This window comes from Gadus chalcogrammus, chromosome 4 (assembly GCF_026213295.1).
Source record: "Gadus chalcogrammus isolate NIFS_2021 chromosome 4, NIFS_Gcha_1.0, whole genome shotgun sequence".
In the NCBI taxonomy this organism is placed as follows: domain Eukaryota; kingdom Metazoa; phylum Chordata; class Actinopteri; order Gadiformes; family Gadidae; genus Gadus; species Gadus chalcogrammus.
The window spans coordinates 8,006,828-8,067,775 of NC_079415.1; the positions used below are offsets into that span (position 1 = coordinate 8,006,828).

Below are 60,948 nucleotides of genomic sequence, written 5' to 3' on the forward strand. Positions count from 1 at the left end.
CACCAGTGATAATGAGCAGTGCTACAACATAAAAAGACAGAAAATAAACAAAGACAAACTAAATCATATATTCACCTCTTGCTTTAAATAATGCTCTATAATAAGACTATAACTAATAATTGATATTGCCAACACTAGTGGTATCACATTGTCTAATTGAATTAGTTCAAAACCTATCATCTTCTACAATGTCATTCTTGTCTTCAGCAACACAATGTTCACGCCTCCACCGTGTGACGAGAACATGTCAATGCCTCCCCCTATTGGAAGTAGTTGAGTAATGCATGTTTTTTTTTCTACATTCAAAGACGTCACAGACTCGTAAAACAATGTATTCTTTCAAAATGTTTTCATTTTAAGTATATCACATATTGAAAGATAGAATAAACAGTACATATCCAATTTCATGGTCTTTATTTCTTATTTTGTTTCGTAAAGTGCACAGAGGTCTATTTATATCAATGGGCTCTACAGTTGCATTGCACTACAATGTGTTGGCTTTACAAGGATTAAGTAAGTTATAAGCATTGGTTTATTCGATTTTTTTATGCTTTACGTTTAGATATTTTTCTGTAAATATGAAGAGCAATGGACAGTAAATTGTATTCAATTTTACATGCTCAAAATGTGAAACATTATAAGCATAAAACAAAGACATACATGCTTATGATTTCGTTCTCAGTAGAGGCAACGTTTCCACGGTGTAGTGCAGCTGTTGTTTCATTAAAATAGACCTCCTTGCATTTGAATTTACTGGCGTGAAATTCAAACATCTAAAGGGGATTCCAAAAGGTCAGGTGGGAGGTTGACCTGATTGATTGATTGATTGCTGTGTCCGGCAGAAATGGCCACAGCTGCTTGTCATTCCCGGAGCCTTGTCCGAGCCAATCACAGCCTGTGACCCGTGACTCTCTGACACACTATTAGTAGTGCATGATCAGAATACCACATGCTCACGGAGCCTCTTAGTGGACTGGGTTGGAGGTAAAACGTGAGGCAACACAACACATACAAGGTCATGCACTTTATCGTCAGGCTCCTCTCAACAGATTTGGATGAGGAAGAGATACAGAATGGGGTAATTTGTGCATTTGTGTCATCACGCGATGCACCATTTTCACCATCTCCAGCTTTTTTGTATTTAGAGGCCAGTGTACAATTCAACACTAGTATCGAAATACGAGATAAAAACATTTGAGGGACCTCAAATGACCCAACGAGATGTCAGCTACTGTCTCATCATTTACAGCTGTGCATTCTTTCCCCTCTGCCCACTAATACGCTGCAGATGGGTGTGGAGTTCTAGGACCCTACCATTCCAGCGCCAAAATAAAAGCCTGGGGTAATCATATATTATAGCCACAATAACAGAAGGTCTGGATGCCATAATACCCCACCAGACTCACAGGGCAACAGGTCTAGCCTGAATCAAGCATGCACTCATCTCGGATAAGTTCTCAACCGCATGATTCTATACGTACAAAAATGACAGAGGTCAGGACCTCGCTGAACTCATAGCTGGCTACAGGCATGTCACTCCACCTCTACTTTGTTTCCTTTTGTTGTTACTGCCGATCATGTGAGAGTTATCCTATAAGAGTCATGTATATCCATTGTCTTATTGAATACATGCTTGGAGAATTGCTTCATGTATCGTCCCATGATCATGCTCTAAAATGTAATCAAATACTCTGCTGCCAAGAAGGGTCCCGATATAAGTAATTCTTCATTGGCTATATCCCCTATAGCATTAAATCAGATGTGTGATGATAGACCCTGGGCTATCATCCATCCAGAACACAGAGGAACACAACACTCGGCGGTGGAGCTGGCTTTCAAGTAGTGCACCCAGGGACTCCTTTCCCCGTGAAAACATTGTTAGAACACCCTCAGCCCTCAGCACAGCCTTGTATTGTGTTCTCGTATAACAAGGCTTCGTTGTTTGAGTCCTCTTGAATATGACCCTGCAGTTTGCGAGGGAACCCAGCCCCATATATTAAAGTCGCAGCACCAGAGACCGTGTTCATGGGAATAACCTGCAGGAAACATGCCGGTACGAGAGCTCCTAACTGGACGATGGATTGGTGAGAACCAACTGAGCGGTCTTGTAAAACAATGGAGACAATTGGGAAAACAGTGAAAAGGCCGAAATCCAGCTACAAAATCCGTCTAGCTCAGATGCATTTGGGGAGCACATTCATAATTTTTGGCGTGTTTGTTTTAGTCGTTTTATTAGGGCGTGTTTTTTTTATTACATACAATGCACAACTGCTGTTTATTTAAGGCGCTGTGTTGATTATTTATTCAAAACAGCAGTATGCAAAAGATAGGCCCTGTAGGTCGGCAGCTGTAGAGTCCAGGCCATGTAAATACAGAGGGTAAAAATGGAAAAACAACAATGGGGTCAATATTTTTTTCGAGTTTAAGTCTTTGAGTCTTCAACCTTTCCCTAAAACAGCTCAAAACACTGTTGAGCTATTTTCAACAGTACAGTTTAAAATAATAGATTAATAACCACACTCACATTTTGATCAGCCTCCCTAAAGAGAGCTGTTGAAATAAATAAATTCCAATAATCAACTAATCTAATAATTTTCCATTCAAATGTAGTAAGTGTACTACATTTCGTTTTTTTGACGGGGCGGCTGAGGACACTTCCTCCTCGTGAACACACTGTTGATATCGGCCTAATCTCATCTTTTCATGGGTTTTGTCGACAAGCGTAGAAGTCCCCTGTGGTCCTTAGGAAGTGGACGCACCTAGAAATGCAAACATTTATTTTTCCATTACTCCTGGCCAGATGTTTTATGCATACTCAGCTTAATGCCTCATTCTTCTCCAGTAATAACTCATAACAAAGGAAAGACATTAATTCATTCCCAATGCTGGGGAATCTCAGAATAAGCATTCTTAATATACATCATAATAATAATAATAATAATAATAATAATAATAATAATAATAATAATAATAATAATAATAATAATAATAGTTAATTGCATTTTTATAACACTTTTATTCACAAATAGTAAATTTGAGTATGTGTGTTCATATCACACATCATCCGGTACCAGTGTGTAGCACCCACCTGGATGACACACGGCCGTCATCATGCACTCAAACCATACGATAAGTAAAATAAGCAAACATAAATACAAGGATATGATTCAATCAGATCCATGAAAAATGAATTTGTATACGTAGACTGGTGAAAAACAATGTTTCTACCTGCAGGCGCCTCCTTATCACTCTTCCCCTCACACCGCCTCTATAGGGAGATACAACAAAGGGAAGGAAACACTAACCACATCGTTTTCCAGGGACAACATTGACATTCCTTGGACCAGTTGTCATCATGTTATAATGGGGTTGCACTCACAAAATGTGGTCAAGAGACTATATCCTACTGCCACACCTCATATGGTGCATAGACTACAATATAATGGAATGGAATAGAGAAACAATGCAATGCAGAGCTGATTTATTTTACCCGAAACAACATACAGAAGAAACAACCAAATAAGGAATAAAGAATAAAATATCTCTGTCACCACTGTTACGCAAGAACATTTTTAGATCACTTTGAAAAATCCACCGCTGAAAAGGGGTCAGTTTACAAAGTACCTCAAACGGTGCATTGCCAGCGTGCTCCGATCAAACACAAGCCCCCGTACCAGAGTCTTGACACTGAGACAGGTAAAGGCTGATGGAGAAGCAGCTTGAAAGTGAGACCTTACAGAGGCAGCAGCAGAACAGTACAAAGCAGGATAAATGCACGAGACGTGGAGAAGATGGGTAACAGCTGTGCCTAAACCCGAGGAGAAGACCCCGACGACATCGCCTGGCCACAAAAAGAAAACGACTGGGATGAAAGAGAGAGAGAGAGAGAGAGAGAGAGAGAGAGAGAGAGAGAGAGAGAGAGAGAGAGAGAGAGAGAGAGAGAGAGAGAGAGAGAGAGAGAGAGAGAGAGAGAGAGAGAGAGAGAGAGAGAGAGAGAGAAAAACATGCTGCACAGAAGGAGGATGAAAGAAGCCTGGGTTCCCCCGCACCGCAACACAAATAGCCCCAGGAGCTCCACTGGTTTTGGGCCTTGGAAGGATTCTCCCGGCCACGACATAGTGTATCTCCTCTAGAACCATGAGCCCTTTCAGTCGACCGGAACCCTGCCACCCTGTGCTCAGGCGCTGGACATCCATTAATTAACCCTTGCAAGTGGGATGGGCCAAAGGAGCAGGACGGCTGAAGAAATATCAGTGACCAGCTGCAAACGCATTGGAAGTCGGAAGTGAGGAGGACCCTCATTTTTTTGGTGGGGTTTGGCAAACCCACTGCTAGCCAGCCAGTGTTGGAAAGGAACTCTTATCCAGTGTAAGAACTGTATGGACTCACTCCAAATGGGAAGATATAATGTTTAGTTTACAGCCTTCTCTCATGTTGGAGTCCAGTTGTGGTGTGACTGATACTGGAAATGGGATGAACAACATTTAATAGTAAGGGTGGCTGAGTTCTATGTTAGAGACCGCTATCCCCTCTACTTCTTGGTCTTCAAAGAGAAGAGGCTGAAGACCCTGGAGGCATTGTAATTGCGAGAGAACAGAAGCAGATTTGGGCAATTAATCATTGTTGCTCCACCCAGGGCTTAATGATCAGCAAACTGGTTTAATTGGTTTGGGAGAACTGAGACAACATGTCCAAGTCCTGATTGGTCGTCCGAAACTGTCGGCCTGCGGGTGAACTTCAGAGTTGAGACTGATGGAGGTCCTGAGCTGAGGAAGATGATGTCCATCATCATAGTGAGTATTAATGATTGTTTAGGGAGACTTTGAACTCAAAGGCCTTTGGGAAAGGAGGAGGACGATTGTAAACATGGTGGCGGTCACCTCAGGGGCATGGATTCCAGTAACAAAGTCCAGAGACAGTGGAGCCCAGGGCCGGAATTCTTCACTATCAAATCAGGAAAGGCTGATAGCTGATGGCCGTCCCCAGACAGGGACTCCAAATTCCAGTTCAAAGTCATCACCCCCCACACTCCCCCCACCGCCTACCATATCCTAGAAATAAACTGTACAATGTCCCAAATTAGATTTCTAAATCTTTATAGTTGAGCAAAGGCTGTTTAAATATGTGAGACAAACAGTAGCAGTTGCACAACTTGCATCCGTCGAGTTAAGCAATAGGAGGAGTTGTCACTGTGAGTGAGGCCCTTCACTACCCACCCCACTTGGTGAAGTTAGAGGCAGCAGAAGTTAAGTTTAGTTACGTTTATTTGAAAGAAGGCCCAGTGCAAATTATTATAAACATACAATTATATACGTGGTATAAAAATGCCTGAAATAGCCAAAAGGCTATTTTTAATCAGAAGTCCCTGGCTAAATTTAATCAATGCAAAAGAAAAATAGAACAGTTTAAAGATTGGAACAGGACACCTTGTTGTGGAAAACAGTAAAAACTGTATGGATAAATAGAGCAACATTGCAAATAAATGTACAATTCGGAAAAAAAAACAAGACAAATATACACACAGAACAACATGCAAATAAATATACATTTGGACAAACATGCACACATCTACTTACAGAACGATATTGCAGACAAGCAGGACGTGTACGCATTTAGCCCAAAAAGGCTTTAGTGCCAACATGTGTACGTTTTATTCAATTGTTTTTCATTGGATATTGAAAGATCATGAACGTTTTCGTCATCTGCTGTCTTATAAACCCCCTATTCACACGATTCGTAATGGTTTCTGTTGACGAAGTGGCGGTGGAGCTTTTAATCGTGATTACATTTCCTCTTTTATCAGCTTAGTTGCACATGATCTGCTAGTTTACATGGTCAGCTAATAATTGTTGATATGAAACAGGCTATCAGCTTACCCCAAAGTACCATTACATAATCTTTCGATGCAACACGTGTTTTCCAAGTAAAAGCTCCATGTTGATCAAGTTCAACGTAACATTTTTTGGGTTTGTGCACTCAAAATCAAAGTGGAGTTCAATCGCCTGGCTGTAAAATGCATAGGCTTCTAAAACAAACCGTAAAGCTAAAACAATTCTAAACCCTGGACTACAGGGCCGTGCTGCACTACTACTGTACCGTCTCCCCTGTGGGTCGTGTCCTTAACTGGTGATGACGGGGTGACCAATCAACTTTTGCGTGACACTCTCCCGCGTGGGGGGCGTGTGCTGAGGGCGAGCCGCTCCATATAGCTTCAGACTATAGTCCAAGACCCTCAAGTCTCTCTCGGCAACCGCGTGGCTCTTTGCTAGTAGTTCTTCAGTTTATTATTAACTACAAGGTGGGTAATAAAAACCGACCAAAGGGTGGCTGTATTTGCACATGGAAGGCGTTGGATGATACAAAAAAAACAAAAACCAACCACTTTTGGAGCGCATAATCAACGGGGATATAGAGGCTATTTTTACAACTTTTGTTGCGGTATTGCTTAACTTGCGTATAACGGCAAACGGGGGATCCCACTATCTTGGAAAAATAACGTATTTCGCCCCCATTGCTGGTTAATGGATGAACAAAAAACGCATTAACATACATTTTCCTCTTAATGTTGGTAAAAAATAAGAAATACAAGACGACTACAAGACTTGAAGCTCTTTTCTCTGTCTCCAGATCCATCAGCATGACGCGGAGGTCCTGTGCTCTCTACGTGGTGGGGATCGCCTGCGCCAGCATGCTGGTCATCGGGATTGGGTTAACGCTCTCTCACGTCTTCAGGAACATCATCCACAACCGTTTGAAAGGGGTAAGTTCTTTATGGCCTACTAAAATAAATCATCGATCTACAATGTTCAGGTCAAATCTGGAAGCGTGATAGATAAATACATACTAGCCAAAACGTAATTCTTTAGATCAACAAGTGGGGCATACCGCAATCTTGAAATAAGTATTGCTATTTGTGGGACCTTACGTTAGTCCGCTAATTGAAACTACTTTCGATGCATGGTGTTGTAGTGTTGTTGTACTTGGAAGGCTTATTTTGTTAACCCAGGCCACCCATTGACAGGTCAAATCGGGTATCATGATTACAAAAAGGTGCTTATTGAAGAAGAGACGAAAGTCGTTCCGGATTCACTCAACAAGAAACGCATAATGAATGGGCTCGTAATGGTTTAGTATTTTGTAGAATATGCAATTTATTGCATTATCATTGAAGTGGTGTTGAACAGTGTTTGAATGCATGCATTGCTTTTAATTATATCTAGCCTACTGTCCTTCTTAACTAGAGCGGGCATCTGACAGCAGGTTTAAACTAAATTACGAGTTTGCAATCTAAAGGGGTAAGGTCCTGCAGCTCTGTTCATTGTGTGTTAGTGGTGAGAGTGTGTTTGGAGTTCGACACTTTCAACAACGCTGCGGGTGTGTGTGATTAGAGTACACGCCTTTGCATGGCATTCCATTACAGTATATTTCTTTACATTGAATTAAGACTTATTTACCTTTTTCCAAAGCGACTAAATGCATTGAACCATGACAATAAAACCCATGAATTGCAAAAAGCATGCGATTTAGTACATCAAATTAATCAAATAAGCAAACTGCCTTAAGTGCTGCACTATAGAAACAAGAGGTAGTCTGCCGTCTGAACAGATGAGTTTTCATTCTACAACGAAATATGTGTAGTTTCTGCTGTGTCCAATACTCGTTTCAATGTTGTGGAGCCAGGACATCAACAATGAGGAATTAGTCGGGATGTAAGGTTTGACTAGTCCTGGATGTAGAATGGGCAGGAGCCGTTCACAGCACGGTAGTCAAATACCAGTGGATTTAATCCGATGCGAGCAGCCACGGGTAGCCAGTGCATAGTGCGGAGGAGTGGTGTAGTGTGGGAGAACTTGGGTAGGTTGAAGAGCCCAGCTGGGCTGCTGCATTCTGGAGGAGCTACAGGGGACGCGTGGCGCATGCAGACGGGCCAACCAGAAGGGAGCTGCAGTAGTCTACTCTAGAGGGAGGGTGACCAGAGCCTGGACCAAAACTTGGGTGGCCTTTTGGGTGAGGAAAGGACGTATCCTCCTGATATTGTGGGGCATGATTCTGCAGGAGCCAGCTGTCGCAGCAATGTTATCAGCAAATGGCAGCTGGTCATTCAGTGTCAACCAGGTTCCTTTCCATTTAAGTCTCGGAAACCACAGATTTCTTAACGTTGATGGTGAAACTTTTGCCGTCCTGTGGCAAAGGAAGGCAAAAGGAAGAGTGGCCATACTTTAATTTGCAGCTCAAGATGTCATGAAAAGGGGTAAAATGACAGTGAATGACACAATCAGCCCATTCTCATCGTGATTAAAAGGGTGTGAATAGGACTGACATGACATGTCATAGCCATGCCACGATACCTCTGATGAAGGTGAAGAAGTCGTTATGAACGTTTATTACCATTGTCATTAAATCTTATTCAGTCAACTGTTGAGTTTTGAAAAGTTGACATTGCTTGCGATGTATTTGTTACTACTTTAAATGACCGAAGGCAAAACAATGGCTTTGTTATGACAACTTGACATCAACCAAGACAACACAGCCTGTCAATGGCTTTGTTATGACAACTTCACATGGTGTGGTTGCAGTGTGGTCATCTTCCTTTTCAAGGTTTTGCTGTTGTAGGCCTATGTAGTACAGTCGACTATCATGCTGTAATACCACAGTAGGTTAGGTCATATCCTGTTCGGGACATAATGTTGAATCAATGCATTTGCATCTTCACACATTTAACTGATGTTTTTTTTTGTTTTGGTTCATTATGGACGAATATCAACTTTTAAGGCAAAGTGTTGTTAAGCTTCACATATTCATTCAGTAATTGGATGTTCGACATATATATCGATATATTAAAGCGGAAGCTATTCCAGTACGGACATGGCCAGTGTTCTGTCTGCCATAAAATGAACTTTATTGACCAGGACGGTCAACAAAGGTGCGACGACTACATCGCCCTCTTCAGTCGTGGAAGCTTCGACAACGAAATGGTAGAGGTGCACTAGTTAGTTTGGCACATGATCATTTTAAGCAGACTTTTAGATCAAAGTAAATATCAAAGTGTAGGTGTTTAGTTCATTTAAGTTTTGAGTGTTGTTTAGCAGCCATTATGACCCATAGTGCGTCATTTTAGTATGGCAGCGATGTAGGGTTTGGGTTCAGCGTTGCAAAAACCTGAAGCCAGCATGTTTGGTGAAATGTCGATATTGAAGTAGTATCGCTGAAAAAGTTGGTGGAGTTGGCAGTGACCCAGAACCGTTGGACTTGCGGAGAGTTTGTGTGTATAGGATGCTGGCTGCCCCAGGGTGCTGGAATCCACTGTTGGGCCTTCTTTAGGTGTGGTCGAACCCAACTCTTACAACTTGATAACCCAAACGACATGTTGTCTCTATACCTCTCAGCCCCCCCCCACCCCCCCTCCTGTAAGGTTTTCATTTAATTTTGGGTTAATTTGTCTCCAGAATCGATGGAATACAAAGGTCAACGTTACTTATTTTGTTTATTTAAAGACTGATATCAAAAGTATCCTCCTCTAACAACTATTCATCTTTCAAACAAAATTAGTCTAAAATTATTAAATGTGTCTATTATCTCACCTTCTGGAGTCTCTTTGCGGACACATGTATGTTAGTTTATCAAACATTCGTTCTGCAAATTCAATTGAGGAAAAACTGTGATTTTAAGGTATTTAAAAGCATTAAAGAGTGTGATAACACTTAAAGACATCTTAAATCTTGATATTTCCACTTTAATAGCGGGGTGAAACTTGAGCATGGTTGTAATGCCTTTAACAGCGTGCCTCTCAGTATTTGTTTTGTGCAATGGCTTTTGTACTATATCCTCAGATTCAATTGACTGTTTTAGTGGCCAAGATTTTTTTTTTACTTTAAGTGAGGAGGTAGAAAAGGTGTTTCTTTAGGAAAGAGAAAATGACAGGAACAGTTACATGAAACACATCGTATTTTTAATGTAATGCTTCATCATTTTTTGGTTATTATGTTTTTCCCTACTCCATTCACACGGGCGGGACTACACATTCAAAGGCCTCACAGGTCAAGTGAAACATTTGACTCTGAACTGGCCCACGGGCAAATAAAGTCCCACCCATCCAGAGAGAAAAACGCAGAGTTCAAACAATTGACAGTGCATGTTATGACAGCGTAGCCGCGGTCAAGATGCTTAGCGTGTGGAAAAAGACTATAAAGTATGCACCATGGGAACATTGTCTTTGGCGGTTGTTTTCTCGATACATCACATCGGCTAAAAGGGGATTCATTCTGTCCTGTTTCACTGGGGGGTCATGTGATTACAGCAGTTGGTGTAGACAGTTTGAAGATTTGGCAGGTGTGGTGCGGTTGGAGAAACTTCCCTTTTTAAGCAATCAGCTTTTGTTGTTTCTTGCATCTCTAGGCGTTAGGGTTAGGGTTAGTCTAAATACTTTTTGTTGACTATGATGACATGTGATTGTTTGCAGGCTGTTTCAGACCACTGTGCTGGTCAGAGTACTGCATTGGCCAGAGTACTGCGTTGGTCAGAGAACTGTGTTGGTCAGTTTCGTACAAGAACTGTACAAAGGAGTGCAATTGAGGCACCTTCATAAACAGTACCCATTGGTTAACAATTGGAATAAACAAACATGGCTGTCACCTCAACCACCTTCCAACACTTTAAAGGTCCCATGACATGAAAATCTCACTTTATGAGGTTTTCTAACATACATATGAGTTCCCCTAGCCTGCCTATGGTCCCCCAGTGGCTAAAACTTGCGTTTGGTCTAAAACTAGCACTAGCTGTTCTGCTCGCCTTTGAAAAACGGAGGCTCAAGCGCGCTGATTTGGAATGTCTTTAGGTATGTCGTCACAGGGCATCTAAGCTCCTCCCATTACTCTGCCTGGCCCGCCCAGAGACGTTGGCCCGCCAATGAGACACGACTGTGCGAGTGCCACATGTGTGTGTGTGAATACACACACTGTAACGCAAGTGTTTCTTGTCGGTTCTTTGACATCTCTTGTATTTCCACAACGAGACTGTAGTAGGGGTTATCTGAACCATGGTTGAGAAGGAATTGGGGTAAAGGAACTTTGGCTTTGACTCGCTGAAGTACATGAACTGCGTCATGCCGCCGGTTGCCGCGAGGCACCATCGCCGCGAAGCACCACTGCCCGGCAGCGGGCAGCCGGCAGCAGGCAGCGCGCGGTCCAGTCTACTTCAGATTGATGTGAAACTGGAAGAACCAGAGACGTCACAGAACCCGACAAAGTCGTTTGTGATTCGTAATATCGTCTGGAGGCGCACACAGCTTTTGGCCCTGATAATATGTATTATATGATATAGATATCTATGTATTATATGATATTATTTAGATATAGTGCTCCAGGACTGTAACAGAAGTGTTGTACACTTCCTTGTTATTTGGATAACCGTTCTGCTTTTGGTGTTATGGCGCATAACAGGTCGGACTCTCGTCTCTGGTATTTCTACAACGAGACTCGTAGTGGGGGTTATCTCAGCCAAGGTCGAGAATGAATTGGGGGGAAGGAACTTTGGCTTTGACTCCCTCAAGAACATGAACCACGACATGGAGGAGAAAGGGATTGTTGGCGGCGAATATCTCCCGCTGCCGAGGGACCACCGCCTCGGCGCTGCAGGAGGCGGAGGTGCCTAAGCGCTGCCCGGCAACAATGCCATTCTCCTCCTTGTCGCGGTTCAGTCTACTTCACATTGATGTGGACGCGGAAGAACCAGGAACGTCGGAGAACCCAACGCGGTCGTTTGAGATTTATAATATCGGCTCACACAGCTTTTGGCTGTGATAATATATATTATATGATATCGATATCTATGTAGGCTATATGATAATATTTAGATATAGAGCTCCAGGACTCCCGTGTGTTCTAGAATATTTACAGAACACGGCTAAAGGCTGTGTGCGCCTCGCCATTGCGATACATCCACTGTAAGCAGAGCGCATGGTACCGTGGCTGCAAGCTGCTCAGGGCCACACCCCCACCCTCCTCCTTGACCCGCCTCGCTCCTCCTCCTTTGCATTATAGCTACAGACACCGAAACGGCGCATTTGGGGGAAGCTCAATGTGCGACTGGCTCGGAGTGGCTGTAACTCTGCACCACGGCTGAATTTCGGGAACGTCTTTGAATACTACTGTGTTAGTTGCCCACTAATACCTATATTAAAGAATACATAAAATAGCATGTCATGGGACCTTTAATATACGTTCAATGCAGGAGGGCATTAGGTTATCTGAAAACACATGAAGTACCACGCTGGGGGGTACTATTAAAGTAGAGGCATCCCTCCCCGCCTTGCTAGGGCCCTCATTTCAAACAACACAGAAACCTCAGCCAAAATAAAAGCGTGCACAGAACTTATCCCCTCAGAATAGCAGCATTGTGTGTTCAGGTTCCCCCTTGCTTGAAGGAGCTAACTTGATGTAAACCTTCGCTAACAGTTCCTCCACCTCTAAGCCTCTTTCCCCCGGCTGACCTCATTGAAAAATAAATGAACAGAAATGGAGGTGGGGGGTTGTAAGTTGGTTCTTTCACGTGGTAGTGTGGTGCGTGTGTGTGTGTGTGTGTGTGTCTGTGTGTGTGAGTATTGTGGTGACCCTTCCCGCCCCCCATACAAAATATGTTTCTTGATAGTTATTAATAGGCAAAAAAAGGACATTGTCATTTTGATTGAACGATTGAGTTTAGACTCCTTTGGAAATGTCTTTGATAAAGCCATATCCATAGGTCTCTCTCAATTGTCAATTACTTTTAACCACAAACCCAAAGGCTGTTTCAACATCAAAGGGCTCCGTCGTATGTGTATCCACCTGTTCTATGTGTTTTCCTACTGGGAGTTGTCTCGTGGTTTCTATAGGAGGCAGCGAGCGTTAGAAGACAGACCGTTGTTGTTGTGGTTTCCCATTGAGTTTTTTTTTTTTTTTTAGCATATTGTTTGTTTTCACCATGAAAGTAGAGGACCCATAGAGACCCATCTCTCTCTCTCTCTCTCTCTCTCTCTCTCTCTCTCTCTCTCTCTCTCTCTCTCTCTCTCTCTCTCTCTCCCTCTCTCCCCCCCTCGTTCCACAATCCAAGGTGACAGCTTTATTGTCCTTGGCAACTCAGCTGAATTTTAGTCGTTGAGCGAACAGAGGGGACCCCCGACTGGGCGAGAGGGGCGGCCCGCCCCTTAAAAATAAGCAGGACTGCAGAATGAACTGCGGGCTAGTCCATAACCAGCCCAGCACAACATTCCACCATGTTGTATCGCAACCAAACTTAATTGTTTTTGTTGTTTCCGTAACGCATCACAGTCTGGTCTTCTTTCTCTGGGGGGGGGGGGCTGTTCTTCCCCCCCCCCAACAGACGTTAGGGCAGTGTGGTATGGATAGATTAGTGCTCTCTGCCGGGGTTGGCAGGGGGCTCTTTGGGCGCATTACAGTCGCACTGCTTCCCCAACCAGTCGGCACCGGCTGGCCGTAACCACATGACCTGTCAGCTGGGTCGCCGTTGGCAACCGTCGACAAAGGAACCGTGGAAGCGTTTCTCTCCCCCCCACCATCCCACTACCTAATTGTGTATGTGTGTATGTGTGCTCTCAAGGGTGTGTGTGTGTGTGTGTGTGTGTGTGTGTGTGTGTGTGTGTGTGTGTGTGTGTGTGTGTGTGTGTGTGTTTCTGTGTGTGTGCTCTCATGGTCATGGGTGTGTGTGTGCTCTCATGTGTGTGTGCCCCCAGACACACACACAAACACACACTAACACACACACACACACACACACACACTCACACACACACACACACACACACACACACACACACACACACACACACACACACACACACACACACACACACACACACACACACACACACACACACACACACACACACACAGACAAGGGCTCCCATGGTGTTTCTTTTTATCCGTCGGAGCGGTTATATTTGCATATACCGTAATAAGCCGCGCCTTTTTTTCCCCATTTATCAATTCTGCGGCTTATATAACGGTGCGGCTAATCTATGGATTTGTATAGCTAACGGCCACTCGGAAAATTAGTATTCAAATCTTAAATCAGTGTTCGGAGCTTCGTTGTTTTTTTTCACGTACGTGACGTTACCAGAGTGAGCGAGGCAAACTATAAGCGACACCAAGCAGAGAAGCAAGAGAGGTGGAGGAAGAATAGATATCTTGATGGTGGTTTGATGGTGTTTTTTTCTGGAAGAGTTTTCGAATATTCGCTTGGAAAAACCAACTAGTATTCGAAGCCTGAAAAATGGCATTCGGGCCAGCCCGAATGGTAATTAAACATTAAAAAACCTGCGGCTAATAGTCCAGTGCGGCTTATATATGTACACATCATTCAATTGATCTGCTGCGGCTTATACTCCGGTGCGCCTTATAGTGCGGAAAATACGGTAGATATATCCATGTGCAAGAAAACTGTTGATTATCGTCCTCTCAAAAAAACTGTGGATTATCTTCCTTTCAAAACACCTGTTGCACATAATTCATTCACGAACAGAGCACCCCCACTACCTCTGAGGAGCACTCCCAGCTGTCATTACTATATTTCTTGTGTTTCGCACTGCACACAGTGGTAGCTTCCAATCCGCCGCACACCATACGTGTTCCCATGTGCTCCATCATCACGGCCTCCGTCGCAGCCCTGCCGTTCCAACCGCAACGCAGCTGTTTCTGACACAGAGCTCTGTGTGTGTGCCCTCTTCTCGTCGTCTCCCAGGAGATCACTTTGACGGAGGGCAGCCGGGTGTTCGAGTCATGGAAGAGCCCCCCCCCTCCCGTGTACATGCAGTATTTCTTCTTCAACATTACCAATCTGGCGGAGGTGGAGGGAGGGTCCATGGCCATACTGTCTCAGGTCGGACCCTACACGTACAGGTAGGACTAGGAGGACCCTCAAGCGGAAATGGGAATGCACACACGCGCACGCACTCGACCAGTATTTGCACGTGCGTGCCGTGCACACACACAAACAGGCTCACACACGCACAAGCGCATACACATCCATGCATGTTTCTGGAGCTCAGAGTGAAAATTTGTCCAAAGGCAAAATATTTCATTATTTGTTTTAAATAATTAGTTTGGAGCCAGGAGCAAAACTACAGTCCCGTCCTCTGAACCCCTCCCTGTTCACTGTTTAAGCGTGTGTAAAATGAAATACAATCAGACTGTACAGGTGAGTACAGGTGACCTTGTTCATCTGTCATACCCCACCACTGAAAGGGTGGGGTATGACAGATGATATCAAGGTCTGCAGTGGCCTCAGCGGAAATGTTATCTTACCAGTGCATTTCTGTTTTGTACTCGCCACTTGTACTCGACACACTTATGCGTCGAAAACCCCACCTGTGTTATAGACAGCGTAATCACACATAATACAGCGTTTACACCTACAAAAGAAAAACAATCTACAAAGACACAATGAAATGTGACAGAATAAAGTCAAAGAAACACTCACAAGACGTACATACACATCACTGAACACATTCTACATGGTTCCCTCGCTACACGAGCTGTGATGGATAGCACAACCCTGTTGTTTTCCACTGAAACGAATCAAGGCGTCTTTGTGTTTTTTCGTCGGTGCCTTCCCAGAGAGTACAGGCCTAAGGCCAACGTGACCGTGGCGGAGGACGGCATGAAGGTCTCGGCGTACTGCCCCAAGACCTTTGTGTTTCTGCGTGAGAAATCCGTCGGTGACCCAGCTGATGATGTCGTCAACACGATCAACATTCCAGCCTGGGTAGGTCACGGCCTACTGTGCCCACCCCCCCCCCACCCCCCCACCCCCCCACCCCCTTCCCGCGTCTCCACCCACCAGAACAACTTTGCACATAGTGAACTAAATGAACCTCCTCAACAACCAATTCCAACAGAGACTCTTTGGGCCTCGTAGTTCAACAATTAGTTTCCCTCTTCTTCCTCCTCTTCCTCCTCCTCCTTCCTCTTTTTCTTCTTCCTCTTCCACATTCTTGTCTTCCTCCTTCTCTATCCTTGTCCTTCTTCTTCCTCCTCTCCTTCTCCTGCTCCTCCCCGTCCTCCCCTCCTCCTCATCCTCATCATCCTCCTCTCCTTCTCCCTCCTCCTCCCCCTCCACCTCTTTGTCTCCCTCCTCTTCATCTTCCTCGTCCCCCTCCACCTCGTCAACCCCCCCCCTTCTCCTCATCTTCAATGTCCTCCTCTCCTGCCTGACTCCCCCTCCCTCCTCCTTCCTCCCCCTCTCTCCTCCTCCCTCCCCCTCCCTCCTCCTTCCTCCTCCTCTCCTTCTCCCTCCTCCTCCCCCTCCACCTCTTCGTCTCCCGCCTCCTCCTCCTCCTTCCTGCTGCCTCCTCCTCTGACCGGCCCCCTGACCCCCCCCCCAGGCGGTGATGAACAAGGCGAAGGGTTTCTTCAAGGCGTCCGCTGTCTCCATCTGGTTGAGAGGTATGGGCGTGGGCCTGTACACCACCCGCACCGTGGCCGAGCTGCTCTGGGGCTACGAGGACCCCATGCTGGTCAGCCTCGCCACCACCACCCCGGAGGTGGACGGGGTGTTTGGGCTGATGTACAAGGTGAGAAGATAGAATTCCCCCAAAAAGTATTTTTCATTATTTCTGCCGATTTAATAAGGGTGTTGGAAATGGAGACGCAAAACATTGACGTGATTATTGTCAACAATTGAGGTGGACATAAGCAATGTGATATGCGACATTATTGAATTATAGATGATGGCTCTACATATGGACACCTGTCACAGTGATCAGTGTTTCCAATACAAAGACCAATGTGTGGCCCAGCGCCACAGAATGAGCACCGAGCGCCACAAATTCTTTCTGCTTTTTTTATTCTTTTTTTGGCGATTTTGAATTATAATTATCGTTCATTCATCTCCGCATAGCACTCTTTCTCCCTGTCGTTCTCGTTCACACAGGCACACAGAGACAAGCGCGCATGCATGCCACCGGTGCGCGGGTACACTACCACTCATTGGATAAACCTGCGTATCACTGACACATGCACACGGGCTGACAGCTGATTCTTCCGCGCCTCCTCTCAACGCGCCTACAAAGGAAAACCCGGAGCAGCGGGATATTTGCAATTAATGTGAAATTCAGTTATAGTATGCATATATATCGGTGTTAGACCCCCAGCCCGTTGTGCCGGCGATTTGAATTCACTCTGCAGCAGCAGACTGGAGATCGGGAAGATCGGGAAGTGGGCCGGTCCACTTTGAAATGTATTTTGTGTGCGATTGCTCGATTACGCGAATGAGCAGACACAAATTGTTATTATTTCTGGTTTTATTCAAGTCGCTTCTGCAAATGTTTTCTTTCCTTTTGAGATTTTGAAATGAGAGTCTGGGTCCGCAACTTAAAGTCTGAATGGATTTTAGAAAAACGGATCTCTTGGTGGGGAGTTTGTGTACCACACCGGGAAGCAGAACTTCATGGATTATGGTCGAGTTCATACATGGAGCGGTCAAAGGTATGCACACACACACACACACACACACACACACACACACACACACACACACACACACACACACACACACACACACACACACACACACACACACACACACACACACACACACACCCTGTGTTTACATTAGCTGAATCCCGATAATATAATTCATTGTTAAAAATTAAGCAGCCACCTTACACCACATCCACCTTACACCACATCATCATATCAACATGATGCTGATGCGGTGTGCCCGCTGTGTGTTTGCAGCCAGCTCAAATTCTGGAATTCAAACCAAAGCAACTCCATCAATGGAACAGATGGGAGCGCTTTCCACCCCCTGCTGTCTAGAGACGAGCGCCTCTACGTGTTTACATCTGACCTTTGCCGGTATGTGAAGCACAACAACCGCTACTCATGTGTGTGTGTGTGTGTGTGTGTGTGTGTGTGTGTGTGTGTGTGTGTGTGTGTGTGTGTGTGTGTGTGTGTGTGTGTGTGTGTGTGTGTGTGTGTGTGTGTGTGTGTGTGTGTGAGAGTGTGTGTTGTGTGTGTTAGAATAAATAAATTATGTTTCTTTATGATGTGTTTCATGATCCCAAATCTAGAATTGATGTTGTTTGAAGATGCAGTCATAGCTTCTAAACAAAGGAACTAGGCCCATTTATTTTTGTCCGTGGTGAGTGAGCCAGCCTCCAGGTAATCTTTTTTTAGAGCTAAATCTTTTATTGTAAGCTAAATATAAATGTATCAAAATTAGTTTTTGTTTCATTTGACATACAGCATGTTTTCAAGCCGTATAAGATGATTATCTGTTATTGTCTGGCACCTTGCCTCAACTTTTCCGCAGAGTATGGCGTGCATGGGCAGGGGGGGAGCCTTTTATAGTTTGTATGGGAATAATGTCCACAGGCCTTGAACCCCAGGGGTTGTAAACATAATAACCGGATCGCCTGGCAGCAAAACAGTTGACTGTTTTCTTGACATGCATCCGCATCCTATACTGTGAGGGACTCCTGCTACACAAACATCAGGAAGTATGGCCAGCCGCAGTGTATAGGAGCAGGGCCTTTTTTTTTTTTAAGATGTAAAATTAGGTGAGAAGAGGAAGGTTGCGAGAGAGAGAGAGAGAGAGAGAGAGAGAGAGAGAGAGAGAGAGCGCTTTGGATTTTTGAAGCGTTTGATGATGTTCTATGTGCTCGTTAGAGTTAGACTTGAAATGTGCTGACCTAATTTTCGTAGTTTTGGAAACACTTTATTACAATGTTTTTCTACAAGGCCAAGAGGATGTGCATTTCTAATGGCCTTGGCGTTTCTCAAGACCTCTGGTAAAATAAAACAAGACTTTTTTTTTCAGATTTATTGTAAAACTGGGATGAATCGCCCTGATAAACTCTTTGGAAGGACACAGAAAATGCTTTTATACACAAATATGTGATATTATTAGTAGGGGTGGGAAAAATAATCGATTCTTCGTTGCATCGCGATTCTCGCTAGAACGATTCTGTCTCGATGCAGATAAATTAATAATCTGAATAAAAAAAAAGAAAAGATTATTATTCTTTTTATTTTTTTTGCCTGCTGCAACATTCTGTTCGCCATAGAGGGATGCTTTTTGTAATTTTAAAATCATTGAATTTATCTTCAGTGTGTATTGGCCAATCTGATTTGTCTTGACAAGATTTCGATTCAGCCTACGCATAGCATGCGTGCAAACTCACAGCCAGGAACAAGAACTCCTTCTAATTCAAGAGCAGCTTTTCCTTTAATGACATAGAAAAGAAAGATTAGAAAGAAAATAAAACTGAAACCAATTTTTTGCATGCTTCCATATTGTGTTATAATGCAAGCTGCATTGATTATTGCATTGTTCATAGAAAGTCATATTTGTGACAAAAGCTTTCTCTCTTATTAAATATCAAAGTTAATTCATCTGTTGATGTCATTAATGATCATCACAAAAGTAGGAAGTGATTAGCAAACTCTGAGTAGCAAACCCAGATGTATATATATATTTTTGAAAATCACGCATGGAAATGTAGATAAAAAAAAATTGCTTCGAGATGCATTGATAATCGCTTCAGAATCTAATCGTTGACCTCATAATCGGAATCGAATTGAATCGTGAGGTGCCAAGAGATTCCCACCCCTAATTATTAGGTGCTCGTTCAATTTAGACCTTAAATGTGCTGACCTATTTGTTTGGAAAAACACGTTTTATAATCTTTCCTACGAAGCCAAGAGGAGGGGCACTTCTAATGGCCTTTGCCTTTCTCAAGACCTCTGATAAAACAAACAATGGTTGTGATGAGGGGGATATTAGGTATTTCCGGTGATATGATTGACGATCATTCCATGTGCCGGGTGAATAGTGGATTCTGATTGGCTGGAGAGACTTCCGGTAACTGCACGGCAACACAACTGCACGGCTACGGTCTCATCAACGCTACCTTAGCCAATTTAAAACATTTCCTCAAACTCACATTAGCTGGCCAGCGCTCCGTGAGCTAAAATAACTCAGAAATTAACTCAGGACATACTAGCAGTTAAGAAGACAGCAAAAATAAAGAGCTCCACTTCTAACACTAAAATTAGTTTCTGCGAAGTTATGTAACTGCTCAGATATTGGCCTCTTCACATCTGCCATTTTACACTGACATGGGGATACTAGCTAACAAGTGCATGTAAAGGTACTAAAAACTAAGGCGCGAATAATCAGCGTTTTCACTCATCAAGGTTACCCCAAGGTTAACCCAGCGTTTGTGTTCAGATACGTGCCATATTTATTCAGTTTGGGAAATCTCACATGGTCTATAAAATGGGCTGGCCTACGGGATTTAGATGGGTATCATTTAGCAACGCTTTTATGTCGCAAGGTCGTTATCAATATCTCCTCTATTTACTGGACTCATGAGCTAACATTTGTATTCCATCTGAATCTTACGCGGATTGCGTTGGAGACATAAACTAGACCCATGTATTTCTCTGGACGAACCATTTGTGTGTCCAGGAACACAACGGACAGGGCACGCTAAAAGTTACAATTTTGAGACAGAATTGCCAAAAGTATCAGTCAAAACCCTTATTGGATTGATTGTAAAGAGGCCAAGGTGAAAGTGTGATTATCTCTTACTCAACTTAATCCAAGATTTGTGATTCGATTTAGGGCACAGGCGGGATTACCCTTTACCATACTGTATCCATGCATTGGGTTTAGGTGGGATTATCCCTTACGTATACCAAATCCATGCTTCAGGTTTAGGGTTTAAACAGGATTATCCCTTACATATGCTATGTACAAACTTTGGGTGGTTAAGGTTAAGGGCTAGAATTAGGCTAAGGGTAAACCTAGGTTTTGGTTCTCATTCCGATGTGACTATATTCCTTGTGTTTTGATTTAGCAGAAGCTTTTATTCAAAGTGACTTGCTGTAAATCTGAGTATGTCACTAAATGTCAGCCGGTGTAGAGTATCAGGTGATCAGACGCCCACCGCCATTGGTGAGATGACAGAGGAATTCTGAAATGTGTCCCCGCTGGCTAATGCGTTCATCAATCTCGGGATTGGGCGGGCCAGACAATGTCCTCATGCTCGCTATGTGCCCGTGACGTCCAGTTTAACTTCTTTCGGCGCCGACAACCTTGACCTGTAGCACAGTTGCACACCGCAAACACCCTCCCTTCCTCCCTCTTTCACATACTCCCTCTCACTCCCCCCCTCCCTCAATGTTGTGTGCAGTGTGGAAATAATCTATTCGGAAGCCTTGACCCCAGGCCCCCATTGGATACATGTCAGGAACCCTTCCCCCACCCCCCCCCGCCACCGCTATGCTTCCTCAACACTTTCACCCACTTACTGATTGTATAGCGCTAGGCTGAGTGAGGGAACGTCCTTGTTTTTGTCTCCAAAGGGGAAAGCCCACCCCCCTTCCTTTTTTGTCCTTGTTCTTTCCACATTAACACATTTAGGAAATGTGTGACATGTTATATTATAACCCTTTGTGTAAACATTGTCACGCACACACACAAAACACCCACACACCCACACGTACATTACTCTTCCTCTTTTCAGCCGTATCAATCACGTCAAAGGTCTTTCATGAGTTTAAAACCCCTGAGCACTTGACCCCTAACCGTTTGTGGGACATATGAAGATCTGAGGACCACGTGTCCAGTGGTCAAGCAGTGACAAGCCTCCATTACTTTATTTACTTAATAATACTGCATTCATTGCTGTTTTGAAAATGCGCCTGAAAGAGTCTAATTCAAACACCAAATCCCAGCTGTCCTCATGTATCAGGTCGAGTTACAGAGCGGTCTTATATTAAGAGCTAGGCAACCGGTTGAAATTGGGACAACTTGCAGCTCTTGAGGGAGATATTCAAGCATTAGGTCGACAGAATTTGTTTTCAATGGAAAACTTGAATGCAGACGCTGCCCGGAATGCATCCGTTTGCTTTGTTAACAGGTTACGATGCATATTCATATTTTGGCTTGATTCGCTCCCCGTCCGTAGGTCTTCAAATGACCGTGCAACTGATCTCTGTCCATTAGATAGCAGAGTTTCCCTTGGAGGCGTCTCACTCCTCTAACACTGTTAACACAAACCAGGCCTCCAGTACGACCCAGTCCACACACGGGTTGATAAAGGGTGTGTTTCCCACGATTTCACAAGAGAGAAAGATTTGGTGGAAGGAAGTTGTGTGTCCAAAAAGATCCTTCTTTTTTTACTCACTGCTTCTCATTAAAATACCAGGGGTAAAGGGCCAGTAACGTTTTTTTTTGCGCAAATGTGGGCTGATGCAGCAGCCATGGGTGTCCTCCCTGCCAGTTGGCCGGGGCTGTATAGAATGCTTTGTGTTCTCCATGGCACCCGTGGGTGCTCCGCAGACCAGACAGCACTTTATTACTAGCGATCACCGTTGTTTTGTTCATCAAAAAGCCGACTTCCCAGCCATGGCGAACCCCCAGTATTGTTTAAAAAACTGTCCTTTGGCTGTTATATCATCTCAACATTTGTACAGTGTAGCGTCTCAGATATTGAGTTTCTTTGTGTGATGTCCAACACCGAAGGATTCTTCGACAGCCGTCACAAAATAAAGCGGATCTTGGAAGTAGAAATCAGGGCAGGGTGACAAATTCAAAGTGAACTGTCACGACAACATTGCACCCTTGGACTTGGGACTTGTTTTCGTGACATAACGTTAGAACCGGCATCCGCCTTCCCTATCTCTCTCTATCTTAACCTCCATGAAGGAACAAAAGGATGTTATGACTGCGGCCTTGAAACAAGGCAGTAGCTCAGGAGGAAGAGCGGGGTCGGCTGGTAGCCGCAAGGTTGCTAGGTCAATCCCCGGCTTCTCCTAGCTAAGCGAGTGTCGCGGTGTCCCTGAGCAAGGCACCTCACCCTGACTGGTCCCTATGAACTGGCTGTCGCCTTGTATGGCTGACAGCGCCATCGGTGTGTGAATGAATGTGTGCATGAATGGGTGGATGTCGGGGCAATACTGTCAAGCGCTTTGGACAAAAGCGCTTGTATAAATGCAGTCGATTCACCCTCCGTTTACCATTCATCACTGTGACTTCTTCTCACACTCCAGGTCTATCTTCATGGAGTTCGAGAAGGACGTGACGGTGAAGGGGATCCCCGCGTACCGCTTCACGCCGCCGCGAGCTGTCCTGGCCAGCAAGGAGGAGAACCCGGCCAATGAGGGCTTCTGCGTCACGCCCAAGGAGTGTCTGGGTTCTGGCGTCCTCAACGTCAGCCCCTGCCGAAAGGGTAAAAAAAGCCAGCCCCGTCTCCCAACACTGTCATCGCCATCCGGGCGCCGCCTCACTTCCCCTTATTTCACTCTTCTCTAGACTGAAGGACGGCCGGGTTCGTCTAAAGCGCGTTCTAAACCGGCGTTGGGGGAAACGGGGACATTAGTGAATGCGTTTCTCGAGTTGACTCGGCGAGGAGATAAAAACGACACCCTAGCCGCAATGCTCACGTTAGCACCCCCCAGCAATAACACAACACGCACGTCACTAGCAAATTCCTCCCCCCCTTTCTCCTCCCCCCTGAAACTAGCCATGTGATGCAGCGCTCCGGAACGTTCCTCCTACCTACCGGCTGACTGAGAACACAGTAAGCCCTGCCGCCTGACTCACTGGGGCCCTGGCCCATCAGAACCGGCTCTGTGCCTGTTGCATTTTTGGCCCCAACTGTCGCACATTACTGGACCGTCTTTACTGGTCGTCTTGCGAGCTCGCTTGTTTACAAGCTACTAAAGGAGGGAGATATTTTATTATGGTCTGGAGGATTAGAGAGTGTGCGTGTTTGTATTTGACGTTTGCCGGTGTAGGCCTTTACATTTTGGCTGTGTGTGTGTGTGTGTGTGTGTGTGTGTGTGTGTGTGTGTGTGTGTGTGTGTGTGTGTGTGTGTGTGTGTGTGTGTGTGTCGGAGCAAATATGTGTGCACAGACACAATGGAATGTCCTGGGTGTCCTTCAGAGTCTGCTTGTGTGTGTGTGTTTACTGTGTGTGTGTGTGTGTGTGTGTGCGCGCGCGTGCTCTGTGTGTGCACGTGTGTGTTTGTGTGTGGGTGCGCGCTGTGTTTACTGTGTGTACTGTGTGAGCTGAGGTGACCTCGCCGGTACGAGCTGTTGCCGGCCACTAGGTTTTGTTTTTAGTCTGAAGGCCCGCGCCACCAGACACGTGAGGCTTGTATGGGGTTTGAAGGTGATATGGCTTCTGTCAGCATAACCATCAATAGAGCAGTGAGGAGTGTTCAGTCGCATACACCACACGCACACGCATACAGAGACTTTGATTCCAGGAAAAATAATATTTCATCTTGTTTGTCTCTTTCTCTTATCGTGTCCTTTTTTATTTCCCGGCAAAACTATTAAAGCCTTATATGATGAATGATTCGATTTAATAATGAACTAATGATGAACTTTAACTGAGGCCGGTCTCGGAGGAAGTGATCTCTCTCGGAGGAAGCTCACCGACCATGCATAGCACCCCTTATGGCACGAAGGCTTGACCTACAGGGCCAAGGCATGGTCAAGGTCAGAAGGGCGACCTTTGAACTCTGTAGGTGTAACAAACACAAAGATCTTAATGGCAATACAAGGGAAGTGAAACTTGGTTTCACAGCAGTGGATAGGTTGCGGGCGGCGGTAACAGGGAGCGTGTATTCCGAGAGAGGATCTGCATGCGACCTCCTGTCGAGTGCTGCTTTGTCCACAGGACAGTGAAGAATGACAGGAAGGCGTGATACAAGAGAGAGGGGGAGTGACATGTGGAATATGAATCAAACTTGGGGGGGTCGACTCGCCGCAAGGCCCATTGCCTCGATGGTAAGCATACTAGCTGAGGTCGGAAGCCCCCCCCCCCGCCCCTGGGAAACACTGTTGAGTGAAGACAACAGAGCACTTAAAAGCCGTCATGGAGATCAGATTCACAGAGGGCCAAAGGCATGCGGCGAAATGGTTAATCATTTTTCGACCGGTAGTATGACCCGATTCATATTGTCATCGTTCGGCAGATTCATTCATTCTTATGACAGGAAGATATATGTATCAGTGGCGTGACGAAGTAGGAACGGGCCCCCATGCAAGATTGCCAATCCCCCCCCCCCCCCCCCCCCCCCCCCGCCCTGCGTGAGTGACAATGCGCACCCTAAAGGCTCAGTTATTGTTCCACTTCGAGGCATCTGTTTCGGTTCTGCTTCGGGTTTTTGTTAGCGGACCAATCGCTGCCCGTGCCGCTGCATCTCCTCGACGAAAGGTTGCAGTTTTTGGGAGGCGCACGTCAGGCCCTTACGGTAGACAAAAAAAGGCTCCGCAAGGACGCAATGGGTCTGTGTACCCCCTCGCGTTGCGTCGATTTGGAACCATAACTAAGCCTTAACACCACGTACAGCAGGTCGGAGCAGGCCTTGCCGAATCAAAGGCGGTATTTTAAGCACAGAAACTAAATAAAAAGGATAATTGGAAGCAGGAAATGCATACGCCCAACTGCATGATACATTATCGATAGAAGTTCTGCAGCACCATTGGGCAACTCACACGAACATGACGATAGCAGTCTTAGCACGCAGACGAGTATCCCCCTGCATTACCTATATTTACACCAGTGAGAGACCGACTGCTACGCGATCCTGTTAGGATCCGCTGTTTTATGCTTATGTTTGTGTCCTGTATGCTGTGGGAGATAGACTGACGCAGTCTGAGAGAGAAGTCCTGCACAAACACATCGGGTTGAGAACCGTGTGGACTCCGTGTGGAAAAATTAGGGGGAATATTGAACAAATGCATAGGTCACAGAACGGAGAGGGCGGGACGGGCTCTCAGTGCCTAGCGTGTGCACACACATCGTTGACCTTTGACCCTCGTTTGACAGGGGACGAAGGGACATAACCTCCGCAAGTGAACGGGACGAGGTCACGTGATCCTGATTCCGTGATTATCAGGTTATGTTTTTGAAAAGAGTTTATCAGGAATATAAACATATATAAAACACATTAATCCCAAACTACATGCCCTAATATTTGCTGTGCATGCCACTATAAATAACACTGCGTGCCGGCCTAGACAGGCATGCTGTCGGTCGGCGACCCTGTCGGTAGTGAAACATCTAGCACCATTTAGTTTGTTCTTTTCTCCCATCGGGGAGCACTAGCCAAGCCCTTAAATCATTAGAAGCTGGGAAAAATAGACCGTATCACTTATTAAATCCAAACACAAGATGTAATCTCGACAAAGTTTCCTTCCCTGTTGTGTTTGCATGCTACATCGCCCGCTACTCACTGCAACATTAACGCTACTGTATTTGAAGGCCTTATTTTTTTTGTTCAATACTGGACTCAGTGGAAATAGGTGATCTCTCTTGTAAAAATGCCACGATTGTATCAAATATATTTTATTTAGTAAATGTCAACGCTGTTTTTTCAAATTTTATACCAAAACACCAACATTCATTGCAGGTGTTCTGTAACCAAACATCGTCCATGTTCCACCGAAACAATTAGAGTACTTGAAAGTGTTGTTGCCATAGGGTTAGGTTGAAGAGGAGTTGGCTACCATATCCATGACCGTATCACCACAAACGATCACAACAGAGACGAGCCTCCAGGCTGAGTGATCGATTTTTGACAAAGACGGGAAGGAACAGCACCACAATAGATTATTAGATAGGAAATTCTGTGTGACATGCCAAAAGTGTATCAGAAGGGACGAGCATGTCATGTCGGCACCCATTGTGTCTGATATGGGTTGTAGGGAAACGGAAGTACTTTGTTTTGAATTCAGAAGGTATGAGGTCGTATTCAATCAACATTGTCTTGGCAGGTTCTGTATTAATAACTTGAGGTATTTATAGTGGTCATGTGTAAAAAAAAACTGCATCCTTGATAGTACCTTGGGTTAAATTATATGAACATACTGTACACTAGGCTTTCTACCTGAGAGAGTTAATTTTGGTTCTCAAAACTACAGTGTTTCCCCTAGGATGGAGTTGCAGCAGCGGAGGTGAAATGTAATGTTTTTCGCACGCAATTTTTTTTGTGTGCTCGCAAAGCGCACCCTGCCGGGAGGTTTCTATGTGTCTACTGGCAGCATACATACAGTACATTTGTGCACATTAATGAGCAAGGGAAATAAGGAGAGATGGAACATATTACAAGTATAATCTTTAAAAACATTATTTACATTTATTTAACAAAAAATATTTATATCAACAACCACCCTATACATTAAAATCCCATAACCCAAATACTACAACAATCGAAAAGGTCTGTGCCTCGAGCATAAATAGGCCATGCCTCTATTGAACAAGTTTTGGGGCTCTAGAGTCAATAATGGCGACGCTACTGAAAATGTTGCTAAAAAAAATGTATATTGACATTTTTGCTAAAAATAAATTTCTTAGAAATAAGTAGAGATATATTTTTCAAAACATAAGGTTGCAGTAAGACCATAAAGAGCCCATGCTTATGGAAAACGTTTTAGGGATCTAGAGTCAATAATGGCAACCAGGGGCGAGTCTAGGTTCTGACTTTTGGGGGGGCTCAACCCCAGGCAGCCACAGGGGTATATGAAGTATATAAAGTCCTGTGCAAGATTTTATTTTTATTTTCTTAGTTACTATGCTGTTGTATGTCTAAGCCGATAGCTGCCGTGTCAGCTAAATAATGCAGTTCTGAACCACTAAAGTGATGAAATGAAAAAAGACTGTTTGGATGAAGGAATAATCAATGGTTGTGAACTCAAATAACAAAATTGAGGTTTATTACATTTATTTTGTTTAAGTTTCACTCAAAAATTACCATATTTTCCTGAATATGTTACTGAAACACATTGGTACAACATGATGTCGCCTCACTTTCATGGACCCATACAATTTATAAATTGTATCAACATACCTTTTGTATGTACAACATTACAACATGTACTAGTCGAATACTATGAGAAACAGACCACTATTTCGGGAGCACTAAACTATGTTGTCTCACCTTCAGGGACCCATACATTTTTATAAAACTTCTGATGCCAAAAAACCTTGTTGTTCTGAAGCAAAAAAAAAGGGTGCTAATTTTCAGTTAAAAAATAACTGCTGGCATTATTTTATCAGCTGCCTGAGTCTCATGGTATTAGAACATGTTTTACTTGTTGATTAACTCACGTTGTTATAGCAATGAATATGCCCTCAGCTGATAAACTAATGCCATCATTTTTTTCAACAGAAAATTAGCACCCATATCAATATATATTTGATATTTTTCTGCTCCTTGCATCTAATCATGCTTATCATGCTACGCAGCATTACAAGGCTCTGCCGACTAAAACATGAAGCAATTCAAGAAGAGGCATATATAGAATCGTCTTGTGGTCAACTGTCATTTAATAGTCACCTGACAGATTATGTCAAGGTTTTAAAATTATTGTATTATTATTACCAGGTCATGTTATAACACAGCTGGAAATCGTGGATTTTCTGATAAAGACTAGCTAGCCTCTTTGACAGACAAAACAGCAGAAACTATGTTAGGTGCGCTCGTGCTGCATTTTTGGTTTTGTCAAACAGGAGACGCCCACCCACCAATCCGAGGTTAGAGATTCCTGAAGGAAGGTTGTAGTAGGACCATGAAGAGGCCATGCCTCTATGTAACAAGTTTTGGGGCTCTAGAGTCAATAATGGCAACGCTATTGAATTTTTTTGAATTTTTTTTTCGTTTTCAGTTTTGCACTTTGCAGACGGTCCCTAAGCTCGCGGATGAAAGCCGACTGCTCGTAGAAGACAATGCAATTCAGTTTTGCACTTTGCAGACGGTCCCTAAACTCGCGGCTGAAACCCGACTGCTCGTAGAAGCCAATGCAATTCACCGTTCGCTAAAGACGGCTCGTTTGGATGAAAACAATGTTGTAGCTGGTTCTCTGGGTTACTACACTCAATTGTGTCGCAACGATGTTTCACTGATGATCTATTGAACCGCAAACTCCAAATCTGCGGAAGTTCCTCCGTTAATATGAAGCTCTCCTCTTAAAAAAAAGAAATTCAGCAGCGGCGGTCATATTTCAGCAGCGGCGTACCGCCGCTGCTAGGTGCATAGCCTATAGGGGAAAGACTCTTTACTTTTTATAAATAAAATAAAGAGGGATTGCCAAGGGATTTCTAGCTCTTGCATATTGATCTCTGATCTCCAGTATAAACTAGGTGTTTAAGAACACTGTCTTTTGTTTCGAATTTGGGCGCCCCATTTGACGTAATTTTCCAAGGGAAAAATATAATTATATTGCCCATCCAGGCTGACATTCCAGTTTCCTCTTTACCATTTCATATGGATTCGCTTTCCATTCTGCCCACTCAGCCCTCTTTGCCAGGATCCTTCATTAGTTCCTTACCACCTGCCCTTACATCCTCTTCTCTACCCAGGCGCTCCGGTGGTCGCTTCCTTCCCACACTTCTACCTTGGGGACCCCAAATATGCCAACGGCGTAACGGGGCTCAACCCAGTGAAGGAGTTACACCAGACCTTCCTGGATCTGAACCCTGTAAGACATTTTTTGTGTTTCTATCAAACTGCGGTCAGTTCAGGCACGCCGCTCCCTATACTCAGAGTACGCAGAGTGCATAGGGCACCTGGGGGGGCACCAAAAATTAAGGTCTGTAAAAAAGAAAAATATATATATTTTACATTATTGAATTACAAAAATATATAAATTAGTTATGAAGAGGCCCACCGTTGTTTGTCTTAATTGTATTACCTGTCACTCAATTTCGGCAAATTAGATGTTTTTACATATAAAAAGGCTCTCCCACCCCCCCTCCGCCGAAACGGCCAGCATCAGCCCTGGGTCAGTTCTTCTGTTATCTACCGTGACAGGGTGGAATAGTTTAGTAGCGTGAATAAATTGCACAAGTGGTATGTTGTGGCGCCCCCTAGTGTTCAATAATTAAATGAATAATTAAGTAATGTTCCCCTTGCTGCCATGACGTGATGTTTGCACAGGTTAAGATCACCAGTGAGGATAAAAAACAAATCAAAGTCAAATCAAATTCATTCACTCAAGACATATCTTTTAGAGCCGAGGCAAAATAATTTCATGGTTCACCATATAAATAAATGAAATGTATCTGTTGGGCTTAGACCACTGGGATTCCTGTTCGTGCGAGCAAGAAAGCCCAGGTTAACATCCACATCGGCAGGATCAACTACTTCCCGTGAGTATTTGGTGTTTTCAGCTGTATCAGATGACGTTTTAAAAAGCAATCATTCAAAATGTTATTCCTGCTCTTTCGCACGTATTGCAGGGCAACAAGGAATCTAAATGACACAATCTTTCCAGTCATGTTTATCAACGAGGTAAGCCCTCTTTTTCATACTTTCACTAGCGAAAGCAGGCATTTTGGGGTGGGTGATTCGTTCAATCACTGGATATTGAATATTTGGTTTGGATGGGGTTGAATCAATACTAAATGTAACTGTATCTTTGTTTGATAAAAGCATCTGATGAATTGAAAGTTATTGATTGCTTGTTCCCTCATGGCGTGGCACTGTTTTCTCACAACAGACTGTGGAGATTGACGACGCTTCCGCAGAGAGACTCAAGAAGCTGCTTCTCATAGAGACTGTGGTGTCGAACTTCCCTCTCCTTATCGTGGGCCTGGGTGCCATCTTGCTTGTCGTCTTCATCATCCTCCTGTTTCGCAGCCGCCACCAGCAGGTGAGACATCTCATGTTTAATGTTTTTCACAAAAGCATGTGGTCCAATATTATAATGATGAATATAAGTTCATTTGTTCTTTTATGTGTCCGTTTGTCTGCTTCTGACTTTATTGTGCTGAACTTATTCAAAACATATTTGATGTTAGAGGTCCCTCATTAAAACTCACACGATATCACTGCAAAACACTAACTTTGTACTCACCAACATGGATGATAATTCATAACTCATCTACTTCAATTCGTACTAACAGCATCGTGCATGTTTGTCACCTGATATTCCCCCGTGCAGAAGGAAGTTAAAAAGATTGCGTTCACCAAGCCTCTCTACGCTGCCTCTGTAAGTGTGGCTTTTGTCTTTGTCCTTTCAACCATGCTTTCACGTTCCACCGTTTCGTGTCAGCCTCATACACTTTTAAATCCTCCCACCTCATCATCCTCCATCCAATAGGAAAGGTTTGTGTGGTTAACCAAGTGGCACGATTTGCTTATGTTCTTTGTTTGTCTTGTTTAGTTTGTTTACGACCCGCTTCATATTGAAAGATATCACTATATACGATGACGGCATAGGGACATTTCTATTGCATACTACAACTAAAACATATCAATATGTATTTATATCCAAGTTTTTAGTCCAGCAACATGTGAACAAGGCAAGGTCGGGCTTTCTAGAACAACACTGTAACATGTGACCAGTTTTCTCCGCAGTCTACCGCCAAAGACGACTCACCCTACACGGCCGTGGGTCAGAAAGAGAAGGAAGATCCCCAGAACGGAACAGACATGCACCTGTCGCCTCTGACCTCCGAGCAGTAGTACACTTCGCCAGCAGGGGACGCATGTCTGCGCACAGGCACCCCTGTGGAGGACGGCCAGTCGGAAGGATTTGATAGAGGTCCAAATTGTTTTTCGGAGAGAGGAAAGAATTCCATCTGTATTTATAAGCATACTCATGATAAGTATAAGGAGAGTTTACTCAACGTCCCGCAAGAGATTGATAAAAGTTATATTTTTATAATATTCTCTATGATAGATACTTATCGTCTCAAAAACACAATGGCGGCATGTCCGGTTAAGTATTAGAAGAGTTACTGTGTTTGAAATTTGTTATTTACTAATGGAGAGGCCTTTACTCCTTTTGGTACATCTCAATTCACTTTTTTGACAACAAAAATATGTGTTACTTATTCCACAGCCTTCCTATGTTACATTTTCAGTCTATTCAAATAGTTATGGTAATGGTCTTGTTGTTCATTGTTTTTAGTCAATAGAAACTCATAAATACAAACTCATCACTCTTATGACACTGTTTGTACATAGACTTGGAATCTTGAACTGCATATATTCCTCTTAATGTTTAATATCATCGCATCAAGTTTAAAGCTGTGAGAAATGTTCACTGTTCTGTAAAGTTGTGTTTTTTTTGTTGATTGTGTAATTCTAATGTTGGAAAATTGTAGAGATGTATAGAAGTTATTCATATTTGTTTTTTCTTTGTAGTGCCATGCAAGCATTTATATTGGTAATGGAACGTTCAAATTTTTTACTTACAACTACTTTGTTTATTTCCCTTAGCCTGTGAAAATGTTGCTCTAACCCTTGTCACTCTGTTACAACCTCTTCGTGAGTTTGAGTCTGGACAAAATCCATTTTTGTACCACAGAAATTTCAAAAATGTAACTGGTTTAGACACAATTAAGACATTGCACATTGATTTTCAATGCGTCTGTGTTATGGCTGTGGCTTAGCCTAACTGTTATAAAACACTGAACTGTTTTGAACTGTTACTGAAGGCATTGAATATTTACATTTCTTTGATTCATCTACCAATGGTAGGATATTAGAGAACGTCTAACCAGGTCTGAAACTTTGAAAATGTCAAAGGTTTACTTGAAAGAGAGCTTCAAAATACAACATATCATTTAATTGTTCCATGCAATAAGCCCATTAAAAATTCCAGGGTTTTTCAAATCATTTAAGTTATTTTTCCAACTAAATTAAGCAAAATGCTGAAACAGAGCTTTTAAATAAATCGAACAGAATTTGTAGCCAACATTTATTTTTTTATTCTGAATAGGCTCAAACGGTTCAAACTTGTTTGAACCGAGCCTGGCTATGCTCAGTTAAAAAACGATAGTGGCGTATCTGTAGAATTGTACGTATTTCAAAGTTGAAATTGAATTTTCTTTTCTGTGTAATTGATTCTTGTGTTTCACGAAATATAATACAATCAAATTGTTTATTACAAATTGCCTTGTATGTTTTTATTGAGCTTTATATGCTAGTTTTTATGATGTAGCCTCATCGCATATTAACATAAGCAAGTAATTAACACTTGCGTTAAGGAGTGCCATAATATGTAGTCATTTAATGCTCCATTACTGATAACGGGACTTATAAAGCGTGCGTGCTAGTTATAATAACTCGGTTATAACCAGGAATATGTGGTTTTGATTCAACAGTTCGTCATCCAAAAATTAGTAATACAAATATATATGGTCAGCATTAACATAAATTCAAGAACATTTATTTATTTGTGTGTATATTGGACCCCAAATATGTTCATGCGATTTCATCTCTAGATTATCCTCACGGAACCTTTCAACTGTTACCGCATTTTATAGTCGGACGGACATGATAGGAGGGCAAACCTAAACATGGCGTTCAATTTCGGAGGCGCCCCCACCAATCCTGCTGCCAGTAAGACTTTTAACTCCAAATGTGGCTTTCGTTTCGATTATTAAGCATTGCTATGTATTCTGAATTCATGGACCAAAATTTGTCCGCCGTTGTTGAATCAACAGAGAAAGATCACAGACATGTAGCCTGCTGTTGTTCCTCAGCTAACGTTAGCAGTATAAAAGATGAACCACATCCCATAAGCTTAGTATAGAGTCTATAGATTATCTCATTTGATTTCGTATTTGAAGCGTTCGTAACAGTTTTCTAAGTGGTGAAAGTAATCGTTTTTAGATCACATTGTTCGATTTATTAACGGCTGCATGTGTACAGCCACAACTGATGGTTTTAAGCCACATGGCGATTTTGTTCCGTTTATAATTTACACTACCCATATCATGACATCCCATATTAAATGTTGTATTCTATCATAAAGGCACGACTGGATTTTCATTTGGTTCATTTGGTGCCAAAACCACAGCATCCTCAGCATTTGGCTTTGGCGCCCCTGCCACCACAACCACTGCCGCCTCTGGATTTGGTAGTAAGAACAACACTTAGTCCTGTCCACATCTCCTTAAAGTCCTACACAAATAGTGCTATGTCGTCTATTTTGGTCGTCTATTTGGAGCATCACTTGTCCTGTCCACATCTTCTAAAAGTCCTAACCAAATAGTCTTCATTTGTACTATGTTGTTTATTTGTAATATGTATTCTCAGGAAATGATAGTGCTTTCAGTTTGGCCAGCACTACTTCTAAGACGATCTTCCTGTGCTGTAGCAGCCTATTATTTGGAACGAGGTCAAGGCATATGGTGTATCAAGTGCCATTGAGTCTGACTGCACATTTTGTGCCTCTTTGTTGCCTCTGTCACAGCCCTGACCGCCCCTGGATTTGGGGCTGCAGCCACAACTGCTGCAGCAGCTCCAGGATTTGGGTTTAGCTCGGCCGCAACAGGTAAGACCTACATACGGACATGTACATGACCAAGCCAAGGATAGCTGTAGATATTAGTCCAGTTAGGTGCCCTTTTTGGATATAACGGGAGTTATATCCGTCGCTTTGTTAGAATTCGTAATGGTTTTCACAAAGTAATGCTAAATGTGTCCTGTGTATCTTCTATTATCTAGTGTGTGTGTGTGTGTGTGTGTGTGTGTGTGTGTGTGTGTGTGTGTGTGTGTGTGTGTGTGTGTGTGTGTGTGTGTGTGTGTGTGTGTGTGTGTGTGTGTCCGATAATGGTCAACATTCAGTTGCTTTGAGATTGTGCTTTTTACAAGTAACTTAAAGATGCATGCCCATATCAAGTGAAATGAAGAGTTTATTTTTTTCATAAAGTTTCTTCAAGATTGCATGATTTGTTTTTCTTACCCTAACCTCTTCATGTCGCCCTCTCTCTCCGTCTGTCTCTGGCTGCCTGCCCTCCAATGGCTGCAGGGTTTGGGGGTCTTGGAGCAGCAAACCCCACTGCTGGTGGGTTTAGGGGGGTGTTGCATGCTTTAGTCCAGCTACCACCACTGGCACTGTTATCAATGTTGGTAATAGCCTGGCTAGCACAGGTAGTGGCCCCCTTAAAAATTTCCTAATTTAATCAGTATCTGTGTGCACATCCACGTCCATAATTTTCATAACATTGACGTGTGTTTGAAGTTTTTTCAACACATAGTGATGAGGTGTTTGTGGTTGTGTTGCGCTCTTTCTGGGCGGTACCTTCCGGCCACCATTGTATGTTGTACGTCCTGGCACTTAATGTACGCACTTATTGTACACACTTAATCTACATTGCACTTTCGTAGTACTTAATTGTGTAGCATCTGCAGTAAATGCTATCACTGCTGTACACGGGGAATGGGTTAGCCTAGCGATGGTTAGTACTTGCACTTGGTTCTATGAACATCTTTACTGTACCGACACAGCAATGTATCGTTTCACTTCTTATGACAAATGTACTTATTGTAAGTCGCTTTGGATAAAGCCTAAATGTAAATGTAATGTCTTTGGTGTCACGGTATGTAGTGCAGTTCAGCCAGTAGTGCAGTTTTTTTTTTTTTTTGAATAATCACAAAGTAGATTGTCGTAACCATGGGGATAACGCCCCCCCCTTCGTCCTAGAACTCTGTGCAAACTATATTTTAAATATCAGTGTTCGGAATCACTTGCACTTTAAGTCACCTTAATATTAACCTGGCTTCCCTACCATTGGTCTGGTATTGGGAGGTCTGCTATCCATTTAATATACAGTATAGTTTAGATTTGTAATGTTACTATTTTTCTGTTCCTTTTAAGCGAGTAATAGGAGATCTCTGTGTAGGCCTTAATATTGCTTTGTTTTTCTGGCAACAATATGATCATAAACAAAATGCATTGATCGGAACTACTCTGTTGCAGTGAATATTCTGATACAGCCCACACTGTATCAGAACGCCCAGCTTTGCAGCCTTCTATGATCTACTCTTAGGTTATTTTTAGGTTAGTGTAAGGTTAAGGTACTAGTTCTCCTTTCTTCCTCATCTCTCCCCATCGGTCCACGTGTACTACATGCATGCACTGTTTGTTTCGGGAGGTTTTTCTAAACACCTTGTGTATTGCTCAGGGGCCTTCGGGGGCTTTGGAGCCACGACCACCGCTGCTGCCGTGCCAGGCTCCACCTTTAGCTTCGCTACACCCGCTAGCACCACAGGTAGGGCTCCCGCCTGCTCCAACCAGGACTAAATGGATTTGAATTGGCAATGAAACCTGTTTTTCCCCGCACTCTTAGGGCTTGTTAACCTATGAGAAACATCTTTGTTAATGTGCTATGCGTCTGAGAGGGGGGTGTCTTCTTGGGCGGCTGGCTGGGTAGGGGTTCTGTTATCTGGCATGAAGTTATGGAAAATAACACGTTTCCATATCAATCAGTGTTCAAAACAGGTAGAGTAAATTCCTTGTCTTGGGAAGATTTGGTAATTATTTCAGTTCAAATCTGGAATATTGGTAACTTCTGAGAAAGTCTAACGTGTCTGTTTTTATTGCGACTTATCGGAACTATGTACTTCTGCTTTTCTTTTTGTAATGAGCGTCCCATCCTACCGCCACAAGATGTCTCCCTACTCCCTTCCTCTCATTCCCTAAACTCTTCTTTAACCACTACTGATACGGAACGATGAGGTCAAGCGTCACAAAAAAGTGTTGAAATCGTGTTACCATCATGTGACTTTCGTTTTTTCTGAACAATTCCTCCTCTTCTGCCCTCCCAGGGGGCCTCTTCGGAAACACCCAGAACAAGGGCTTTGGGTTCCCCACTGGACTGGGGGCGGCCACCGCCCCCGGGGTGGGGGGATTCGGGGCTGCGTTAGGGGGCGGTCTGGGTGGGTTCGGGGGCTTCAACATCCAGGCTGCTCAGCCGCAGCAAGGTGAGAGACAACACTGAGAATAGGGGGGGGGGGGGGGGGGGGGGGGGAGGAATGAATGCGGCACTTCACGGTGACTAACTGTCCTACTCATCTCTCTCTCTCTCCTCTCCTCTCCTCTCCTCTCCTCTCCTCTCCTCTCCTCTCCTCTCCTCTCCTCTCCTCTCAGGTGGTCTGTTTGGCCAGCAGCCCCAGCACGGGCAGGCCCAGCTCTACCAGCAGGTGACGGCCCTGTCGGCACCCACTCTGCTGGGGGACGAGAGGGACGCCATCCTGGCCAAGTGGAACCAGCTGCAGGCCTACTGGGGCACGGGCAAGGGCTACTACAGTAACAGCACGCCGGCCGTTGACTTCAACCTAGAGAACCCCTTCTGCAGGTTCAAGGTACGGCGGGGCGGGGCGACTGGAGAAGATGGGTGCTTGTAAAGGTGTGGATCGCACTCAAAAACATTTGCAGGGTGAAACATGGGACGGGCATCCTCGGAGTTTGTGTTGAAGCCCTCTCAGCAATGCAAAAGCAAAAATGCACGGTGACCCTTGTTAACTAGGGATGGGCACGAGTAGTAAATTCCAAACTCGAGTGATCGACGGAATTCCTCGAGGATCAATCGAGTACTCGTTTAATCAAATCTATTTTTAGAATGCAACACATCTGCAGCAGGAATAGGCCTAATGATGAACGGCAATATTACCAACCAAACATGTAATGCTCTCCATCAAAACAGTCAGAGTTGTCAGAGTAATCATTATTTATTTTTGCAAACGTTCAAAACACATTTTCCTTACAAAAATAAATATGCGTCTCACAATTTAAATCACGTCGAACCAAGGCCTGTAACGGTTTAAAAAAAACAAAAAACAAAACAAGTAGCCTAACCATTGCAAATAATTTAAAGCTGCAAATAAAACGGCAGCAAATGGACTATGGAAATACTCAGCGTTGTGACCTTCTCTACACGGCCGGGATTACACACGCGTCTTGCGGCGGTGAAAATAGCCGACACACTTGGTTGCTGCGGGTCTGCTTTCCCGAACTCGTTTCATGAGCATATGTGGCCGCATAGTACTTGTAGTACTCTGGTAGCTCGATTTCGCTTGGCATATTTTACATTTCACCTTATGATCTCCTATTTCTTTAAAGTATTTAAATTCTTCGATGCGCTTTGCTTTAACCGCCATCTCTTAACTTTTTGAATTCTGGCGTGCCTGCACACGCCACGGAACACGCCACACAGAAATTTGATACATTTCATTTGCTTTGTGCCCACGGCATGCGTTAGTGGAGCCGCACAGAAAATTGATACATTTGCTTCAGAAAACTTTGTTTGTGTGTGTATATGCAAACTCGAGTTTGCCTGTCCACCAACCGAGTTCATTTGTAACGAGGAGTACTCGATTCGTCACGCCCATCCCTACTGTTAACCCATCAAAGAAATCCCCCTACCCCAGCTGTTAAGACTTTTACGGCATGAGGGGCCTTAAGTCTGTCGGGTGTGGTTTCCCTCTTCTGTTTTGTAGCACAGGATGATCTATTGATGGTGGTTGTTGGAATCCCGGCCCGCATTGAAGGCTTATAAGCACGTGTTGTTACTGAACAGTCAGAGGAGGGGCTTGGATGGGTTGAGGAGATAGTGTAGCGTCTTGTGGATTCAACTCCCAGCTGAAAGCTTTCTGGGTTGGCTTTGGATAGAAAGTGATTTCAAATGATGTGGAAATGCTAGTTTTTATTATTATTATTATTATTATTATTATTATTATTATTATTAAAAGCATTTACGTATACTTGTATGCAGTGTGCCTATGGGGTGGTACTTTAAAACACTGTGTGTGTGTGTGTGTCTCTGCCGTGCAGGCGGTGGGCTACAGCTGCATCCCCGGTAACAAGGACGAGGACGGCCTGGTGGCCCTGTGCCTCAACAAGAGGGAGGCGGACGTGCGCGCCCAGCAGCAGCACCTGGTGGAGTCCCTCTTCAAGCTGCTGGGCAGCAACCAGTCGCTGTCCGTCAACGTGGAGGGGGTCAAGGCCCTGCCCGACGACCAGTGAGAATTGGTTTTCACACACGTTCTGGAACAATAAATACGGGAAATGGGGGATACAATTTGTGGGGAGAAATGGATGTAAATGGAGCAGTTTATACCGTCCGGAAGACCTTGGGTTGGCTTGTTGATGCCCTCCTTTCTCATGACCCCCCCCCGTGATTTTTAATGCTTGCATTCCTCATTCTACACCAACTATAAGTGCCTCACTTAAAATGCATTTTCTGAGGACTGAACCTTATTTATCCCTCACCAGGACGGAGGTGATTGTGTACGTGGTGGAGCGCTCCCCCAACGGCACGTCCAAGCGCATCGCGGCCAGCACGCTGTACAGCTTCGTGGAGCAGGCCAACGTCAAGGCCCAGCTGGCCCAGATAGGGGTCCTCATGTCGGTGACACGCACGGAGCTCTCCCAGACCCAGCTCAAACAGCTGCTGCAGAACGCGCCCGCAGGTCGGTCTCCCGAGTCTCTTTCTGCGTGGACTTGTTTCTCGCTGTATGTGTCTCTCTCCTTTTCTATCTTTCTGTCTCATTCAGTCTCTCTGGATGTGTGTCTCTCTCTCTCTCTCTCCCAGTTTGTCTTTCTCATTCTCACTGTCGGGCCTTTCACAGATGCACCGTACGTCTGACCTTCTCCGGATAATACACGGCAGGGCTCGCGTTGAACACACCAGGTCCCCTAGTGTAAAGTCCAAAGAATCTTAGAGCCAGAGAGAATTCACAACGAGCGAGTTGGCGTGTTACTGACGTTGCTTCTTCCCTCGTTCCAACTTCTGTCTGCTTTCCACTTTTCTTCTGATGTCACCGCAAAAAGAGAGTTGGTAGCCCCGTCCGCCATCTTTGACGTGTTGTAAAGAAAACACTGCGACTATGCTGCCTACGGTGTGCGTCACGGCCTGCCTCCTACACGCTCTACCCAGGCACCACCCCTCGCCCGATGTATACAGAGCATCTCCCATATGTGGGAACACGTCTGACGCGCCTTTTCTCCCGTTGTGCGTTCCATGTGTGAACGTGTAACTCCTACTCATCTTGGGGCCTGATTCCCTGGAGTTAATCAGTTCATGTGTGAAAGGCCTGCGTGTCTGTCTCTCCGTACGTTTGTCTTTCTTCCTGTCTCACTGTCTTTGCCTATCTCTCTTTTTGTCTTTTATTTCTCCGCCTGTCATTTCATTAAAAAAAAGAACTGAATAGTAGAGCTTTGTTCCGTCAAGTGAACGCCATGTGTTTCTACTTGTCATTCTCAGGCGTGGATCCCATCATATGGGAGCAGGCCAAGGTGGACAACCCCGAACCGGAGAAGTAGGTTGGGTTCGCAGCACAGAGACTGGGACCTATTTATAAACCAGTGTACCCAACCGGGTCCTGACCTCCTCTTCCCCCCCCCCCCCCCTGCAGGCTGATCCCGGTGCCCATGGTGGGGTTCAAAGAGCTGCTCCGGAGACTTAAGATCCAGGAGCAGATGACCAAGCAGCACCAAACCAGGGTTGATGTGAGTGGAGATCCCAGACCACCGTACCATCCCCAGCGACCACGCCCCAATAAAACCCTGTTCCTTTCCCCTCCTTCTCTTTCTCTCACTCGTACACAAAATGACCTTCTGTATCACCCGTGTGTCCACCCATCTCAGATCATCTCCGGGGACATCAGTGACCTGCAGAAGAACCAGGCGACAACGGTGGCCAAGATAGCCCAGTACAAAAGGAAGCTGATGGATCTGTCTCACAGAGTCCTGCAGGTAGAGAATCCTCGCCTGGATATCGGGTTCACCACAATAACAAATACACATACAGCTACAGCTAAATGCTAGCTCATCAGGCTAGTTCTGCTGGCTATTTATCCGGGTAGTTCAAATGGTTTCCTTGGCTAGTTAAAGGAGAGTTGATTCGGCTAGTACAGATAGTTCAGCTGGATAGTTCAGATAGCTACTTTGGCTATCTAAAGGAGTTCATCCGGCTAGTTCAGATAGCTACTTTGGCTATCTAAAGGAGTTCATCCGGCTAGTTCAGATAGCTACTTTGGCTATCTAAAGGAGTTCAGCTGGCTAGTTCAGATAGCTACTTTGGCTATCTAAAGGAGTTCAGCTGGCTAGTTCAGATAGCTACTTTGACTATCTAAAGGAGTTCAGCTGGCTAGTTCAGATAGCTACTTTGACTATCTAAAGGAGTTCAGCTGGCTTCTCCTCACTCCTCGCCTTATCATCGCCCTCCCTTCCCCCCTGCTAGGTGCTCATTAAGCAGGAGATCCAGAGGAAGAGTGGCTACGCTATCCAGGTGGACGAGGAGCACCTACGGGTGCAGCTGGACACTATCCAGTCTGAACTCAACGCCCCCACACAGTTCAAGGTGGGTGCTTGTGTCGGTGGCAACCACAAGAACTACCCTCATAACACTGTGAATATTCTATTCAGTAGGATGTATGCACTCTGTTCTATTGTGGCAACCTGGCACGGTGAGTGAACCACCTCCTCCCAAACAGGACACAAGTTCACTGGGCAAAAGCCAAAAAGGCATGTTTAATCCCAAATCAAACAAAGTCTAATACTGAAAATAATACAACGAAAAAACCTGGGAGGAATCGGCGGTCCTATCCCCCGTGGGTGGAATCCCGTCACCCACGAGGACCGGTCTCTCCGTACAGGAGCTCCAGGGCTGGGAGAGCCCTGAATGAGTGGAGAAGCAGGCTATTTAAGCCCTGCTTCTCCACCTGTTCCTCAGGTGCGCTGCTTTGTAACTTGTTGCACGGTCAGTCGGTCTGACGGTAAAGTTCACTTTTGTTGACTTTTGTTACTAAGGCTCATGTTTAAATAAAAGGTTATGTGGGCATGGTTTTGCTCCGTATTATATAAATACATTTCTCCACTGTATTGTTTTTTTTTTATCCAAAAAGGGGCGGTTAAATGAGCTGATGTCCCAAATCCGGATGCAGAACCACTTTGGGGCTGTGAGGTCAGAGGAGCGCTATAACGTGGACGCGGACGTTCTCCGCGAAATCAAACAGGTGAGATTTTACCTCCAATATGAATATGTATGCATATGCACATTTCTGTTACTTACGCCCTTAAAACATTTTTAATACTTTGACCCAAAGCAAATGCGGATATGAATATGTTTTGATTAATAAATTGGGCTGATTGAGTTTTGTTAGAGTTGGGCATCTTGCACAAGCCGATCCCAGAACATGTGCCCTACCCCTAACCCTGAAGGACTCACCCTGAGAGCCTGAGCCTCACTCCCTAGGCTCAGGCCTAGGGAGTGAGGCTGAATCCGTAACTCTGTCCTCCTCGTGCAGCACCTGAAGCAGCAGCAAGAGGGCCTGGGCCACCTGATCAGTGTGATCAAGGACGACCTGGAGGACATCAAGCTCATAGAGCACGGGCTGACGGACAGCGGGCACATCCGGAGCGGGCTCCACAGCTGAAACCCCCCACAGATTCCCCCCCCCCCTCCCCCCCACACACACCTTAATGCACCAACACTCAAAGCCTCCGTGGTTCTCGAGACTCCCTTCACGTGAAACACAACTCAATTCTACAATGATGGTTTCCGTAGTTGTTTGAGACGTGAATGTGAGAACGAGTTTTATGAGACGGTATGTCCCTAATATGCAGAGTAGTCACGGACTGAGTACGGTTTTTAAAACCCACACCACATACTTAGAGAAAAAAGCCCAACGTAGGCCAGATGTCTGAACAATATTGCAGTTACACCAACAATACTTTCAGACATTTGGCAATTGTTTGTACAACAAAATGTTATTCATTGTAAATAGGTTTTTCATTGCAGTTGTAACATGACAAGCTCCATGATTTTTATTTTTCATTTTATTTATTAATAAAATGAAAAATCCTTCAAAAACTTTGGCTGTATTTCTTGCATGTGACGCATATCCAAGACTATACAATATCGGGGTCCATAATGTTTGTATGAACTCTTTATACCAAACAACTTTGCTAATAATTTAATTGTTAAAAAACTTTGGCTAAGCAATTGGAAGAAATCAACCAGAGTAATCCTATACCTCCCTTCAGGCCTCCCTCAAAACGCATAACTTTAGAAATATGTCCACCTAGCCTGGTTTAAGGCTTCGGTATTATGCAGTGCGTACATGGGTGGGTAGGTAGACAGACCGGTAGGCATTGATTCTAGGCCCTTTAATGACCATCGTTAATAGTGTATGTAATGAATAGTTTCTAGTTTTTTAAGAATAAGTTCTCAATAATTATAACAAAGTCCCATTCCTCTTAGGTCACTCACTACTACCAAACAGCCAACCGTACCCTAACCCGACCTTATGTTCAACACATTTTCTCTTTTGAATTTTTGTAGTTCTTTGCACTGGGCAGAGAACTACAAATCATGAATTATTGCTAGAATAGGTATTCACAATCCCTCCAGCAAGTAGGTAAACAAGTGATGATGATGCAGATGACCCCTGAAATTGAGTGTTTATTCCTGGAGCGAGGGACCCCTCCAGCCCCAGTTATTACACTTACATTTCCTTTATGTAGCTTAGGCTTTTGTCCAAAAGAGACAAACAAACAATTATACAATACAGTGCATTCAACAATGGAGACACAATTCCAAAAAGTGCAAGAATAATTTGAGTTCATAAAATTCTTCAACTAAGCTAAGCAACTGCTTTAACTGCTAAAATATATTACACATGTATTTGTAAGCCCATGAAGGGTTACAAATACCCCACTGGGGGTGGGGGCCCCCCTAGTCTATGAGGGGACAGCGAGGGCCACCAGGCGAAAGGCCTCCATGAACTCATTGATGTCGATGCTGCCGTCCTTGTTGAAGTCAATGCTGAGGGCCAGGTCGGCGATGGCGTCATCGTCCACCTCCGTCTTCAGATGGGCGCTCAGGAGCTTCCAGGTCTGCCGGAACTCCTCGAATGACAGCGATCCTGAGGTTGGAGAAAACGCTTGTTCACTTTCAACCCGTTGAAAACATGAGCGTCGTGGTTACGGTTGGCCGCTGGTTTCAGTGTTGAGTTTAAACGTGACCAGAGCCGGATTAACCCAAAGGCAAACTAGGCACGTGCCTAGGGCCTGATCGGCGGGGGGGGGGCCCAGACAGAAGTAAAAAAAAAAAATAATAAAAAAAAAATAAAAAAAAAAAATGAAATAGCCAATACAAATGTCCTGCCTACTATTTATTTCAGTGATAATATATCAATATATATTAATTAAGTAAAAATAGTGACGTTGTTTATCTTAACGTTACGTCACATTAAAGGCACCCAGTGCAACTTTCGAGGCTTAAAAATAAACATTCAATTTCTAGTCTTTTTTACACGTAGTAAGTTTCAATAACTCCATACCATTACATACCGACATTCAAGCAGCAAAGATGAGACGTCGTTGTGTGGTGAGAACTGATAGAAAATCGATAACAACAACAATGCCGCCATTTTCTTTATTTTTTGTAACCTACAATAAATAAAGCAGGCTTCCAGTCAATGGAAAAATGGCTTCTCCCCACCGGCGATTGTTGTTGTTTACGATTTTCTATCAGTTCTCACCACACAGCGACATCTCATCTTTGCTCCTTGAATGTCGATATGTAATGGTATGGAGTTATTGAAACTTACTACGTGTAAAAAAGACTAGAAATTGAATGTTTATTTTTCATTGAATGTTTACATAAAGTTGCACTGGGTGCCTTTAACGCCAATCAGTTAAGTCCGAGAGGAGGTCAGCGGGTCAAGACTAAGCGGAACAATAAAGCTAGCAGGCAGGTCGTTTCTTGTGTAGGCTAACATTCAAGATGCTTTTGGGTGCGGCAAAACATAAAAAGAAAAAAATGAAGAGGAACAAAAGAAGAAACAGCGGGGGGCTTTACAGAAGTTTCTGTCGGGCAGCCGTCCGACAGCTGTGAAGACAGCGGAAGACGCTGTGGCGCCGTCAACATCAGCGCCGTCATTTTCTACGATGAAAAGAGTGAAAACATACCGGAGAGCAACAGTAACAGAAAAAAAACAGAATGCCTTTGCCCTGTTGGCAATTGAGAATAGATTTACAACCTCCCTGGATTTTGAAGACATTATAGAGGACTTTGCCTCATCAAAACTCAGGAGAAAGCATCTGTAAATGTAAGTTTTCCATTTAAAAATCTAAATCTTAATAAGTAAAGTGAATGCATATAAATGAAATGCATAATATAGGGCTATACTTTCTACTATAATGAAATGAAATATGAGGAACAAACCAAGTACCGGTATATTCAAATCTCAAACAGCTGTCTTTCAGCTTATATATACATTTTATTATTTCTCCACAAGATCGTGATGATGCTGTCAAGATGTGTTTCTACTGCAATGGAGGCCTGTGGTGCTGGAAGGCTGAAGATTATCCCTGAGTGGAGCATGCTAAATGAGAGTGTTGGAAAATTGAAGATAGGTGATGCTTGTCCATGAAAATAAACATCTTTACCACTACAGCACACTTTCTCTGACTGCATATTTTATTAGTCTTTGTATATTTGACTACTTATTTAACTTTTCAATTTAATCAACACATTTAATTAAGATTTTCTGCAAAATGCAATAGCTTACTACATTTATCTTTTTTGCTCTGTTTACATAGCAATGCTGACACCGTGACACCTATTGGTGATTTACTGGGACTACTGCCTTAACAATGACACTGGCAATGGATAAGATAAGGATAATTTAATAGCATTTAATAGAGCCGTGTAATAACGTATAAATAATAAAAATCAAAAAATAGTCTGATAGACTGTTTAATATACAACACATGACTTATTTTGGCGTACAAATAACCAACTTGTAACCAAAGACTACGCTATGTAAAATGTGAATTAACTTTTATTAGTAACTTTGGTAAGTGTTACTGTCCGTCCACACCAGAAGCGAATTGAGCGACCAAATCGCCGGAAGTCATTCACTTTCTATGGGCAAGAGCGACCAGAGCGACCAAAGCGACCAACGCTACCAGCGGCCAAAGTTGAGCGACCAGAGCGTCAAAAATAAGTTGAAAACTTTTTAACTTTATGCAAATGACTATTATTCGCTTCAGCGACCAAACACTGACAGCCAATCGGAATGTAGACGCTCTTCGCTTGCGTGGATCCCAGGGAACATCGGCAGGCACTTTGGTTCCTATCTACCTTTATTCACTCACTGAACAAAATGTCGGCTGAAGTATTAATCGCGGCTGTAACTGGGCACCCGGTGTTGTACGAACCCACCCTTTTTCAGTTCAGAGATCGAAACGCCATAGTGGTTTGGATATCAAGTGATGATAAGCGGGAGTATTTATAGGCTACATCTAGAACGTTCGTATTTAAGCGGGAATCATTATAATTTGCTCTACATGCCACCAATCTAACCAAACAATCGCGTGTAGCATGCTTTAAACAAAACCAAAAAAGTATTTGAAATCGTCACATAAACAAACTAATCGACAAGACGAGGGATAAATGACAAGGGATATATCTCTTGTCTTTTATCCCTCTATTCCCCACTATTCACGGAGCCTGAGGTGAATAATTTTTTAATTAAATAGTCTAGATAGATAGATAGTCAAGTCTTTATTAATACCAAACGACACAAATCGTCGGGAATCCATTTAGGTGGTTCGTCCCACACAGGACAGTAGCCTACAATACCACACAGAACAAGTCTGACTGGATAATACACACAATACATCACATTAAAACTAGACACGCGTTGATAGATAGATAGACAGAAAGGCCTAGATAGATAGATATGTTCCATTATTTGCCTTGAGGAGCCAACCAGTCCTGTGCACGTATGCAAATTAGCCATGTGTCCCAACGTCTATTTGTTTTGAATGCGACGAATGAGTGCAGATCATGATTTGCAGATCCAGATCAGTGAAACATATTTTAACTACTACAGCACGCAGGGTTTTTTGTTCTCGGTTGTAATTAGCCTACATTTTAGGATTTTTTTTATATTGGGGGGAATCACTGTCCTACTTGTTGTCGAAGCACTTTATCGAACAAGCAAAACCGTCTCGGCAATATGGCCAAGGTGTATGGGAGAGTTCACTATTTGATATGGCTGTCTGTAGGGCCTACTAAACGCATACGGCTCCTTTAAATGCGTCTGCATAATTGAATTGTACGTCATGAGCGACTTGAGCGACCAAAGCGAACAGAAAAATTCGCAGCGAAACTTTGTGAGCGACCAGAGCGTCTTTGACGCTTTGGTCGCTCCTGGTGTGGACGTACAGTTAGGGTTAGGTTAGGTTATCGATGGAGGGGGGCCCAAAAAATACAGTCTGCCTAGTGTAGTCCATTTATTTAATCCGGCTCTGAACGTGACGTGAGGTAAAGTTATGTCTCGTATTTGTATTATTGTTGAACCCACTTCCAGCTTAAAATGCTGCACTGACAACAGCAATTGTATTGATTTGTAGTATCCCAATAAATTCAATAACATGCTGAGTTCATAATCAGTTTGGATTTAAGGTTAAATACAGGCTTGGAAGAACTGATGATAATCGTGAATAATGTCTTGCAATGTTTTAATAAAAAACGATAACATACTAACTGGTTGATAATGTGATGACATTTTTGAATAACAACTGATCATTTAATACCTTGTCAGTAATATAATAAAATGAGTGAGCCGATAACATACAACCTTTTTGCTCGTAATGTTAATATTACATTATTCATAATTTATCAAATGATCAAGCAAGTAAAATGTTTTTGCTTTAGTAGTGTAATAATTGTATACAATTCAAAAACAATTAATTCATTTATGAATTGATAAGGTTACGATTCAAGTTAGATTGCGCACTATAATAAGTATAATGTAATTATGTAAAATATATATATATATATATATAACATTATCAGTTTTTATACATACCTATTTGAAAAAAAATCAGTTCTGACAAGGTGCAAAGATTCATTGGCTAGGGTTTGACAATGCAAAATAATCTATTCTGCTTCGGTCGGAACCTCAGTTAGGTCTGCTCATGTAGGAGATACTGTGGAAGACATTCATCAGCTAAAACATTTGATGGCCCAGAAATGGTGGTAAATATACTCTACTCTGTTATATTAATTATGCAATAGAGGCCATGAACAAAACATATCAACTCAACGGACTCGTAGCTGTGGGAAAGAATTTCCGCTTGTGTGCCAAAGGAAGTGTTGCATTGGTGAGAGATTCTCACCAAAATATTTACTGAGAGTACAAATGGAATCCAATAGCTTCGAGAGCGGCTTGCCAAAAGATACTATGGTAGGCTACTTTAGAGAACACGATTAGCACAACATGGTCAAAAATAGAACCAAGCCACAAGGTCATTCCATTGGGACTTGAACCCAGATGGTGAAGTCACAATATGTTGCAGTCTACCTGTATGCCTCCCAGAGGGAAATGAACCCAGACTGACCTATACTCACAGGCCTTTCAAAGTAAGTCGCTTTGGATCTTGACTAGATGGAGTTTAATGCTCCATACTTAGATCAGTGAAGACCGACTCCCCTTAGCCTCACCTGAGTGGTCTGTGTCGATGATCCTGAAGATGGTCTCCAGGTTGGAGTGGTTTCTGTACATGGTCTCGAGGATACTGGCATTGGAGAGCTAACATTTAAAGGGACAGCATGGCCATTTTAAACACAGGTGCATGAATAGAACAGTGGTATTGTTCTTTGTGTATCAATTAACATCAGCAGGCTTGTGTGTCATTCATGTAAATAGATTACGCACGCAGGCACACACACCCACAAACGCACACACACACACACACGCACACACGCACAGGCACATGCACGCACGCACGCACACGCTCGCGCGCACACGTGCAAACACACACACACACACCCACATACATACACACACACATACACACACACACACACTCACTCACACACTAACCCTAGGACAAACACACACACACACACACACACACACACACACACACACACACACACACACACACACACACACACACACAATGGACCTCATGTTTGGGCTCGCTGAAGACCAGGTCCTGGATCCACTCCCGGTAGTCCAGCATGCCGTCCTGGGTGCTGGTGCCCAGCTGTGAGCGCAGGACCCTCCAGGGCAGACCCAGCTTCAGCACCTCCTCCATGGCACTGGCCCAGTGCTTCAGAGAGATCAACCCTGGTGGACGGACCTCAGTGACGTCACGTATTTGCTTCCCTACACGTCTACTAGATGGCGGTGAATAAGCATCAGGGCTGCATCAAGGCTATATCGTCTCCCAGGGAATAGAAACATCTGTTTTGCAGGGAGACCATTCTTTCTAGCTTTTTGATTTTTCGCTGTTCAATGCACTTGCAATCTCTAAAAACTTTAAAGTGCAAAATAAAAATCTTTTACAAAATATTATATACTATTATTAGCATTAGGATTAGGATCATAATAGATTATTACGATCATGGAAATGGTCAGTATTGTTATTATTGCTGTTGTAGTTGCACTTAACCCTTACAGTGTTAAAGCCAGGCTATTGATCTCCCCTGTATTCTCATAGTAGTAGTCCTAATAGAAGTAGTACTAGCAGCAGTACTAGAAGCAACATCACTAATAGTGGTACAGTTGATCTCACATGGTTCGTGTTTGAGTCAATGACTTTACAGAGGAGCTGGTTATGGGAGCGCGTGTTGAGGTATTTCATGTGTAACACTTCCTCATGTGTTCTAAATGGTTGTACGTGTAACCAATTCCGTCCAGAGATGTTTTGGTCCTGGTCCGTTGTTAAGGCCCCTTTGGAAGGGGGGTTCAGGACTAATTTGAGGGGTTCCCCCTCATGCATATGCCATATGCACTGGAAAAATTGGTGAGGCGATGTCAGGCTCACTCGAAGTGTAACCATCAAAGAACTTTTCGGCTGAACGGTTTCTAGAGCGATGTTAAAGGAGTACCCGTGTTGTCAGGATCGTAGTGCTGGAACGCACCGAGGAGGTCTGACTTGTGGGCAAACAGCTGCTCCCTCAGAGCGCAGAGAGCCGACCGCTCTGTTCTCCCGATACTGAGAAATACACACACACAACCGTACTGCATCGTAGTTCATACCGTATTCACCTTGGTGTGTTCAGTGCTTTGATAGTGGTCAAATAAAGAAATGTCTGTTAAGGGGGCAGGATCGTTTAGTCGTTATTAAGGTCAGTGTTCGACCAATAGGCATCCTTGAGCAAGGTGACCTAGCCCCCTGCAACCTCATTAATGACCTGCATCCCATTTCACCTTCTTGTCACTTTGGATTGGAGTGTCTGCAGCAAAATGACGAAATGGTAAACAGAAGTTCCACAAGCCCAATCAGAACATGTATCCGATCAAGCCAGCGGTGTCCTTGCCCTTCCTTATCTCCCAGTCCTCCAAAGTATTCCAGTGATTGCGTTTCCGCTTAGCTCAAAACACTCTTTTCAAATTCTACCATCAGGGAGAAAATTGTCCCATAGTCAGTGTTGTCGGAGTATCTATTACACTGATACAAGACAAACGATCCTTCCAACAGTGGCTGGAAAGAGTGTGGCGCATTTAGTGGGAGGCTGGTTGCGGAGCTGTGGTCCCAAACCTCTGTCTGAGGGTGAGGGTCCGGCAGGTCTGACTGGACTGGTACTGGATGAAGTGTGGCACCAGGTCGGGCCCCATGCGGACGTAGGCGCCCCGGTTGCTGCCCACCTCGTAGTAGTTGGACGCTGAGAATAACGTCAGCACCTGGGTACCAAACAAGAGAAGGCAACTAAAGAAAGCAAGGGGGGGGCTTGACAACAGCCAGGGACCTTTAACACCCAAAGCCCAAAGCTTATGCTTCACGATGCCTGCAGTCACCATACAGGCATCCCTGAGTGCTCTGAAAATCCCTGCACGTCGCAATCCCATAAGAACCTCAGTAGTGAGGGACAAGGATTTGTCCTAAATACACTGTGGCACCACCCACCCGGCGGTTGTGGCAGAACTCGTAGCCGTCCTGCTTGCACTCGTGGGAGCGGATGAGCAGCTGGAGGTGGTGTTTCCCCAGCACCTCCTCTGTGACGTCGGGCCCCCAGTAGCAGCCCCCGCCCCGCACCTGGTTGGGTTGGCAGCCGTCCTGGGCCATGGGGTCGCTCCACAGGAGGTCCACCATCTGAAACGGCCACAGCCCCATCGTTAGAGGACCGTCCCGTCGTCGGTCGTGTGTAGGCGTGTCCACAACATCCGGGTGGACACGCCCACCTGTGATGTCATAAGGGACAGATTTCAAAAAACGGCTTGTAGCGGCTAATCACACCACACCTGGTGGCATGCCATGGGACCTTTAAGCAGATACTTTCATCATCTTGTATTCTGTATTTATAGACAGTTTTGCGTTTCATTCATAAGCAGGGGATGGTAAGAAGCATCTAGCTCAGACGATGACTACGGGGAGCCTGTGGGGACATGGGGTGGGGTTCGAACCCACAGCCCAAACCACAGCCATTCAGCTGGGAGGCAAAATCACCAGGCCCCCGATCACTTCATTGGCACCACACAGCGTTCAACCCCTCCTCTGCCTCCTCTCACTCACCTGTTTCCACTCGTCCCGTTCTGGGGTCCGGGGCTGCGGGTCCGAGCCGTCGTCGTCATCAGCGTCATCGTCGTCTTCGTCCGAGGAGGAAGAGGAGGACACCAGCCTCCGCAGCTCCTGGAGGGACTGGCTGAGACCGGCCTGCTGCCGCCTCTGCCTCAGCTCCTCCTCCACCGCCGAGCCGGAGTGGAGGGAGCGCCGTTGGGCGGCGTGCCTGGAGCCGGGGCCCGGGGCCGGGGCCCGGGCCCCCGTCCCGTGGTGGTTCCTCTCCTCGCCTCTCTCGGTGCAGCGGGGAGCTCTCCTGTTGCCGCCGGCCGACCGGCGACTACTCTTGGGCGGCCGAAGCGCGGACACGTACTGTAGGTAATGTGTTGACGGACGTACAGACAAACAGATGGATGGATGGACAGACACATGGACAGACGGAAAAAGGGCCAGACGGACATAAAGAGGGACAGACGGACAGACAGAAAGAGGGCCAGACGGACATAAAGAGGGACAGACGGAAAGAGGGCCAGACGGACATAAAGAGGGACAGACGGAAAGAGGGCCAGACGGACAGACAGAAAGAGGGCCAGACGGACAGAAAGAAAGAGGGAAAGACGGACATAAAGAGGGACGGACGGACAGACAGAAAGAGGGACAGACGGACATAAAGAGGGACAGACGGACAGACAGAAAGAGGGACAGACGGACATAAAGAGGGACAGACGGACAGACAGAAAGAGGGACGGACGGACAGACAGAAAGAGGGACAGACGGACATAAAGAGGGACAGACGGACAGACAGAAAGAGGGACAGACGGACATAAAGAGGGACGGACAGACAGACATAAAGAGGGACAGATGGACAGACAGAAAGAGACCAAACATGAGACTATTCTTTGGGGTGCGTAGAGATGGATCAGGGAACCTTCTCACAGGTTCTGATGGTTCTGCCGAATGGTTTACTTTGTGTCTTTCCATCCTGGCGATGACGTTGAGGTCCGTGGTATCAGAAATCCCCCCGTGGACCACCAGCACCTTGCCATCGATCACCGTGGCCAGGGGCAGCCAGCTGAACATCTTCTGCAGAAGCTTCAAGATCTTTTTGCCGTGAACCTATGGAAGGAGTGTTTTCCTAAACTTTGGGTCAGGCGCCAAAATTGGGTCACAATCCAGTGTGATGACGGTCGAGCACTGACAACCAACAGAGTGTGTGGTTGTTGGGTCACATCATATTTAGATATATGTCTAGATGAATTGAATCAGTATCCGATTCAGATTCTGAATTTACTTTATTGGCAAGTAAGTGTAACCATACAAGAAATTTCCAATATCAATAATCACGATAGATAAACAGCAAAACTGGGTTGTGTCGTTAAAAAGTTGTTAAAAACCTACCCTATATTTTCCAAGCACTTCTTTGGTGAATCCATATCTGCAACAAATAAATATCCCATAATAGATAAGCGATTGGCTTCGGCTTCAGGCCATCAAGAGGGTGAACATAACGGAGGTTAAGGGGGCCCAGATCCACCTCAGGTTAACAATGTGGTCCTCGTGGTTCCCCCTGTTGAGGTGGACCCCGTTGGGGTACACCAGCAGGAAGGCAAACAGAATGAGCAGGATCTCCATGGAACTCTTGCCACGGTCCACAAAGTCTCCGTTGAAAACATAGGGCTTCTCCGAGGAAGGCAGGCCGTTCTGCGACACGAAGGGAAAGAGTGGAAGTTATTTTAGAATGGAATCCACGTGTAATAAAAAAAAATTCCTTCATTAGCCTACTTGTTGGTGACATTTGTACGTACCTTATAAAATACTAATAACAGATCTTCTAATTGCCCGTGCAAGTCACCTAGGATAAAACACATTATTTTTTTCTGTCGAAATGGCAAAACATTTGCATAGTATGTGTGTGTGTGCAGGCACGCGTGTCTGTGTGTTTGTGTGTGTACCACATATAGTGATCTCCTTTGAGTGGCAGGTGGAGACGTGATTAATGTTGGGTAGGATTCTCAGGAGCTTCCAAGCCTCTCCGAGAAGCTGCAGGACGTACCGGGAATGAAGCAGCTACTAGGAGCAACCAAAATAAAGAAAAACAGAAATACCAAGAAACGCTAGATCATGGGATAGAGATTAGAAAGGTTATCCGGGGAAGATGGCAAGAATTGATGGTTAATTGATAGAGAGGTGTTGTAGTTGTAGTACATAAGCAGGCTAATTACAGTATCTTGAAAAAAAAAAATCTGCATAACCACATCACTAACATTAGCCCTATAATAATGGGTGTGATCATTTGTGTTAGAAATAGGGAAAAAGGGGTTAATAATACTAATAATACAAACAAAAAATTATATTTTTATAGCGCCTACATATGGGAGAAAACAGAACTTTACAAATTCACCTGGAATACAAATTTACAAATGTGTGTGTCTATGGGACTTCGAAAGCCATAGTCACCAATTATAAAAAGATGAATCTGTCTTTCTATGTACACCTGCGGGTTTGCACACACAGCTTAAAGGGGACATATTATATCACCAAGTGTCAGTGTGATAAGCCGTTACGAGCCGTTTTGAAAATCTGCCTCTTCTGACATCCTATGTGGGCGCGTCCACCTAGATGTGTGTTAGATAGATCAGTCTACCAGCCTACCCAGTGGACTGTAGTAAACGTTGCTCATCTATCCGTCTCACATCTAGGTGCCAGGCCCACTTGTGATGTCAGAAGAGGCAGATTTTCAAAATGGCTTGTAACGGCTAATCACACTCAGACCTGGTGGTATAATATGTCACCTTTGAGGCAGCTCAAATCCCAGGCCCGGCACCAGTGCACCTACCTGCTTGTGCTTGAAGGCCTCCACCAGTTTGGACGCCTCACAGAAGGTCATGGGGAAGGTGAGGTGGGGCCCGTGGTAACCGTGGGATACCTCGATGCTCTTGTAGCAGAAGTACCTCTCCCATTCCGTGTCATGGACCACGTCGTTCTCGCGGAATATATGAGAGATGAGACTTCCTGATGAGAGACGGGGAAGACAGCGAGAAGTGGCAGAGGCAAACAGCGTTGGGGGGGGGGGGGGGAAAGGGGGCTTAAAGTGGAGCTTGGATCACTGTGTAATAATCTAAGAGGACCCGAATGGGATTATGGAGGGCATTATCTCACTCTCACTACTGGCTGGAGTGAAGTGTTCCATCAGGTAGCCGAAGAAATTGTAGAGCTGGGAATGATGAGGCAAATGAATAATCAACCATCAGTCATCAACTACGTGTGATTGGAGGAAATACAAGTAAGATAAAGATGGTGTTTTAAATGGTTCAAGAATAAGGCAGAAAATATGCTAGCTCTGACGTTATTTCCATAAAGAGAGAAGGCCAGAATACATGGCAGGCATGAATGTCATCAACGGTTCTCATGGGCAGACGATCATTTGAGGAAAAATGCACCTTGATCTGATCCTGTTCTCCTGCGTACTCGATGGACTGGAAGATGTTCCAGGTGCACCTGCGTCTCATCTCCAGCCGGGCTGCGTACTGGCGGTACCAGCGCTGGATCAGAAGTGCTGCCCTCATGGCTGGAGAGGAGGGTGAAGGATGGATGGATGAGCGGAGGAGAAACATGCAAACCAAAGAGTAGTTTGATCTGTGTGTTGAAGATGGCTTCCTCCAAAAACAACACAAACTGGATTTTGGTGTTTTGTTGCAGGAAGCAGGATAGTGTAGTGCAGCTATGGTGACTCCAAGCCATAAGGTCCTCGGTTCGATCTCCAATATACGCAGCTGACCTGTAGGCCGGCCTCACCCACTACCTGTTCTGCTCCTTAATGAACTCTGTCTAAATTCACTGTAAGCCACTTTGGATAATTTAAAGCATCTGCTAAATTATGATATAATAGACTCACCGGTCGCAGCTTCACCGATAGCATGGGGTTTAAGTTAATAGATCAATGTACCATTCATAGAAATGTGAAAAATGTGCAGGATATTTAAATGGATCAATACCATTAAACATGTATTTACCTGGAACGGAGATATGTTCTGGGAAAAGACACAAGAAACAGAGAGAAAACCTTCAAATAAAATAAATATAAATATATATATTGACGAGTGAATATCTGTCTCTTTTTCGCTCTCTCTCTTACTGTAGCTAAAAATCCATATGGAAATAAGACGTTCCACCTTTCCACACAGATAGTACCATAGTTATGCATGTCCTCGAACAATGAAGCTCCAAGGTGGATCATACCCTACCTCTTTCCCTCTTCTTTCCCAGAGATGCTGCTGCCTTTCCCATCCCACACCCCATGACCTGTGGTGGTATCTTCAATGCCAAAGCAAAAACAACATTCAAATTAATATTCATATATCCCATCTTCATACATTGAAATATTCATATATTGCGTCACAATATCTCTGACCGTGAAAGAGAGGATTTTGTGCATAAAGTAAGCATTGATTTAGTCAATGCGACTAAAGTGTACACATTTTCAACAGAGGTATGTATTGGTATCTATGTACAGGTAAGTATTTAGAAACAGAGACAGAACATTGCAGCAAGAACGTTATCCACGGTCATCATTCTTCAACAATGCATATTAGGCAAATTGTATTAACATAAATAATAGTTAAATAACTAAGAATTATACAATCAGAATCCTCATTGATCACAGGATATTTTAAATATAGAGTACATGATTGGCCAATCGCATTCAATCCAAAGCCCAACCCCCACGAAGACCGTGTAAACAAAAACCTTACCTAGTTAAAGTGTTGATTCCCAGCAGCTCCTCCACATCGTACATAGTTTGCCGTTGTCCTTTGCATAATTTCCACCACTAATAACACAACTGCTTCTGGCACAAATATACCCATTGCTTTATTGTCTCTTAACCGGTACACCCTTTGTTTACAAGTATTGAAAACACACAACAGCTCTCTGTGTCTGTCTCTGACCTGGGCATGCAGACGTCTAATATACAGGCGAGTGTCTTGGACGGCAATCCCCTGTGACCACTTAATCAAAACAACAAGTTGCTAGGGGATTAGGATTAAAGATGAGTATGACCGTGCAAGCCCCGAATAAACAAGATAAATACTTGTGTGATAAAGGGCACTCATTAGGTACAGTAGGCTGCAATTGTTGCTGACCTCATATGCAAAACCAACCCAGTTGCCAAACCCAAAATCTGTATGTTTCTGCAAACCTCAAATCTCATAGTTTCTGTACCAAAAATAAATGACATATAACTGACATAAAATCGTTTCTACGTATTTTTGGTTGCGAAACGTTGAGATTCAACGTGTCCGTGGTGTGCTGGACCGTACTGTACTAATAGCTAAGTTTGTTACAGTAAAGCATCACGTCAATGTATATTGCAGTGTGTTATCAGCGTTGGGAAAGTTACCTTGAAAGTGTAGTGAGCCAAGGCTAAGCTACAGGTTAGGTTACTCTACATTACATTGAGCTTCAGTACACTGAAGCGGTCTACCAGAGAAATGTAGGACGCTAAGCTACCGGTTACTCTGCATTAAATGAGATTCAACACATGCTGTAAAAATTGTTTACAATTCAAGTAGTCAAGTTTTAAAAAATACAATTATAATTATAAATCTTATAGCTTGGCCTTATAATACATACAATAATACATTTTATTTTAAAAAGCGCCTTTCAAGGTACCCAAGGGCACTGTACAAATAAGGTACACAAAGCCAATACAAAGCAATCAAACACTGACACTATAGACATAATACACTCAGGGACATTCAGAGAGCAAGCGTACCGCACGGAGATTGACCTATGGATGGATATGAATGCAAGGTACAAAGGGAAAAACACACATAGAAACACACAATACATACGGCATAAAGTGTAAACCAGATGTAGGGAGGATAACAAGTAAAAGCAGGGAAAATAAACGTGGCAGTGCAAGTTGAAATCAGTAGGCGGAAAGGAAAGCTGAACTAGATGGTGGTTTTTTTTAACTGTGATTAAAAAAGTAGATAAGTGCTTTGGCGCATCACGAGTGTCAGGGCATTCCACAGCTTTGGGCCTGCCACACTGAAAGCCCTGTCAACCATGCAGCAATATATACAAGTTAAATTCAAACAAATGTTGAATTTATTGTGTGACCAAAAGTTACATTTTTTCTCACACAATAAATAGACAAATTTCCAAAAGCAAATGGTCCTAAATAATGGAAATTATTGAGATTTATACTCTTTAATAGTGTATCGTTTGCTTGCATCATGCTTTGTGTATATGCTGTTGAGTGAAAGTCTGAGGGGCCATCAGTTTGTGGCTTGTTTCAATAGGCAGGTTGTGTACAAATATTGGTAACACTCTACAATAAGTGCACAATAATAAACCATTATTTAACCATAGTTAATGCATTCACAAGCATCAACTTAATGAAACAATTAACAAGCTAAAACAATGAGGATTTTTTTTTATCTTGGTACTCAGGCAGGTGTTGAAAACTAGCATGTTTGCTAATATACTTAAGACAATGCCTCTGGTTCGTCCAATGAATTGTCATGTCCATGTCAAATAAAATGGAATAATATTACTCATTAAAGGACATTATTCAACTTTAAAATATATATGAATACTTATACTTACAATTGTTATACTTACTAACAATTGTGATTGACGCATGTTCAATGTATCTTACTACAGTAGGCTGTAGTTCACTTCAACTTGCTTGAGAAATAAAAAGATTTTTATCACCTATAAAAAAAATAACTGAATGCCAGATGGCTTTAACGAGTCTCCAAGAGGCTTTCAATCATGACGTATTACAAATGAACTGACTAAACTTTGCAACTGAAATCTAAACTGAAGCACTCACTTGAGTCAGAGTTCTGATTTAAGCTAAAACAAACCTGCTGCTTCAAAACAGGTCCTATATACGTATGCTTCTATTTTGATATACATTTTAATATTAGCAATAATACTACAACTACTACTACTAATAATAATAATAATAGTGTCTGACAGTGGCGTCACTAGGCTGTTTTATTCGGGGCTAAATCCCCGGATCTAATTTGATTAGCCCCGAATCTTTTTTGTTAAAAAAATAAAAAATATTTTTTTTTAGATATTTTGCTGCATGCAGAGCCTGTGCCATATCCACCCGTCGCAGATGCTCCCATTTGTTAGGACTCTTGCGTAGGTTACTGCTAGGAATTTCTGTTCTACTGCTCAAGATTTTAAGCCATGAATTGATGAACTTGCATTGAAGAAAATATGTCAGTTTTCTCTGGGCTGTAAATAGGCCAATCTATGAGGTTAAATAGCATTTCCACTATAAAATGATGCAGAAAAGGCACAGATAGATGAATAAGAATCCACCAGAATGCAGGAAATTAAGTGTTTGACGCTCAAAAAATGTTTGGGAGCACCCCCATACCCCCACCTATAATTTGTCCCCAAAAATGTTGAAATGAACCTAGCCTATATGACCCTATACGCAGGTTGTATGCAATATATTCATAGATATGTTGTCTTTACTTTTTGTATTAAAAAGAAGGCATGTCAGTAAACTCCATGCCGGCCCTTAGTGTGATTATCACTTCATCATAGAGCGGCCCTTTGTGAAAATGAGTTTGACACCCCTGATATAGGTAATGTAAGGTCTGTCTCACTTGTATTCATTTTACTCTGAAATAACTTGAATGGAACTTTAGATGTCTGGGGATAAGCAGCAGTCAGGTAGCAAAGCTATAATTACCTGCCTATTTGGTTTATTTAGGGAAAGCATTATGAAAAAAAAATTGCATGTGCAATAAAGTATACAACAAAATTTGCCACGCACGCACTGTCCTATTCCCTCTTGGGCTAAGCCCCAGATGTTTCAGAAACCTAGAAACGCCCCTGGTGTCTGATTGAGGGGCACCTGCAGCAATCAACCTCCTCAGACCTTCGGTGGAACATAAGTAGTTATTTGAGGAGTTCTCTGTGATTCTGTTCCAGGATCAACAGCTGTCCACATCGCCCCCTCCGCCCCCAGTGGGAGATGTCAGACGTTCAAGGTCTTTAAGCCTTTTAGAAAAAGCTTCCAAGGAATCCGTCGCCTGCTGTGAACTCAGAACTCCCCCCGTGGTGCCCTGGGATGAACCCAATGTTTGTGTGTGAGTGTGTGTCTGTGTGTGTGTGAGACAGTGTGTGTATGTGTGTCTTGCATGTGTGTAATCTTTGTACGAATGTGGGTCTCAGTGTGTGCGTGTATCTCAGTGTGTGTGTGTGTGTGTGTGTGTGTGTGTGTGTGTGTGTGTGTGTGTGTGTGTGTGTGTGTGTGTGTGTGTGTGTGTGTGTGTGTGTGTGTGTGTGTGTGTGTATAAAAGCAGCATGCAGGGTTCTTCTGAGGACACCAGGGAACGTTGCATTGGTTATGAGCCTCTTTGGGCCTCTTTCTACTCTCAGATGTTAACTGAATCTGAACTTCCCGCGATCGCATCCCATTTTCTACAGTTGTGCTGTGCACTCATATTATTCTGATTATAATGGGTTTATCTGCCAAGGTATTTCATGGCAGTGCCAATGTCTGACAGTTTCAAAGGGAGTCAACAGAACATCCTGATCTCAACCAAAAGCAATACAAAGTAATACATTTGTTACAACTTGAATTCGAAGTTGCCTACCACCACCAAAGTACATTAATTTCGGAAAACCCCAGCTTTGCTTCTCCCCATTGTTAAGATGGTAATATATTATATGTATTAGTAACTTTCATCTCTATTATTTATCGAATGTCGAAAAATAGTCTTCTGCACTGCTTCAAACATATATTTTTGCCTTTTCTAGGAAGATCTGTTTCCCATTATTGAAAAAAATGGACGCCCTTGGAACGCTATTGACCAATCAGTCAACAGGTATTCAACATTGCAGAACCTCAGAATCTCAGAACCATACAACTTTAAACAGTGTTATCTTGTGTAGAAACTAGCCAGAACTGGTGTTAGCACTATGAATGTGTGGTCCAACAAGGTAGGCGACTAATGTTAGCTTTAATATCAGCTGGTTTAATACGGTCATAGAATAAATCAGTTTACATCACTTCATATCTGCTAGCCAGCGTATCGTGAGCTAAACTAAACTTAAAATGCCTCATCACTGAGTATTACTCTGCCATTGATTCTACCCATAAAATGGCGCTGCAAGCTTAGAAACGTCTGTGAAATGTACTTAAAAGTGTCTCCGTTGCTAGGTCTTTACCAAGACTCCACTCACTGGCAGGAGTATTCAACTACAGTTTGTGTTACAAACCAATTTAGCGGCGGGAATTATGTTTTCCGGGAATTAGCAGGATCAAACGTGTTGTTTTGCAGTTTCAAAGTGATATAAATAACAAAAAAATCCATATTTTAGAGCAATTGCCCCGCATCATGACTACATTTTGATTATACAGTTAAAGTGGCATTTTTTGGTATTATTTTACAATAGCAACAAGGCCGCCTTAATGCACGGGCTGGGCTGAAGGGCTGAAGCCCCAGGGCCTACAACGATCAGGGGCCTATCATGAGCTGCAGTATTATTTATTATTATTATTTGTTCTTTTATATACTGGCTCATGATGGGACCCCCGATCGGCGTAGGCCCAAAACAATGTAAATTCTTGGGGCCTACAAAGATCACAGGGCAAGAAAATACTAAGAAAAATCACATTGCTTTGGT

At 43.8% G+C, this 60,948-nt stretch overlaps 3 protein-coding genes across 8 annotated transcripts; 2 read left to right on the top strand and 1 right to left on the bottom strand.

Annotated features, from left to right (window-relative positions):
• Positions 1–6,190: 6,190 nt before the first annotated feature.
• Positions 6,191–32,910, top strand: LOC130381748 (lysosome membrane protein 2-like). Of its 5 annotated transcripts, none has more exons than XM_056589488.1 (14): positions 6,191–6,298; positions 6,628–6,760; positions 14,734–14,891; positions 15,609–15,756; positions 16,376–16,564; positions 17,386–17,477; positions 17,730–17,849; positions 23,055–23,233; positions 29,378–29,496; positions 30,093–30,166; positions 30,257–30,308; positions 30,517–30,669; positions 30,961–31,008; positions 31,377–32,905. In XM_056589488.1, exons 2-14 carry the CDS (start codon positions 6,638–6,640, stop codon positions 31,482–31,484), a joined length of 1,563 nt encoding a protein of 520 aa, XP_056445463.1. In that variant the 5' UTR covers positions 6,191–6,298; positions 6,628–6,637; the 3' UTR covers positions 31,485–32,905. The 5 variants fall into 5 exon arrangements, with proteins under 5 accessions (XP_056445463.1, XP_056445467.1, XP_056445466.1 ...); XM_056589490.1 differs by lacking the exon at positions 6,191–6,298 and adding an exon at positions 6,332–6,438; XM_056589489.1 differs by lacking the exon at positions 6,191–6,298 and adding an exon at positions 6,450–6,517.
• An 89-nt stretch (positions 32,911–32,999) lies between these two features.
• On the top strand, positions 33,000–42,619 carry nup54 (nucleoporin 54). Of its 2 annotated transcripts, XM_056589485.1 has the most exons (15): positions 33,000–33,368; positions 33,784–33,891; positions 34,225–34,305; positions 34,783–34,818; positions 35,939–36,025; positions 36,582–36,737; positions 36,904–37,118; positions 38,587–38,774; positions 39,028–39,224; positions 40,019–40,073; positions 40,170–40,263; positions 40,402–40,509; positions 40,997–41,116; positions 41,661–41,771; positions 42,063–42,619. In XM_056589485.1, exons 1-15 carry the CDS (start codon positions 33,326–33,328, stop codon positions 42,189–42,191), a joined length of 1,728 nt encoding a protein of 575 aa, XP_056445460.1. In that variant the 5' UTR covers positions 33,000–33,325; the 3' UTR covers positions 42,192–42,619. The 2 variants fall into 2 exon arrangements, with proteins under 2 accessions (XP_056445460.1, XP_056445461.1); XM_056589486.1 differs by lacking the exon at positions 34,783–34,818.
• LOC130380514 (serine/threonine-protein phosphatase with EF-hands 2-like) lies at positions 42,269–55,124 on the bottom strand. Its single transcript, XM_056587749.1, has 15 exons — positions 54,723–55,124; positions 54,442–54,496; positions 54,119–54,294; positions 53,235–53,349; positions 53,088–53,134; positions 52,817–52,983; positions 52,681–52,717; positions 52,249–52,398; positions 51,298–51,654; positions 50,692–50,877; positions 50,326–50,468; positions 49,673–49,779; positions 48,745–48,908; positions 48,278–48,365; positions 42,269–43,682 (listed from the first exon to the last, which is right to left on the bottom strand). The coding sequence occupies exons 1-15, from the start codon at positions 54,894–54,896 to the stop codon at positions 43,498–43,500; spliced, it is 2,151 nt and encodes a 716-aa protein (XP_056443724.1). The 5' UTR covers positions 54,897–55,124; the 3' UTR covers positions 42,269–43,497.
• Positions 55,125–60,948: the final 5,824 nt, after the last annotated feature.

Excerpts from the sequence above, each read along its gene's own strand:
- LOC130381748 (XM_056589488.1), top strand. The coding sequence starts at position 6,638 with ATGACGCGGAGGTCCTGTGCTCTCTACGTGGTGGGGATCGCCTGCGCC. Across the intron at positions 14,892-15,608 it reads GTCGGACCCTACACGTACAG|AGAGTACAGGCCTAAGGCCA; the intron begins GTAGGACTAGGA and ends GTGCCTTCCCAG. Across the intron at positions 30,670-30,960 it reads TTCGCAGCCGCCACCAGCAG|AAGGAAGTTAAAAAGATTGC; the intron begins GTGAGACATCTC and ends TCCCCCGTGCAG.
- nup54 (XM_056589485.1), top strand. The coding sequence starts at position 33,326 with ATGGCGTTCAATTTCGGAGGCGCCCCCACCAATCCTGCTGCCA. Across the intron at positions 38,775-39,027 it reads AAGGCCCTGCCCGACGACCA|GACGGAGGTGATTGTGTACG; the intron begins GTGAGAATTGGT and ends ATCCCTCACCAG. Across the intron at positions 39,225-40,018 it reads GCTGCAGAACGCGCCCGCAG|GCGTGGATCCCATCATATGG; the intron begins GTCGGTCTCCCG and ends TGTCATTCTCAG.
- LOC130380514 (XM_056587749.1), bottom strand. The coding sequence starts at position 54,896 with ATGTTTCTCCTCCGCTCATCCATCCATCCTTCACCCTCCTCTCCAGCC. Across the intron at positions 54,295-54,441 it reads CACTCCAGCCAGTAGTGAGA|GAAGTCTCATCTCTCATATA; the intron begins GTGAGATAATGC and ends GTCTCTCATCAG. Across the intron at positions 52,718-52,816 it reads GACCACATTGTTAACCTGAG|ATATGGATTCACCAAAGAAG; the intron begins GTGGATCTGGGC and ends TATTTGTTGCAG.